Consider the following 68,060-nt stretch of genomic DNA (forward strand, 5'->3'; position numbering starts at 1 on the left):
GGAAGGCCAAAGCTAGACACAGGCGAGGGCCGTGAGACTCAGCCAGGCTGCTAGACAATGAACAAGCAGATTTTGAGCTGCTCTGCTGACCACATATGCACTGTCAGTTGTCAGTCAGAACCTGCTGGACCCTCAGAGCCTGTCCAGAACCAGGAAAGTCTAGAGGTCAGGCCCTGGGCCGCGCGCATGCGCTCTAGTACCATGCCTGTTTTAGACTATAAGCCATTAAAAAAAAATCAAGTTGGTTTTGTTTTGTTTTGTTTTGTTTTTAATGTAGCAAAGGCTTAACTGCTAAAAAGGGCTATTCGAATTTCCCTTTTTGTTTCTGAGACAGGGTCAGATTAGCTCAGATTAGCCTCAACCTTGGATCTTCTGCCTCAGCCTCCTTCGTGCTGGGATCACAGGCTTGTACATCTCATTATGTGCAAACCAGCCTGATGGGAAGTGGGTGGGATTACATTTCTTCAGGGAGGAAGAGTTGTGAGAATCGAATTCCTGCAGCAAGTCACAGTTATGACTGTAGAGTTCAGTAAGTAATGATACTTATTACCACTATCTTAATAATTATGCATAAATAGATAGAAACTGAGAGAGAGAGAGAGAGAGAGAGAGAGAGAGAGAGAGAGAGAGAGAGAGAGAGAGAGAGAGCAGTGTGGAGAGCAAGGGGGCTGGAGGGAGGTGTGGGAAGTGGGTGTGAGCACAACACACTAAGTACACGTATAAAATTTTCAAAGAGTAAAAAAGGCATACTCTGAAATTTGTAATTGTTGCAGCATTACTGTATGCTGAGAGCTCTAGGCTGAGGAGCTGACCCTCATATGTTTAATTAAAGATATGATATATTATATATAAAATTATTTTAATTTATTATATACACACATATGTATGTATATGTATATATATGTGTATATATATATATGTGTATACACACACACACACATATATATATATAATTATTTTAATTCATTTCCTGTCTAGGGATCTCTAACTTGAAACCACAAGGGAGTAGTCCTACAGGTTTTAACGAGAATGCCATTTGCAGTTGCAAAGGGATAGTGGCTGGTGACCCCTCAGTGTCAGGAAGACAATCTTAGTGGGGGCTTGTGATGGCCTCTGAGTGACTGCCAAGAGGGTTTGGGGGTGAGCTTTGCCTGAGGTTGGGTACCACGCAGATGTTGGGTAATGAAGTGGTACTTTAGCACTTTAGTACTGTAGTGGAGGCAGACAGGACAGGATTGAGACCACAGCTCTAACCACCTGGAACACTGGTCCCTCTTCTCTGACACAGTCTGGAGAAATCAAACCATTGCCCAGACATGGCCATGTTGGGCTTTGTAAGATAGTGGCAGAGAGGCCTTGTTTCTGTCCATCATCAGTTACAAGGCGTCTCTGCTGACGGTGTCTTGTTAAATCTTGATGTCCCACACAGGTCTGACCTGTCACTGTGAGCCTCATACTGTCCTGCGGGGACACCCAAGGCTGGCCGTCTCCTGCGTTCAGCTCCCAGAAGTCAGTCTGTTGGGCTCTTTCTCAGTTGACACTAGCAGCAGGTCAAGTGGCCCTTTTCCCCTTTGAAGAGTGGACAGGGGTGTGGCTGATCATGAGACCACAGAGAAAGTGTGAGAATCTGAAGAGGAGGACATTGAAATTGGAGCTTGGACTCCTGAGCCCAGGCCCTGAGCCACGAACAACAGGTACTTACTTACTCCTGACCAGCCTTGCATAAGCTTTGTGGTCTTTTATAGTCTGATGTTCAAGGTTACCCTATGTCACCTGCTCTACTGGTTTGAGCAGTCATAAGGCTTCAGTGGGGACAGGATAAGGTGGTAAAACACTGGAAGATTGTCAAAACACACACACACACACAGACACACACACACACACACACACAGATAGAATACTGCAGGCAGTATGCACATGTAGACATGTAGAAGTCACATTTCTGTGTTAGGTCATGTGATTAGGTTCTGCAGATGACGTTGTTTGTCTGGTTGTATGTCTGTGTACCACATGCACAGACACTTGAGATCAGATCAAGCAGAGGATGGTATGTGGTGGCTGCCTAGGCTGAGGCTGCTGTGTTAGAGCCCATGGGCTTTTCCTTACCACGGATCTCATCACTGGGACAAGATTCAGAGTACTGGCTTTTGTTCTCCGATGTGCCAGTATCATTTATTTATTTGGGCGGAAGCCAGTCTTTTTCTTAGAAGGACAGTGTATCCATGACATATCAGGGAGGGGCCAAGAAACTACAATGCCTATGTCATGGGGAAAGCCACATGCACTTTAACTGCCTCTGAATTCCTCTAAAAATCATTTTTCTTCCAGAATGGATTTCTTTTCCTTTTTAGTGTGTGTGAACATGTCCGTTCTTTTCTCACATGCCTGACTTCATGTAAAGACACACTTTAAGTGCAAGAACAAGCCGAACACACCTGAAGCTCTCATGAAGGTTGGGAAGCCAGTGTTCCCAGGACCATGGACGCTGAGCCACGCCTCCTCCAGTAAACATGCCACCTTCCTCTGTCTGTGTTTACTCCTACTTAATCACTATCTTCTGCTGCTTCTCAGAAGCTAATGTGCTGTCTGTATTCCAGTTCTGGTCACAACCCTTAGGCCCAGGGACATAGATGTAGGGGTGTTAGCTACTCTTTTACCTTTGTTTGCGACTTAATCTCAAACTGTGTTCCCTTGGAACACAGAGGTCATTTCCAAAACAGCAGGAAAAAGAGCAGGTTCCTGGATTGGCTTCTGTGTTTGAAGTGGGCCCAAGAGCCTTTGGGATCCATATCTGGGTTTCAGTAGTGACAATGAGCAAGAAGCAGAGGATGATGGGAAAGCACAGCAGTAACCTAGGTCACCCTCAGCACAGTGGTTGCCAATTGCACTGTTGCCTGTGGTCCTAACTCACTGTTCTCGCCATCCACTCTACTCCTAGAGTCTAGACACAATGGCTTCCAGACCCAGGGAAGTGACAGCTGTTGGCCACCCAGGAAGGGTCAGTGGCAGTCAGGAGACAGTCAGGTTCCACATTCCCACCCTCAGCTCCTCCTAGACCGGAGTCAACACCTGAGCTCCCTGCCAGGGCTGGGAACATAGTGCAGCAGCAGCAGACTTGTCTGGCGTGTGTCTGTGTGACCCGAAACCATGGCAGGACAGTCAGGAAGCCAGAAACCCCATCAAGAATGCTGGGCAGAGAACTTCATTTTCTTCTTCTTTTTTTAAAGATTTATTTATTTTATGTATATGAGTACACTGTTCTTATCTTCAGACATACCAGAGGAGGGCATCGGGTCCCACTACAGATGGTGATGAGCCACTATGTGGTTGCTGGGATTTGAACTCAGGACCTTTGGAAGAGCAGTCAGTGCTCTTAACCACTGAGCCATCTCTCCAGCCCCCCGAACTTCATTTTCTATGTGAGTTTCCAGTGCTGGTTGACCGTGCCCAGAAGATTCTGAGTGTTCAGTTGTTTTCCTTTGACCGGGTTACAGGGGAGTGAGATGGAGACAGGGCTCATTCTGGAGCAGGCTTTAACTATGTGATGTCACTTTCCCATGCCTCAGTTTCCCCACCTATGAAAGGGGTTATGGGAGATATCTGAAGGCAGGCTCCTGTGCAGTGGGCGTGGTATAGAAAGTAATACCATAGGTGTCATAGAGAATGAATCCACCCCAAGTACACGGGTCTGCCCCAGGCCTGATGACTTCCTCGTTCATGGGGATTTTACAGTCCCCACCTTCCTTCTGCAAGGGGACAAAGCTAGAGAATAGTCTATGTGTTTCTTGCACCAGTGCCGAATCCAGGGCCCTGAATTATTGCCATGAGGATACCTGGACTTTCACTCTGTGGTAGGAACTCTGGGTGGAGGCAGTTTCAGAAGTCTCAAATAACCATGGCTATCGGCTGATCATTAGAATTTCTTCTTATGTTTCACAGCCACTGAGGGCCTTAGCCAGGAGGAACACACTTTTGGGAGGGACAAGCAGTCCTGTCAGGAGCCCAAGGACTGAGGTTGGCTGGGTAGGATAGGGCTAGAGAGTAGGTAGGCTACATGCCCCATTCCCTTCCTGTCACCATAGTGTCAGTCCCCTGTCTAGGGAAGAGAGCTCTGGCTGGAGACAGTAGAGCTACCCACTAGGCATGGTTATTTTATTCCAGGTCCATTGAATCCACTGGATTCTGACTCCATTGGCTTAGCCTATATCCCAGTGTCTCTGGGACTTGGTTTCTACACGTGTAACACAGGCACCAGAGCCTGCTTGGAGCCAAAGGCTGTTACCCTACGTGTTTCCCTCTCCTTCCCTGAAGCCGAAGGCCAAGCCATGTGTTTACCTCCTCTCTCCAACCCCAGTTGATCCAGCAGTGGCATCTGGAGGACGTTCAGATGAAGGAAATGGGAGAATTCTCTTCTGTTTACAGGTAACAACTGAGATCTAGATGGTCAGACATTTTTCATACCTACAGTGAGTCAAGGGAGTGAAACAGCAGGAGCTGCTCACATGCATGTGTGCATGCGCATGTGTGCATGCATGTGCATGTGTGTGTATGCATGTGTGTGTACGTGAGCATGTGTGCACAAGCATGTTTTCTTCTGGTTAGCAGGCCACATTCTCCCTTCAGTTGCCCTCCAGCCTCCAGTCACACTGGCCTCCTTTGGTCACAGAACTTCACTAAGCTCATGCCAATGGCAGGGCCTTTGCTTTGTCTATTTTTCCTACAGCTCCTCATCTGCCTCAGTCCTCTGTGCATGCTTAGTCCTGGATGCTCAGACTGTCTCCTTAGGGGCTGCAGAGATGGCTCAGCAGGTAAGGACTGTGTTGCTCTTGCAGAGGACTAGTTCAGTTCCCAGAACCCACATGGTGACACACAACCATCTGTAACTCCAGCTTCCGGGATCTGATACTCTTTTCTGACCTTCTTGGGTGCTAGGAATGCACGTAGTTCTTATAAACACATCCAGGCAACACACACACACACACACACACACACACACACACACACTAATGTGGTTTGTTTATTTGTTTGTTTGATTTTGAGACAGGGTCTCACTCTGTGGTTCTCCCTTTCTAGACCAAGCTGACCTCGAACTCACAGAGCTCTGTTTGCCTTTGCCTCTTGAATACTGGGATGAAAGGCCTGAGCTACCAGTGTTCTCAGGTAGAATAAATAAATAAACAAAATTGTCTCCTTAGGGCTGGGGAGAGGCTCTGTTGGTAAAGTGCTTGATGCATAAGTGTAAGGACCTGTGTCATATCTCTAGCACCACACAAAAGGTGGGCATGGAGAGGCATGCCTGTCATCCCAGCAGTGGAGAGGCAGAGACAGGAAGAGGCTTGGTGTCCATTGGGCATTCAGTCTGGGAGCTCCAGGTTCAGTGAGAGACCCTGGCTCAAAACACAATGTGGAGAGCAACTGAGCAAGGCTCCTGATGTCCACCTCTTGTCTTCCTAGCACACACACATGAAAAGGAAAACACACACACACACACACACACACACACACAGCCCAGATCTCCTCCTTAGAGTCTCTCAGTTGTTTCCTCTGTAATTCTCTCCGGTCTGCCCTACAGATTGTCTGCATTTGTGGTATATTCTTTATTCACTTCATCCTGACTTTTAATTTACTCCTTGCTGTCTTCTAAGCCTGTTCAGTTCAGCGAGGCAGGCTGTAGACATCTGTGCATTCATTGCTCCATCCCCAACACTCAGCCAGGCCTGGTCCAGTTAGGTCTTCATTCATTCTAGCTGTACAAGTGTATGCACCCATACAGAATGAGCGAGCACAGATAAACCCAGCAGATCCACATCTCTGAAAAGCTGCTCTATTAAAGAGGCTACTGATGCAGTTGCCAAGGCAACAATCTGCTTTCCAAAGCATCTTTAAAAGAGAAAAGCAAAGGCTCACACAGACAGTGAAAAAGATAAACCAGAGAAGGAGCCATTCCTGAAGTCACTGAAGGACCTTGTGATGGGCAGCAAGGACAGCACTTTAGTATTATTTTATGGTAGGTGGACACGTCTCCAGAGAGCTGGAGAAAGGAGGAAGCTCTGTGTGCAGGAGTGAGTGGCTATGCACCTGGATAAAGCTTTCTCTTCCTTCATCACAGAAATGGTAGGATACTGAGTGGAGGCAAGAAAAGGTATCAAAGATTTGGGGTAGGAATTTCAGTTGCAAGCAGTCTTGATCCAGTTTGCAGGAGCTGCAGCCTCCAGGAGTTGCAGCCTGCTCCCCAAGCCATCCCTGTCTCTGCCAGGTTCCCCCCACAGCTGTGGTGAGCTGGCATTGCTGCCCTCAAGCTGTTGGACTTAGGTTAGCAGTGCTTCATGGGATACTGAGTCTCAGAACTAGGGCTCTGCAGAAAGATGCCTGGGACCGCTGGGCAAGACACCTCAGGTCCTTGATTATTTGAGGCAACCTGGGTCTCAACTGGCACCTGAGACAAAACTTGGGGGCGGGGGAGGGGGAACAGGAAGGCTGGGGCCAGGCAGTGGTGGGAAGACAGAGAAGGGGAAATTGAATTCCTTCTGCTTCCTGCTTCCAGCAAAGAAGATTTGGTTTGGTCCGAGTGGCCCTACCTTGGCTGGATATGATCATATAACTTGGCTTTGAACACTCAGAACCCAGGCTCATGCTGAACAGAGAGAATCATTCTTGGCTGGAACCTCTGGACCAAAGTGCAATTTTCTGGCTCAAGATGCTGAGCTGGGACACGAACTGAGGCTGCTGAAGCCATCGCATCAGAGACCCTGGCTGAGAATGTAGTCAACTAGGGATGTGACAAATTATGTGACATCACTTGAGCTCCTGGATCTAGCTGCACCTGAAACCAATCGTGTATGTGAGTGAACCTATCTTTAGGACACTGCTTCTGTGTCTGCTGAGGAGGAAGGAAGGTGAGAGGGGTAGTATGAATATTTAGGAGCAGGAGTCCAGGCTGATGGAGAGGCTGTGTCTTGGAGCCTACGGCTTCGCCTTGCTCTACCTCCCAGCAGTAGGCTAGAAACGTCACAACACAGATAAATGCTCTGGACACAAGAGCAGGATGCTCCCCTGCTTGCCTGGATTAGGAGGAGTAGCATACACTGGGGAAAGAGAGAGAGGGAGGGAGGGAGGGAGAATATGTGGTATGCATAAAGTGTGTGTGTGTGTGTGGTGTACATGTTTATGTGCATGTGGTATGTATATGTGTGTGTGGTATGTTATGTTGTGTGTACGTGCATGTGGTGTTTGTGTGTGTGTGGAGGGGTGGTGTGTGTGTGGGGTGCTTGTGTGTGTGTTATGTTGTGTGTGTATGTGCATGTGGTGTTTGTGTATGTGTGTGTATGTGTGATGTGTGTGTGTTTGTGTGTGTGTGTAAGCCAGAGGTCAACCTCAGATGCCATTCCTTAAGATCTATCATTTTTGTCTCTCACACAGATCTAAAGCTTTCCCATTAGACCAGACCAACTGACCAGTGAACCCCAGGGACCCACCTGTCTGCCTCCTCAGTGGTGGGATCACAGGGCATGTCACCTGTCTGCCTCCTCAGTGATGGGATCACAGGGGCATGTCACCTGTCTGCCTCCTCAGTGATGGCATCACAGGGGCATGTCACCTGTCTGCCTCCTCAGTGGTGGGATCACAGGGGCATGTCACCTGTCTGCCTCCTCAGTGGTGGGATCACAGGGCATGTCACCTGTCTGCCTCCTCAGTGGTGGGATCACAGGGCATGTCACCTGTCTACCTCCTCAGTGGTGGGATCTCAGGGCATGTCACCTGTCTGCCTCCTCAGTGATGGCATCACAGGGGCATGTCACCTGTCTGCCTCCTCAGTGGTGGGATCACAGGGGCATGTCTCCGTGCCCATCTTTTTATATGGGCTCTGGGATTAATCTCAGTTTCTCATGATGTGTCCACACGGGCACTTTACTGACTAGACTATCTCCTCAGCTCAGGAACTAACATTCATGGCCACCTGCTTTCTGCTAGGAGACCGGACATTGGTGCACGCGGCTTCATTACTCCATTGCCTAGCACAGCTGGAAGGGAGCATTACTGAGTCCATTTCTCAGGAAGTACAATAAAGTCCATAGGTAGCAGGGCAACTGGTCTAGGGTCTCAAGGCCAGTGTGACACCCCCCACCCCAATTCTGCCTGGTCTCATGTAGAAGGTACTAGATAAAGTTCTGCTGGGTGAATGTTGAATAAGGTGATTTGAGCTTTCTGTGTGCAGCATTCTGATTCTAAATCTTTGCCCCCGTAACAGTGTACCCTAGAGAGATTGGAGCCCATCTCTGTAGTCCTAGCTTGCCCAGGACAGCTGAGAAAGGTGCTTTCCGATGGGCTAGGTGTCATGGGATTGTAACAGTACTGTGAAGACTGTGGAAGGGGACACACTGATTCGACAGGCAAGAGTGGTTATGGCCCCTCCCTTCTGTTAAAGCTTCTTAGAGGTCATGGGTTCCTATGACTGACCGACCAGGCTAAGACTTTATTCACTTCCTTCAGGGACAGAGAGGTAGCACCATGTTGGAGGCAGGAAGGGGCTCCTGGGTTGTGTCAGGCCTGATAGTTGCATGGCTGAGCTGGAGTGGCTGAGTAACCCTGAGGGCAGCGACACAGGCAGAGGTCTGGCTTACCGTGGGCAGAAATATCTGTGGAGGAGAGCAACTGCTAGCACAGACAGGATCCCTGTTCTAGAATCGTCTTTAATGGCATGCCGCCTATTTTAATGCAAAGTTCCATCTAGTTGTGTTTTAGAGGCTGTCTGAGGCTGCCCTATGATACTTGTAGCCAGGAAAGGTGGGGTAGATAGAGCTGGAGGTGGGGCATGTCCTTAGGGCTCCTCCTCGTTCATGGTGGATGAGGACCTGCTTTTCCAAGGGAATCCATAGCCCCAAGATGGGACTAATAGGGCTCCATAAAAAATTCTCTCTCTCTCTCTCTCTCTCTCTCTCTCTCTCTCTCTCTCTCTCTCTCTCTCTGTGTGTGTGTGTGTGTGTGTTTTCCTGTGTTATATATGTACATATGTCATATATGTACAGAAGTCAACTCATCTTATTTTCCTCTCACCAGGTCAGTTAGGTTGACCAGCAAGCTCCAGAGAGTCCTTGGTCTCTGCCTCCCACTGCTGAGTCTAGATCCTCATGGCTACAGCCAGCTTTTCCAGGTGCTGGAGCTCTGGTCCTCATACTTGCAGGGCAAGAATTTTACCAATGGAGTCATCTCCCCAGTCCTTATTTTTCAGGAAATAAATTTGGGGAAATCTGCTTCCCTTAACTTCTTTATGAATGACCATAGACTCGGGAACACATGGCCGACCCTGACAAGTCCTGCAGTTAAGAAAGTCTATTCTCTTTATTTAACTTGCTGTTTCTCTCTCACTTCATCCAAAGCACTTTAGAGAGGAGCCTTAGGTATCACCTACGGAACACACTCTAGGGCACACTGGAGTGAAAGACTCCCTCTCATATTTCTAGAAGCCTCTGAGAGACCAGGTCTGGACGGTCAGCCACTGAAGCCCAGGAGCCCCGGGGAGTGGCTCGTACTCTGGGCTGAGCTTGGGTACGGTGCTCACCAGCCTTGGAAAGAAGGTCTGCGGACATCTCAACTAGAGAAACTTGGAATTAGAGAAAGGGGATAGACCCTCAGCCTCTCCTGGAGGAGGGCATCCCAGTCTGCAAGGTTTTCCCACCTGCTGCAACCCCACCCTCTGAGGTGTCAAGTTCAGTCTGCCTCAGATCATGGCAGGGGGTCCCTGGAGGCAGCAGGAGGGGGAGAACATGTGTCCCATGGAGGCAGGTGCCTCGAGCACCCAGCATTTCACACCAGAGGGGCACAGGTAGGCAGGTGACTCTTGTAATTCAGGGGCAAGGTATGCTGGCTCTGGTGTCCCAGAATGTCAAGATGTGCCCTGGGCACTGGCTTCTGGGCAGGGCCCAACGTGCACAGAGTCATCTGGGTTGAGAATCCTCCTACGGCATTAGTCTCTGTAGGGCTGTGTGTCAGGCACCCATTGGCCGGAGCATCATGCGTGTGCCATGCAGTGAGTAGCTGGGGCCTCGGAAGTAGTGCCAGCGGATGCCATTGATCTTGTGCAAATGCTGATGGACTGGATAGTAGATGCCATTGAGGTTGGAGAGGCCACAGGCGTCAAACCACCACCCTAGCGGAAGAGGGAGGACAGAGAGTTTGGAGGAGGTAAGATGTTCTGGCCTAGATTCAGGGAGGATAAGGCTGATAGACTGTCATTTTGGGATGCCAGTGTGCTGAAGGTGGTGGGCTGGGTATGGGCAGAGGTGAAGCCAGGGTTTTTGAGGGTAACAGAGGCTCAGGTCATAGCTCAGACCCATCTGTGACTTCCTGCTGTGTTTCTGACACCCCTATCATCCTCCTTTTTGCTTGATGACCTTCTACTATGCTGTCATACCCTCCTGTTCACTCTAGCAGTCTCTGTGTTTGTGGCTGTCCCTCTGCATGCCCTCTGTGTGAGACATGTGCCTCTCTGCTTCCCTGGGGCTCTGTCCAGTGTCCTCTGCACGCTTCCTGCCCATCGATTGGACTTTAGTTCTCTCCTTGCTGTCTGCTGTCACCTGTACCTCTTTGCCTCTGCCACCTTGGGATCCTGTTTCTGTGACTTGGGTCCATTCTATCCGTGCTGTTCCTGTTCCATCTCCAGCCTCTGGCCTTTTCCCTGCCAGGAGCACCTGCCTGACATAGAGGTGGGCAAAGGAGCTGCCACACTTTTGGTCTCTCCCATGATGTTTCTACCTGGCCTGGGGAGTAGGAAAATTCTCAGACAAGGGTGGGATTGATGGGCATCGTGCCTTCCCGGAGCTACCTTTGGCATCTTCCAGCTGGTCTTGAAGGAAATCTAGGGGTGTTTTAATCAGAAGCACAATCCCATGGGGACTCCAGTGACTAGGTAGAGTCTCACCAGTAACACCCACCTCCAGACATCATCTGGACTCACCCATCTCCTGATATTATTTAAGCACACCCACCTCCAGACATCATCCGGACTCACCCATCTCCTGATATTATTTAAGCACACCCACCTCCAGACATCATCTGGACACACCCACCTCCTGACATCATCTGGACACACCCACCTCCTGACATCATCTGGACACACCTACCTCCTGACATCATCTAAGCACACCCACCTCTAGACATCATCTGGACACACCCACCTTCTGACATCATCTAAGCACACCCATCTCCTGACATCATCTGGACACACCCACCACCAGGCATCATCCTGATACACTCACCTCCAGACAGCATCTGAGCACATTTGCACATGCAGTTATCATTGTCCATGTCTTTGGTGCTGAACTTGGTGCCCTGGGGAGCCAGGCTGTTCTTTCGCCCTGCTGAGCTGTTGCTCTCATTCACAGAGAGGCTGGAGGCAGTGGTGAGGTAGGATAAGAAAGGGGTACAGAGTCAGGCTGGAGCTCCCACTTTGCTCTGTTCTGGCAAAGTTTTCAACCTTTTGCATGAGAAAATGTACCCTGCTGTAACGCTGTCATTGTCCCTCATGGTGGCCCTCCTTACTCGCCACCCTGGCTCACAGCGCTCACTGGATACTGGGCCTTTTATACTGACTGGATTTGGGTCCTAGAGGGCCGTGAGTGGAACACAGGGTAAGGGCAGCAGGTAGAATCCTTTCAAGCATCTGCTCTGGGCCAGCCATTGTTAACAGAGTCTTGAGAAGGTTAGCTCATTTTAATTTAAACCTCATAATATCTTTTCCGATGCAAGGAAAGGGGGATGCCAAGAGCCAAAGGAACCTGCTCAGGTTCTCAGACTCGGTACCCATCAGTGCCAGAGTCCAGTCTGGAGTGGCTGGTGCAGGTAGGGTATGTGCCCTTTGCCTGCCAGCCTTACCACTTAACACAGCAGTTGCTTTATTACACACTTCTTCCATAAAAGTCTCCTAGCTCTGCCAGCCCTCACAGACCAACCTTCGGGGACTCCCCATTGAGGGGACAGAGGGTCTCTTTTTTTGCCAGGCTCTGTGTGAATATACCCAGGCCTCCAGGGTGATCATGACTGTGGAGTTGGGGTAGGGCTGAGCGCCTGGATCCAAACCCCAGCATGTCCAGTCTGTCACTGCCTGTCACTGGGAAGGCATCTCCACTCCACAGAGACTCATTTGCTTATTCGAATGGTGGCAAGAGACTTACTGTGACTTTGTTCACCGTGTGATTTAGTGACGTCAGCCAGTGACGTGTGCTGAGGGGTAGGGAGGTGAGGTTTGGTGAAAGCCCTGCACATTTAGGACAGGCGCAGGTTGGCCTGGCTGGAAAATGTAGGGAAAGCTTGCCGGAGCAACTGAGGCAGGAGCTTGCTTAGGTCACTAAGATGTTCTATGCTATATATACTAATATGTAATATATATTATACAGTATAAGCATATATGCAGTATATAGTATATATAGTATATTTTTATTATATAGAATACTCTATATAATATACACTATATATACTATATATACTTATGTATGTATTTATTTATATATGCTTCTATACTACTATAAGAGGTATATATATACTATATTTACCATATACTATATAGTACAACTATATATGGTATATACTATATAATTATGTATACTATATATAGTATATAAATACTATGTAAATATAGATTTATATATACTACTATATAGAGGGAAGCGGATGTTGGGGACAGACCCAAGGTCTCTATGAGGCTGGCTCGGTCAGTGCCTCTCACCCACAGGCTCTACCTGTCTGTGGTAAGGCAGGGTGTTCATGACCAGCCATGGAGGCCTAAGTGTGCCCTTCAGCATGCTCTCCTAGTCCTTCGGACCTGTGTCACGTACAGCTGTCACCAGCTAGGGGTTCCAGGGTTGGGATTCACAGGTTGCCTTATAGGCTCTGGCTTCTCTCTCTGGCCATCAAAGACTCAGTAATGTTTGTCTCTTCTCTGTGGATCAGAACAGGAGTGAGTGATTCTCTGGGGACCTCTAGCTCAGGGTCCAGGAATCCTTCCATTGATCTCATGTGCCTTAGGAAAACCAGAAACCTGAATCTCTTGTGAATCCCCAAGAGAGTATGAAGTGTCCTACCTGTGTTCAGATGGTCCCTGACATTGCATCTAAGAAACAAGAGCGCCTCCTGCCTGTCACTGCAGGTCCTTTCATCCCTGCCTCTGGGCTTCTCTGTATCTTTCCACTTAGCTTCTGATCTGGAGATAGGACCGGGACAAGCTACTCCTTAGCAGTTTCCAGGGCTTCCCGTGGTTTCCAGGACCCCCATCCCACCCAAGATAGTTCTCCAAGCCTTTCCCATATACATGGACACCGTATGGCCCCAGGAGCCCTAGGTTTGGGGAGTGTGTAATCCAGCTGAATGCCAACTCTCTGCCTTTTTATAATGTGTGTGTGTGTGTGTACCAGGGTACATATATTTTTGTGTGTATGTGGAGACCAGAGAACAATCTCTAGTGTCCTTGCTCAGGTATTTTTGCCCCCCGAGCTCCAGTGAGCCTCCTGTTTGTACTTCTCCAGCGTGGGGGATATAAGCACATGCCACCAAGCCAGACTTCAAAATTTTGGGTTCTGGGGATTAAACTTGGGTTCCGTTCCAATTGTCCAGGATCTCTAGACCCCCAAATATTGCCCCTGGAAGCTACTGCTGACACCCACGCCACTGTCACGATAGTATACAAGCAGCTTTGAGGACACGGCTTTAGACCCGAATCTTTCACTAGTGACCATAACATGCCTGGCACAGGGCAAGTTTCAGTGTCCCTTCCTTGAGTCTCTGAGCCAGTTAAGTGCATGCTGCGTTTTGAGGGTCAACAGAGCTGGGAGCAGGGAGCTCTCCACAGTTCAGAGCCAGAGCCAGAGGCCTACACTCAGTTCACATGCACGTGTATAGGGAGGGCTGAGAACTGATCGTAACTTTGTACGGTGAACACAATCCTTGTGGACACTGTTAGACAGATATCGGGGTGGTGTGGTTCTGCCTTTGAATCTAGTGTTTAAAGATCGCCAACATTTATCCAACACTCTATGCTAGGTGCCTTAGCATAGGTTATCTGATTATGATGCCAGACTCTGGCTCTCCCAGAGAAGGCCATTGCCACATGAGGCTCGTAGCAGTGATAGCAGCTGCGGCACTGTTTACCTTCCTGGCATCATGAGGATGCTTTGGATGGAATCCCACACTTCAGTCTGCACCCTCTGAACTGGATTGAGGGTGTGTTTGGGGCTCCCACTCAGCCTTGCACAGCTCAGCTCTAGGAATGCTCCCCACAGCTCTGCCTCTTGCACCTCAAGCATCAGGGTAGGTCTTACCAGGAAGGATGGCAGGCCTACTCTGCTGGAGGAAGCAGGAACATTTAATAAGAAAAGGGAGGCCTGGGGTAATGCCAGGGAAATCCATTAGACGTAAATTTATGAGGCAACAGACATTTCGAGGTTCCCTTAGAGGAAGTCAAGAGTCTCCTCAGCTTTCAGGAAGTTGTCTGCTGCAGAGGGGGGGGGGGGCAGATGCCAGGATGTCAGAAGGCCAGATGTCAGGGGAAATACTTTTAGCCCATGGGCGAGCTCATGAACTCATTCTGGCCTGGTTCAAAGCTAATTTGAAGATTAGTGAGTATCTCAAAAATGTGACATTGCAGAATGGAGATGCAGAGAAAACCAAGTTCAAGTCCAGGACCCATCTAACTTGTCACTTCAGACAAAGGACTCAGTGTCTCAGGTTCCTTATCACTAAAACATGTATAGTAATGTCTGTCTCACAAGATTAAGGAGAAGATTAGGCAATGTTCAGAGCACAGTAGGCACCCGAGAAATACTTGCTTCTTTTTCTAAACGCACACCATAAACCAGACAGAGGAAGGGGTAGAGATTCTTGATAACCATACACATCCTTATGCCCAGCACTGCTGAAGAGCACAGCGAAGGTCAACCTGATGAGCCCAAGTTTCATTCAGGGCTGCAAATAGCAGTGCCAAGAACCATTCTCTTTCCTTCCAGTGTGAGGACTTTTGCATCTCACCACAGGGCATTGGGACAGACCGAGAAGTCAACTGCCCCTCCTGCCGTCCATAAATGGGGCAGCTAACCTTGGACAATCCCTTCTTGCTCTAGGCATGGTGGCGTCAGTGACAGTTTTTCCACCCCACCCAGTGTCCAAGATGTGCTGAGTGCTAAGTGGCCACCTCCAGATCCCGTGACGTGCACCCAAATGGGGGCCAGATGGTGGAAGTAGGAGACGCCCAGGGAATGACCCTTGGTGCAGACTCTGCAGCCACTTGCCTTGGGACCCCACACCACCCACAAGCCTGGGCACCAAGCCCACCTGTACCGCTGCCTCTCGCTGCCCAGCTGGAAGTTTTCATAGTGGATGGAGGTCTGCTGGCCTTCCCAGTCGTGAAGCTCCACACGTAGCAAGTAGGCTGTTCTGCTGGTGAGGCGGTGTACAGCCTCATTGCCCAGCCAGTGTTCCCTAGCCACATTACCAAAACCCTGTTGGAGAGGAGAGGAAAGGGTGGCTGTGTGCCCAAGAGGGAGGTGGTGTCTGTGGCTGAGGAGCTGGGCCAGCCAAGGTTCCATGGCCACTTAGCCAAGGTCAATGCTAATGAGCAAGTTTATAAGAACAGTGTGCAGAAGCCTGGGACAGGAGCTCCCCTCTAGAGAACAAAGAAAAGGTGTTTATAAATTTTAAGCCCACTAAAAATGACTAAAATTACATTCCTCTAAAGTCAGAAACACTCGAAACTCATTTGTGGTGATGGAAATTGGAACAACCGGGGAACGGCTCCATGGGGAAGAGCAATAGTGGTGTGTGGATGTGGGCGGGGTGGAATCCCCACACACATGTATGAAGCAGAGAGGACACTCACTGGGGCTTGCTTGCCACCAGCCTGGCTCGACTCAAGGGAGTAAGGCAGAGAAGGGCAGAGCAAGACACAATACCCTCCCCTGGCCTCCTAGCATGAATGCAAGTGTAAAGACATGTGCATACACTGCACCAGTGAACTCACACTCACAGATAATAAAATAAAAAGACACAGGGAGATGGGGCACAGGGGGACCGCCCAGGTTCCGGGAAGCTGGGTATTGCGCTGTGAATGGCAGGCACATGGATGAAGCCTGTGGGGAGATTCATGGAGCCCTTCGCTTTATTGTGTGCTCAGCTCCAGCAGGAAGGAAACAGCTGAGCCAGCTGCCAGGTAGGAGTGGCAGAGAACAGTTTCCCAGAGGTGGGATGGAGGCCAAACAGTTCCCGCAATAGAGAAATGTAAGGCTCCCAGTCCTCAGAGTGTCTTTGTAACCCAAGCTCCAGGGTGGCAAGAAACCAATGCCCTTTGGTAGAGAGCAATCTCTCAGGACCAAGGACAGGGGCACACGGTGTCAACTTGCTCTGCAGGCTGCTTAATGCCAACCGCTGTAAGTCCTTATCTAGAGGACAGCTGATGGGCGCTGACTGTTTGATTCCTTGGGAATCTTTTTCTATTTCTTCTTTTATAAACTTCAAGGGCTTTTAGTCAGCTTGCAAAAATTCTTACGTTCAGAATTTAACCAAAAACATAAAATTGGGCACTCCTTGGCATCAGTGCTCTTTGGAGGAGACCCATTTTCAAGAATCTGTCTTAAACTGGGTGTGGTGGCATGACCCTATAATCTCAGCGTTGTGAAGGTGGAGGCAGGAGGATCAGAAGTTGAAGGTCATTTTTCTGCTACAAGAAGAGTTTGAGGTCAACTTGTAATACATGAAATCCAAAAGATGAGGCAGAGGCAGGGAATTTTCTTGCAGATATGTCTCAGATGTATAGAAAGATGAGGAAATTTTAAGAGCCTGGTGGCTCATGCCTTTAATCCCAGCACTCGGGAGGCAGAGGAAGGTGGATCTTTGTGAGTTCTAAGCCAGCCTTGTCTACACAGAACAGCTAGTGCTGTGTAGACTGACCCTGTCACAAACAAACAAACAAACAGTACCAAAAACAATGAAGAAATTCATTCAAACCAGATAGTCAGGGATTTTTGTGTTTCATTCTTCGAATTGTGTGTGTGTGTGTGTGTGTGTGTGTGTAAGTGTCTGAATGTGTGTGTGTGGGGTACCCCAGAGGTCAATGCCAGGTGTCACTACTCAATTGTGGCATTTTTGATTTTGAGATAAGATCTCTCACTGGCCTGGATCTTGGGATTCACCTAGGCTGGTTAGTCTTTGAGCCCCAGGGATCTGTGTCTGTCTGTCTGTCTTTGACTCCTCAGATCTGAAACCACAGACACATGACACCCTTCTCAGCCTTCTGTGGGTTCCAGGATCAAACTTGGGGTCTCTGGTTCTCAGAGCAGCATTTTGTCTACTGAGATACCAACCCAGTTCCTCCTTTGGATAAAAATTTCAATATGCATGTGTTAATTTTTCAAATATTAAAACAGATATTGAATTTCATTCTTAGAACATATGTGAAGAATGCCAAAAGGAGGCTCAATTTGAGACCAGGTCTGGAAAAGTAAGCCAGCCTGGGTAGTTGGCTTCAGGTGAGCCAGAGCTTTCCAGTCTCCCCCACAGCCCCAGCCTGCACGGGCTCTGGACAGAACTTTACCTCTTTGTATTCCTCCCAGGTCCTCTGGAAATTCAGGCTTCCATCCTCCCGGCGCTGGATGAGGGTCCAGCCTCCTCCCTCAGTCTCCATGTCACAGAACACCTAAGGGGAGGTGGAACAGCTCAGCCAGAAGCTCATGGAGAGGCCACAGGTCAAGTCTCAGGCAGCCGAAATGTAACTTGGCTGAACCCTGCTCTCCTCTCACCACCCGAAGGTGAACCTGAAGTCAAGGGCATCAGGAAGTCCAGATGCAGACTCCCCGCCCACTGTCATCTTTCAAGGAGACCCATGACTAATGCCCTCTCAGAGCATTATTTGCTGAGTGGGGATGTTTCTACTGCTAACTCTACACCCTAGTTCTCTGCCAACCAGCATTATTGTGAGAATTTCAGAATAGAGGCTGACTCATGCAAGGTCTTCTATTTGTTATTATTGCAGGGGTGCAGCCAGGGTCAAAGTTCACATTAGACACCTGACAGAAGCAACTTAAGGGAGGGAGGACTTATTCTGTTTAATGGCGTAAGAGTATTTTTCAGGGCATAGTTGCTTGGCACTCTGTACTGGGACAAAACATTATGGTGGTGTGTGCATGTACGTGTGTAGGAGTGTATATGTATGTATGTGATGTGCATGTGTGAGTGTGTGTGATATGTGAGTATATATGTGAATGTGTGTGTATATGTGTGTATGTATGTGATGTGTGAGTATATGTGTGAATGTGTGTGTGATGTGTGTGTATTTATGTGTGTGAGTGTATATTTATGTATGTGATGTGTGCAATGTATATGTGTGTGAATGTGTATATATATGTGTGTGTGTATATTGTGTGTATGTGTGTGTGTGAATGTGTATATATATGTGTGTGAATGTGTGTGTATATGTGTGTGTGTGTGTGTGTATTGTGTATGAGTATATGAATGTGTGCTCTCATTCTGTCTGGCCTGCCTCAAACCTCGTTCCTGAAACTCACACTTCCTCTGACCCCCAACTGCCGGGGACAGTAGCACCCCATCAGCCCATCACCAGCTTCACAGACCCCACTCCTGCTGCTCCTAGACTGTGTGTGAATGAAATAACCTGCTTGGGCAAAGACAAATAGGTGTTCCCCGGGCCCATCACTTACATGAGTGGCTGCCATCTTTATCAACATAGAACACTTTCCTTCTGCCTAGAAGCTTGGTTCTGGGGAAGAGGGTGCCCATGGGTAGACTGCTGGTTTTGTGAACTTATGCCTTACTCCTTCCTTAGAAACCTAACCTGCCTGGTGAGAGTTTCCAGAAACAGGGTTCCCTCTTTCTCTGTGCTATCTGATGGGATAAGGCCTAGTGTTGATCGGGCAGGGTGGGAGGGTCTGTCAGGAGGCCCCCAGTTCAGCAATATTACAAAAACTCTAACCTTAAGAGGCTTTGTCATGTTGGCCTCATGGATGGTGTAGACACCACTGGTGTTGGCTCCAGAGTGTTTGATCTCTGCACAGTCCTGGAACAGCGGCTTAGGTGTCTTTAAGGAAACTGTAACAGGACAGAGCAAACGTCAGCAGGGAGGCCAGGCAGGTGTGGCAGTGCGCGTCTGTAACTCCAGCTCTCTGGTAGCAGAGGTAGGAAGGTCTTGAATTAAAATAAAGGAAAATGGAAAGAGACAAGGGGAGAAGAGAGGGAGAGACTGAGAGAGGGAGAGACTGAGAGAGGGAGAGACTGAGAGAGGGAGAAACTGAGAGAGGCAGAGGAGAAATAACCTGCAGGAAGTGATCAGGCAGCGAGAGGAGACCAGGCCGTACACGTTCTGCCTGAGGTAGCCCAGAGAAAGGAAGATGAAGGCTTTTCCCAGGAGGGGTTGGTGAGCTGAGAACATCCAGGTGAGGGGGAAGTGTGCCTAGAGGAAGCAGCCTGTTATCCACATCCCTGGGTAGGGGACGAGTGAAGGGAGAGACTAGTGTCTACTGTCACCTGATCCTGAAGTAAGGGAAGGGCTCACTGCACAGACAGAGAGGGGAAAGAAAGGACAAAGAGAAGCCGGGGCTTCTGCAGGGTTAGCAGCATCAGACACCATGGGAGGAACTTGACTGCAGGGCTTTGCCACAGTGCTTTGCTTGCAGGGACTGGGCTGGAGCAGAAGACGCCTGCCGGGAGTCATCAAGGAGAGGCTAAGGCTAGCAGGTGGCCTTCCTGGAGGTGGCGAACCAGTTTTGCATGGTCTGTGGTGGGTAAGCTCCATGGCAAGGTTTCAAAGAGACGTCTCAGGATTGCTTCTTGTAGCTGATATGCCTTTCCTGTCATTATTAAATTAATATAAACAATCTCTGGGCATTAGCCCACCCTACTGATTAGATTTCCTGCAGATCAACATAAAGATGAACTTCCATGAATTAATGCTGTTTAAGTGACTTAGTGATGCTATAGAATTCCTAATTGATTCAAATAATTTTCGAAAGAAGGTTTTTGGAGATGGTTTTAGTTGCTTGGCTAGAAAGGGGTAATAAAATTAGAGCTAAGAGTAGAATTGCCCCCTCATAGAGTAAGCAAAGACTGTGTGATAAGAAATACAATGAGCCTTCATAATCACACTTTAAAAAAAAAAGAAGAAATAGGCTTGGGACAAGTTTGTGTTCAAGAAAAAACATTTCATTTAAGTCTAAGGATAAAGCCACAGGTGTGCATAATAAAGCAAGGCCATGTAAAAACTCTTGCTTTGAACTTGTAATAAGCTTATTGCATGAAACACTGCTTTGAATTTAATATCAACATCTTCCTTTAACTCCCATTTTATGTAATGTTTTATCTCTGAGGTAATTTTCTAAAGAACTTTTTGTCTATGAATGTATAAAAAGACCAGCAAAAACAAATAAAATTGTTGGTTGGATGGTTTGGCTGGGGGTGGGGGGGGGTCTCTGTCCCATCCATCTATCCATCCGTATGTCCATCCATCCGACCATACATCCAAATGTATATGTCTGTACGTATATGTGTGGGTATGTGTGTATGTATGTAAACATGCATGAATACTTGTGGAGTATGTGAGACAGGTAGCTGGGCCCAACAAGAATGTAAGTGTGTTAGTGTGTAAACAAGAATACGAATGAAAATGTAAATGTATGTACGAGTGTATGTGTCTTTGCACATCTGCCTGTACAAAGCATCTTGGTTATTTTCTTTCCCATCCTCTCTGGCTCACAGAGTTAACCATCCTAGCTGGAGAGGCTTCTGGCTGTCAGGACAGAGAAAGAGGTGACAGCCATCAGTTTGTATTAATTTCCCACTGCTAGGCAACAGGTGTTAGTCACCCAAGCCAGTGGTTTTTAACATAGAATAAGCAATACATTTTTTAGGAATTATTGGCAAACATTCAGTATAGAGAGCTAGAAGGCCAGAGGCCGTCAGTCTTTAAAGCCACCTCTACATCCGATGCTATGTCCTGCTTCAAACCATCCAGGCCAGGCTGGTTCCCGGCAGATGTTAAAGTAGGCTCCAGTGCATGGAGAAGGCAGGTGATACCTGTCTTCCATGGAGACACTTTCATGTCTCAGGGCATAACCTGAAGCACAGGCTGAGGACTGACCTCCCCTTCCCGGCGTGCCTTTCAAAGGGGACCTGGGCTTTCTTGTGGCCCTCTGAGAAACTGGATCTCCTGCAGCCCCAGTTAGAGAACCCCTCATCCTGTCCTCCTGGAAGTTGACCACTGGCCTTCAAGGGCCCATGTACATTCCCCAAGCAATGTGTTCTTGAGACCAGGAGACTTAATTTAATGACTGGAATCATCCATGACTCCAATATATACAGGAAGTTAAAAATCCTCTCTCTGGCTCACTTAGTAGGCTTGGGATTAGATTTTGCTAGGACCCAATCTCTCTGAGAGGCAGGTACCTAAAGATGGAGCAAAAATTGTGAAGGGATGGTATTAATACAACAAACAAACAACCCAGCAGGATGCTACTGGGGGTGTGACTTCCTGTTTGAGCCTTATACCTGGATGGTGGCTCCCAGATCTTGGCATTGGAAGACATGTTTGAAGGAGATTACTCCATACCACAAATGAAGTGTCTAGAATGTTTCCTGGCCATAGGGAAGGGGAGGCCAGCAAATGCAAGCAACATATGGCTTGGAGGTAAAGCAGAGACAGGCTACACTGTACTTAGTGAATCAGGGAGAGCTGGGAGCTGGCCTGGTTTTCTAGCTACTCTCTCTGAGGCTCTGTCTACAGCCCATTTCCTCAGTGAAAAATAACAGAAATAACAGTCCAGTAAAAGTGCTTTCACCTGAGACTGTTGTGTTGCAAGGTTTCCTAGGAGCCAGGTTCTGCTGGGAGCATCTTGGGGTCAGGAAATGAAAGATTCAGGGGACAGCTTAAAAATAAAGCAGGGGCAATATGGCAGTGGGGTGTTTTGGTGGAATGTGTGTCCTGGATCCTCATCTTTCCAGTTTGGTACAACCTCCCACTGGACTTAGGGAACAGTCATTCAACCTCAGTGGGAGGAGAAAGAACTATGGACCCGCAAGTAAAGGCTCCAGCCCAGGTCCTGTCCTTGTCAGTGAGAACCCCACATATGTGGGACTCACTCAGATGGTCCCACTGCCAGGGCTGTGCACAAGCCCGTAATGGCTTCTAGTCACTGCATATCCTGCCGTTTAGAAAGCATCTACCTCCTCCACTCATGGCTTTCCTAGCCTGCTGGACTTAGGGTGAACTCAGGGTGGGATCCTTGGCCCCAATTCCCACCAGCCTGGAGCTCCTTTACCTGCTTGAAGCTTACAGAAGGCCCAGCCTCCCCCAAGGTGGTTATTCTACAGCAGGAGCCCCTTCGGCTTCTCACTCACCCCTTACTAGTCTGTGCTTTCTAAAAGAAGTCCCACCCTGTCTGGCCTCTCTTGTGCCCCCTGCTGGCCTTAGGCTGAAGTACCCTCTTGGTGGCTCAGCCCCTTCGCATTCTGAGACAGAAATCTAAGTAAATGTACCTGGCAGACAGTGGGCCCTTTCCTTCTCCTTCCCACTGAGGCCAGGCAAACAGTAAGGAATTTTACAGGAGATTAGCCATGACAGCTGTGTGATTCTGAGTCCCTGCCACCCAAGCCCCTGCCTGGCACACGGTTGGTGCTCAGTAAACGGTGGTTAAGTGGCTGCAGATAGAACCAGGCATGGCAAGAGGCCGCGGAGCAAGCTAGGAGTGGTTCTTCTTTCTGTGGTTGGCTGAGGATGTCACATTTCTTCCCACTTCCATGTGGTTTTTTTAAAGCCTTGGAACAGCAGCACCAAAGGGAGAGAAGTCTTGGCATTTGTTTCTAGCGCTTCCATTCTTTGGGGAAACCGAGGAATCGGTGTAGCAAGCTAAGCTGAATAACTGGGTATGGTGGCACATGCCTTTAATCTGAGCACTTGGGAGACAAAGGCCAGTCTGTGATACATAACAAATTCCAAGTTAGTACAATATGGTAAGACCTGTTTTTTTATTTTATTTTATTTTATTAAAAAAAAAAAAAAAAAAAAAAGAGCTGGGACACAGACTTATTAGTGTAAGCTGTGGTTACCTGTGTTGTTAACATTTCCATTCAACAGATGGAAAAACTGAGGCCAGAAGTGGAACAGAGGCATAGGTAAGATCGCCCAGGAGACAAGGGCAGAGTCTGAGTTGGACACTCTCAGGGGCTACTGTGGTCAGTGTGATAACTGTTCATCAATTTTCTCTTTTGCAAATAGGAGGAGAGACCTATGCTCTCCCACAATGGGTCCCTGCCCTCAGTGGCTCAGGAGGCTACTCTGCGAGGAGGAAGGGTCTCCCTTCTGTCTTTGGCTCTCCACCCAGCCCATGCTCACCTGGGTGCTGGTCCTGAGCTACAATCCGCACTAGGTGCTGTACTAACTCCATCAGCTGCTGCTGCTGCTGTTGCAGGGAGCTGGAATTGCTGCTGAGGGCTTGCAGACTGTGCTTCAGGTTAGCCAGGGCCCCAGTCTGATGGCCCAGGAGGCTCTGCAGTTGTTCCCTCTTGTCTTGGAGGCTGTTAAGCTGGGCCTGATGCTGTGTTTCCAATGCCTGCAGCCTGTTCTCCAGGGCCCTGCCAGGTGGGACACAGGGGTGAGCCTAAGGTCTTCACTCCAAGCATTCACCCCCCACCCCAAGCTTTGGTGGGGCTGGACACACTGTGCAGAGGCTCAGAGTCACACAGTCTGGTAGTTTGTGTCCACTATAACTCAGATCAAGGAAGAGAGAGAGAGGGAGAGGGAGAGTCACATGAAAAGGAGTGAGCAGAGGAATGAGGTCAGGATGGAAGGACCCAGCAGCAAGCTAGGAGCCATAATCACAAGCCCAGAAAGGATGTGTTTTGACCTTGTGGAGATAGTCTCTACAAATTGTGGGCATGGATTCTGCTTGTATGTGAGAAGTGAGAGGCATTATAGCTGCCCAACAGCCAGGACTGCTAGGTTTGTTCTGTTGTGGTGTTCTTGGGATTGAGCTATAGCCATGGGAGGAAGGAGGAGAAGGTACTGGCAGAGAGTTAGGAAGGGGGGCAGGTACCAGCCTGCCAGAGCCTCTGGTGGGATCTCAAGTATGGGAGACAAAAGAAGAGAGGAGGAAGAAGGAAGGAATACATGGCAGTATGGGGGTGCAGCAGTATGGGGGTACTGGGGACAGACAGGGTGTGGAAAGACTATGAGCCTCAAGGGTAAGAGGAAGGAAGGAGAACCCTGTGATGGGCTTTTATAGAAACAGTGGCAGAGAATGGCATCATCTGGCATCAGTGGGAGGAGAGGCCTTTGGTCCAGTGAAGGAGCGTTTTCCCAGAGTAGGGGAATGCCAAGGCAGTGAGGTGGGAGTGGGTGGTTGGGAGAGGGAGCACCTTCATGGAGGCAATGGGAGGGGGAGGAGGTGGGAGTGGGGGGGGAGGGGATAACATTTGAAATGTAAATACAGAGAATATCAAATAAAAATGATAAAAAACGAAATAGAAAAGGTACAGAGGACAGGCTTGCACTTGCTGTGTTGTTGTTGTTGTTTTTTTTTTTTTTTTTTTTTTTTTAATTTGCTTGCAGTACTAGGGGTGAAACCCAGGCAAGTGTTCTGAGTTCCTTTAAACCACACAGTTCTATTGGAGCAACCAGCACGGGGCACATCTGGCATGAAGAGCCAGAAGTGTTTAAGAAAAGCTTTCTACTTGGCCCCTCCTCTTGAGGCATTTCCTCTTGTCTGTGGGGGATGGAATGTGGAAGCGTTGGTAGACGAGTGAAAAGCCAGAAATGACCTTAATGACCTTAATGTCCATTGACCAGGGCCTGAGAAATAGGCACTGAGGAACTCTGGGAAGTCAGAGAAAGGACCAATGTGATCATGTGATCCCTCAACAGCTGAACTGAGCTGTGGACCTTGGGTGTCGGATTTCCTTCCCTCATTTCTACCCCAGGGCTGTTTGTTTGTTTTTTCCTTTTGGTCTGTGTGTAAGTCCAGGTGTCCCTGTGTACGCTAGGAACCGCTTTCTCCGGACAGGGCCACTTCGGGCTTGTGCATGCACAGTCACAGAGCCCAGTTAAAGCGCACAGGGTGGCTTGTGGGGTATGAAAAGTGCATCTCAATAAAACAGTGGAAATTGAAAGCAGAAAGAGAGAGATGGATGTGGTGGGACAAACTTATCATCCCAGTGCCAGAGGCTGAGGCAGGAGGATAGAAAGTTTGAAGTCAGCTGGGCTACATAGAAGGAACCTGTCTCAAGAGAAACAGAACAGACAAAATGACCAAAAAAAAAAAAAAAAAAAAAAAAAAAAGCCAACAACAAAAAAATTCCAGACAAGGGGGATGGGTGGTGTTTCTACATGTGTGTGCACGAATACATGCATGTGTGTGTGTGTGAGCATGTGTACTGGTGTTCATATGTATACATGTGTGTGTGCATATGTAATTGTGTGTGAGTGTGTATGTGTGTGTTCATGTGCATGCATGCACCACATGCCAGCAGTACAAAAAGAAGAAAGACAGGAAGGAAAGACTCAAAGAAAAATGCATAGCCTCTGATACCAAACGCTGTAGGCAGGCCTGGTGCTATGAGCTCCCCCCAGCCATGGCCCCAGTCCTGGCTCCGTCCTAAGGAGCTCCTTCGTCCCAGTACAAACCCAGGCCCCAGTGCTATGTGACACTGTCCAGGCCCAGCCTCTCAGCCCAGCTCTAGTCCTGTCCCAGCTCACCTGTTGCGGCCCTGCAGCCGCTGGAGCTCGCGACTCTGCATCAGCATCTGCCTCTCCAGTTTGTTGGTGGACAGTGAGCTCGCCAGCATTTGGGTCTTCATGTGTGATGTCTGGTTTAGGACCTGTCCCAGTAAGCAGGAGGATTGTGGGGATGCGTGCTATGTAGTTCCAAGGGCCTGCCACTCTTGAAGCTTGCCAATCCATTGCCATGGTCTGAAGCTATTAGTTTCCATGGCTACTAACTTACTACCATTCATAGGCCCTACCTGGTTTCTAATTGGTCCTTCCTCATTACTGTATTTGCATATCAGTGCTAATCTCCTGGCTGTTGGGGTTCCAGAGGTACAACCTTGACCCCACACAGAGTCCATTGGTCCTATCTTCCAAATGACCCCTAATTACTCCCTTCCCTTCAAGGCCATATGGAATCTTGGCCTCTCCAAGCCTAGCTTCAGTTGCCAACTTGACAGTCCGGAGTTACTGGAGGGAGTCCCAGTTAGGTGTCTGTTTCTATAAGACTGGCCAGTGGGTGAATCAATGGGACATTTTCTTGATTGTTACTGACATGGGAGGGCTTAGCCCACTGCGAGTGATGCTTCTCCTGGGCTACTGGTCGTGAGTTGCATAAGAAAACAAACTGAGCAAGCCACGGAGAGCGAGCCAGTGTGCAGCATCCCTCTGTGGCTCCCGACTCTGTTCTTGCTTGAGTTCCTGCCTTGACTTCCTTCCATGGTGGACCGTTACCTGGGCATATAAGTTAAATAAACCCCTGCCTCCCTAGATTTCTTTTAAAGTCATAGCGTTTATCACAGTAACAGAAAAGCCATGTAGCTTCACTGTTGACTGTCGCCCAGTGTACTGCGCCGGCCTCACAGGGCTCCCTGTTCCTGCCTTATGCACTTCAACCCTTTCCTGCGGCAGCAGTCTGAGGTGGCCTTTCATGCTGTGGCCCCTTTACTCCCCCTTGGCTCAAAATCTGTCTGTGAAAAGCTGATCCTGACTAGGCCCATGACTCAGTTTTTCTCTACTACCTCCCTGCCCTATCCCTCGGGACACTGGCCCTCCATGTTCCTGGAGCAGCAAGCAGGCTCAATCCCACCCACTCACTGGAGCTCCACCCACTGGAGCTCCACCCACTGGAGCTCCACCCACTGGAGCTCCACCTACTGGAGCTCCACCCACTGGAGCTCCACCCACTGGAGCTCTTATGTATGCTGTTCTCCCTGTCTGGGATGCTCTTCCTAGCAACTTGGCTTATATCCTAGCAACACTGTATCCCAGTGTCCTTCTGACCTTGCTGTCTGGACTCATCGCTTCCCATTCCACCCCTGGGCCCAGCAGCATACCCTTCTTTTTCTCTCTGTGTGCCAGTTCCCTGGCAGGGTCACTGAGTAACATACAAGGGCTGTGTATCCCGCTTGCTTTATTGTTGAGTTCCATGGCAATAGGATGCCTTGATTGATTTGCTTTCTGCGTTAAACTGGAACCAGTGTCTGGCACACAGGAGGGGTTGCTCCTTCTTTGTTCCCTGCTCCCTCTCACCCTCTTGGCTGCCCTGCTTGGCCTGCTGAGGTCACAAATTCTCTTTATCATCTAGTTCTCCCTGTGCACTTTAATTCCTGGGGCAGGGACTTTATCAGTGTTGCCTTTGCCCAGTGCCCAGCACAGTCTTGGCACCACTGTAGAGGGAGATGACTGGTTATGTGAACACATCATTAGGAAGAGGAGGCCAAGGGCCTTCAGGCCCTGACCTCACCAGGACAGTGACAGAAAAAGCCAGGAAGCCTGCAGGATCATCCTGGCCTTCCGGTGGCTCTTCCGTTACCTGTGCCTCCATAGCAGTCAGCTTGTGGCTCTGAGCCATGGTCTGGTTCATGAGGTTGGCGCCCAGTGCCAGCATGGTGGTAGTCTGGTTCTGGATTGTGTGCTGTTGGGCCTGTGCCAGGTCTGATCTCAAGTTCATCTGGATGGACTGCTCCAGCTGCAGGGAGACAGAGAACTGTGGTGAAATGGCAGGGGCTGGGGAAGCCTCCTGTGATTCCTTCCCATGAAGCTCCACGGCAGAATACAGATCAGCAGCTACACGTGGATACCGAGCTGAGAATGTACAGCTCCCCTCTCCCAGGTTTCCCTCACTGCCTCTCTCTTTATTCTTGTTCCAAACAGTCTGCCCCCCACTGGTAGCCAGAGGATCCCACTGAAACTAGGTAAGTCCTCCGTTGCTCTGTGTTAACCCTGGGCTCCCATCTCACAAGGAAAGCTGAAAATGTTGACTTGTAGATCCCTCTATAGCTATCCCACCCCTCCCTTCATCCTTCCCTTCATTTGTCATTCTATTGCAGAGGTCACACCCCCACACTTCCCTCCTATACAAGCACACCCCCATCTTAGGACCTTTGACCATGCTGTACCCCTGTACTCTCTCCAGAACCCTTTCCCCACTCACATCACTCCCTCATGTAGGTTCATTGGTGTTACACATTTACCATTCCCTAGGTTTGAGCCAAGCATCTCTTTTTATCTCTCTTACTCTCCAGAACGTCAATAACAATCTTGCTCAATACTTCATTGCTACATTGAGGACAGTGTCAGGTACCCCAATCCCTAGGGGGGAGCCAGCCTGTGGTGAGGTTGGGAGTGGGCTCATATCTTTTCCTTGCACAGGCTTCCATGTCCATCTGCCAAGCTGAACTTTCTCTTAGCCCTGCTGTCTGCCAAACAGGGCTGAGCTCACAGCATCCAAGTGCCCGGACCCCACGAGCTGGCTTCCTTTCTTTGGCAGGACTATATTCTTCCTGAGAGTCTATGGTGCTCGTCTCCTTGGAAGCCAAGAGCAAGTTGGAGAGGTGGACAGTGAGTTCTCGGCTGCTCCTTTGCTGCTTTTGGCTGCACACACTGCTTGGATCCCCTCCACTGTCTCTCAGGCCAGAACTCAGGCTTCCATAAGGTTCGCTGGAGACACTCAAAGGGGTCCTTGGAAGGTCAAGGCTCTCGGGAGGGGTGCATGATGGGAGTTCATGCTCCCTCAGGCAGATTCTTCCTTCGTGTTTCCTCCCTCTGTCTACCCATCTTTTCCTGCTTTGAGCGCTTTGGATGGTGTGTGCTCCATTGCCAAGTCCTAGTGGTGCATACATAGGAAGAGTGATGGAATTGTGTAGAGGGCACATGGATTAGCCTCAGTTGGGAGCTGGTTAGAAAATGTGGCTTTCCAGAGCTGGCCCAATACTACCGAATGTGGAACCAGGGAAGAGGCAGCTGTGTGTTCTTTAATAAACCTCCAGCTAAAACCAGCTGAGACCTCAAAGTGGAGTACGCAGGGAGATGGGTGGATCAGTGTTGAGCTTCTCCAGGCCTCTGCCCTGTACCTTCCTTCTTCCTCTGTGCTCACAAATACACCTAGAAACTAGGACCCGGGCTGGAGAAATGGCTCATGGTTAAGAGCACTGGCTGCTCTTCCAGAGGTCCCAAGTTCAATTACCAGCAACTACATGGTGGCTCACAACCATCTGTATTAGGATCTGATGCCCTCTTCTGGTGTGTCTGAAGACAGCTACAGTGTACTCATACACATAAAATTAAAATAAGTAAATAAATAAATCTTAAAAAGAAAAAAAAGCCCTAGGACTCCATCCCTGAAACTGCCTCCCAATTTTTCTATTCCCAGAGTGTTAGTCCTCACCTTCTATCTTGTTGCAGACTGGGTCTATGATTCCTCCTACTGACTAACTGGCTCAGAGCTTCTGGAGAATTCTCTTCTCTCTCCCCCATCCTACAGAAATGCTGGGATTATGAACATGTACCACCCACATCTTGCTTTCTATGGGTTCCGGGGATCCAAACTCAGGTCCTCATGCTTGTGTGGCCGGTGCTCTACCCACAGGGTGGTCACTTTGTTATGATCTCCTTGCCCTTCTAGTTCATATGGACCTGTCACCAGCACAGCTGCTGGGCATACACCCAAACGTGCTCTTCCTACAACCTGGGCACCACCAAATCCTCCCTCTCATGGTCCAGCCTTGGACTCTGGCGTTTTGCTCCTTCTTTCCCTCGGTCAGGGGTCCTCAACAAGGGACCAGAAGGTCTGTGAAGAGACCCCTTGAGTGAGTGCAAGATGACATTGAACGTGGACTTGTGACTACAATTTGGTATTTCCACTTTAGTTCAGGCCATAAAGAAGCAGAGGTGGCCCAGCAGGCCTTGTGACTCCATGGCAAAGAGAAATTCTTAAGACTTAGCATCCTTAGCATGCTGTCTACAGAACCTTTTGTTTCGTTTTTCTTACTCACTGTGACTATGGAATTATGGGAGTTATCAACCCACCACTGGATGAGGCAACAGTTTTACCATCAGTTTGGTCTTTAGTATTTGGATTATGACAACAGTATTATTAGATATTGTTCTAGGGGCCTTGACTTCAGTTTTCCTTGTGTGTGTGTTTGTGAGGCCTTTTGAGACAGGGTTTATTAAGTAGCTCAGTGTTTAGGAAAATGGCCTTAAACTCATAACAACCCTCCTGCTTTAGCCTCCTGAGTGTTAGGGTCACAGGCCAGTGTCACCATACTTTGTTGATTTTTTAAAAATTCTTCTTTCTTTTTTAGCTTTATTTGTATTTATTTATGTATATAAGTGTTCTATCTGCATGTACACCTGCATGCCAGAAGGAGGCATCAGATCCCATTACAGATGGTTGTGAGCTACCATGTGGTTGCTGGGAATTGAACTCAGGACCTCTGGAAGAGCAGCCAGTGTTAACTGTTGAGCCATCTCTCCACCTCCCCATACCTAGTTGATTTTATGACTTTCTCTGGGGCCAGATACTGAAGGGCCCAGTGCTCCAAACACCCTAGGATGCTGCCTGTGTGCTTTGGCTACTCTGGGGACCTCCAGAGCTCATGAATCACCAATTCCTTTGAGAAATTCTTCCTGGATACGCCTCCATATCTGCATAGGTTTCAAACAGGCACCTCTAAAATCCAATATGGGGAAATACACCTACAATTCCAGCACTTGGAGGTAGACAAGAAGATGAGTAATGTAAGGGTATTCTCAGCTACTTAGCGAATTCAAGGCCAGCCTGGGCTACATGAGACCCTATCTCAGAACAATCAAACAACCAGACTCTCTGACTCTACTTCCCTCCATGTTCCTGCCCTCATTTTGCTCTTCTCAGTGAATGGCCCCACCCCTCCCTGAAATCCCAACCAGACCTTAATCTTAACTCTGCTCACCAGACATATTCTGCTATTAAATCTATTTCTTGAGACCCCAGCAAGAGCTTCTGGTCTGTTTACCTCTTTCATCAGCTCCCCAGGGATGCTACCAAGTAGCTGTCAGGGTTCAACAATGGCTAGGCTATACCAGACACTGCTGGGTCTACATTTAGATTCTTCTCAGCAGGAACCTTCTGGAACATGGATTAGATGTAGACTCCAGGGCCTCAAGTTTCTTCCTAGCAGCAAATTCGTTCCTGAGTGGAGAACTTTCTAGACACCTCTCCACACCTCTCCTACCCAGGGCAGGTTCCAAGTTATAATTCACATCTAGGAAACCCAATGTTCCACTGGGCCTCCTTCATATAGAAGTCAGGGTGACTTAGGGCCCTCTTGAGTGATTAGGGTTCCCTTAAAGCAGACTCTCTTCTCTCCCCTAGTGGGCCTGTGGCTGTAAGTAAATGGGTGGGACATAGACCATCCACAGCTGGATTCTATTACTGGATCTGCTAGCCCACCCACTGGCCTGGGCCCTCAGCAGATAATCCCAGCCATATGGCTTGGTTCAGCCAGGCTGGGTTTCTGGATACCAATACCAGGCTAGGCAGGCGCCTGGGGATGGCCCCAGGCGGAGGCACCAGCCAATGGCTATGGAAAGGAATCCAATCCACTTGAGAAACTGACACAGGCAGGTCTGCTGTTAATTGGGCATCAGACTGTCAATGCCTTTTCTAGCACCTTGGAGCAGCACAGTCCCATAATATGAGCCAGTGGCTTGCATATCCACCCCCAGCCTGTACTTCACCTTGGCCCTGGGCTAGAAGTCAAACTCTGCTGCATTTCAGCATGTGCTCTGGAGGGGTTCTGCAGGCCCCTGGGCCTCATTTTACAAATATGTTTTATGGGGACAGTAAGCACGGCTTTGTTGGGAAGAAGGCATGAAGAGGGGAGAGCAAAGGAAGTCTCTCACCAGGCAGAGACTAAGGATGAAAGGAAAGACCCTCTATGCAGACCTAGGTGGGTGTGTGGCTTCGGTGGCTAAGCAGTCCAGGCGAGCCTGTTTTGTTCTTGTGTTATCTATATAAATGGATCTTAATTGGAAAATAGCTGAGTAGCTGAACTCCAGTCGCCCTGTGGACTCCAGTCACAGCGACAGGTTTCCAAAGTGAAAATCACAGACTCAGTGTCTGCAGATGTGGGATTCTACTAAGGGGACCTTTTAGTAAGTTATAATCTGCCTTCATCAGGCCTTGGATGGGAGGGCGTGACTTCAAAGGGGCATAGGAATGCTTAGGGATGCTGGCATTACCTTATATATCATAAAATGGCAGCACATGGATTTTCCTATATGTGAATTATGTCTCAATAAGAAGAAACCTGCTAACACAAAGTTCTAGAAAATGTCCCAGATATATAATTAGAACTGTTTTCTTACACTGAAGTGGGACCTTGGGTTTCTGGCACGTGCCCACTCAGGCACACTTGCTTTGTGCTGGCTCCATCCTTGGGATGGGGAGTCAGGGATGAGCAGAGCTGACAAGTCTTCTGATTCCAGACAAACCAGGCAGGAAGAACACTTGGGGCAAGCTGAGAGGGAGGGATTTCAGGCTGAGGGAAAGCAAGAACAAAGGCCCCCAGGGAGATGGGAGTGTGCATAGGATTTGAAGACAAAGGCTTGCAAACAAAGCTATGCTCCTTGTGTCTTTGAGGGGGGCTGGGGGGAGCACAAAGCTCAGGATTCAGATAAGCAACTGTTTACTGTTAGTGCTGTTGGGTCACTGGTAGCCACCCTCTCAGCCTCTACCCCCAGGGCTGCTGAGAACACAGTGGAGAGCCGTGTGGTTATGTAACCAGTGAGTAAGAAACCCCAGGACGTGTATGTATGGCAATGCTGGGTTACAGCTTGGCCGAGCCACATCACCGCTGCGTTACAGAGACGTTCCAGAGTCGTGAGGGAACACAGCCACAATCAAAGTGCAAACTCACTCCTGTCATGGCAGGGATGCACTCCTGTTATGGCATGGTCCTACCCTTGTGGAAAGATGCTGGCGATGTGCTCTCTGTGTGCACGGATAGAGGACAAGGATGGCAAGCTGTTAGACATAATGACCGGCATCGGGGAGGAATGACGATGGGGAGAGGACATCTCCTGTTGATAGTGTACGTCTCAGAGAAGTTTGGATTAAAATTTACAGTGAGAGGTCTGAAAGCTGGCGCAGCAGGTAAAGCCTGAAGACCTAAAGTCTAATCCCAGGAACTTACTCCTGCACACTAACCTCTGATCTCAGTGTGTGTGTGTGTGTGTGTGTGTGTGTGTGTGTTTCAATTTCAATGTACATGTCTGTAATTTTAACTAACACACACACACACACACATACACACACACACACACACACACACACACACACACACACACACATTCAAGTCTCACTGTAGCCCAGGCTGGTCTTGGACGCTCATCTTCTCCTGTCTCTATCTCCCAGTTAGGCTACAATTTTAACTTTTTTTTGAAGGCAGGGAACCAAGAAGAATGGTGTGAACAGCAAGTTCTCCATTCCTGCCCAGCTGCAATTTCCCCAGCTGTGGCCACTGGGAGAGAGGCCCTGGTGACATTCCTCACAGCCTAGCCAGTTGAGATCCCCTGCTAGGAGCTCACTCAGCACTGCCTTCCCAAGGGGAATAGCTGAGTTACAGAAACGCTGTACCAGGCCACACTTCTGAAAGGTCCTCTGGACTAAAGCCACTGGGTGGCACTGAGCAAAAGGAACACTTCATTCAAACTTGAAGCTCTGCCCCGCCTCTCGTCAGAGCCAACAGTTCCAGCACACTGAACACTGACTGTGAGGACTGCCAACATACAGACAGGATTCTTCTGATATCAAGATGTTTTCAAATAAGAAGTCAAAATAACGATGAGTCATGCTTGAGGTCTACACACACATAGTCTTTCTCTTTTCCTTACTGCAAACCTGCAATTTGTTAGGAATCTCTCAAGAAATGCCATTTACAAAGGAATGTCTTACTCCCTTGTCGACCCTGTGACCCATGTCTTTATCTTTTGAGATTCTTTCCCATCCAAGGCACCCCTTGGGCTACCCTGAAATTCTACTTACTTAAAAAGAAGGAAAAGAAAACAATTTATTAGTGACTTTTTGAGGCCCTAGAGCCATCAAAATTGAAAATGTGCTTTCTGCTGAGACACTTCAGTGAGACCTTGAGGATCCACAGTTGAGTGCCTTCTCCTTCCCCACAGGATTTCTTTCTACTAACTCTATGCTCAATATCACTTTTAAAAGGAAGATCCAGTTCTGCTTCAAACTGGCTCATCCTGAGTTCTTCTCATCAGTGAAGTCCAGAATCTGTGCAGAACTTGGCCTCTGGCCTTGCTTGTACCCTACCTGTTCTGCGCCTCAACTCCATAATCTAGAAAGAGGTGTTTTCTAGCACTCACCGTCTTCCCCACTAGCTCCAGTGTAAGGCTCTTCTCTAATCTGGTCTCCAGCAACAAGAGGGAAGGATGACTCTCCTACTTGGCAATTGAGTAAACTGAGGATGGGAGAGGCCACACATTGTCTGAAGCTGGTAAATGAGGCTGTGAATCAGAGGACAAGAACTCTTTCTTCAGGCCTGGGCTGAGCCATTAGTAGCCAAGGCAGACTCTGAAGAAGGCATTCTGGAGTTGAGAGTGGGGTCAGGTTCAGGATCATGGAAGAGGGTGATGTGACTGAATGAGGTAGAGGCTGTACAGCTCACAGGCAGGGTGCTGGTATTTCCTGCTTGGAGGACGCTGGAAGAGAAGACATCCCAGAACAAGGTTCGGAATAGCTTTTTGTGCTGGGAGGGGCAGAGGCAGGAGTGTGATGGCCTCTCTCTCTGTTTTTTTCATATACTTGAACCATTTCAGCAAACATTTAAAGTGCCCAAAGGAAACCAAAGAAACCAAGCTGGTACTGATGGAGAGAACCAGGAGGCTTTATGTATCTGATATCAAGCTAAGCATACTGACGAAAAAGCTGGCAAGGAACAGACTATGCCAGGCCAATGGATGCTGCTGGCCCCTCTCTCCTGTCCTCTCCATTGGAGATAGAATCATCCCTCTGTAGAGCTTCCTGAGGATGGTGCCCACAGCTGCTCAGAAGTAATCTCTCTTCCTTTACCCTTGCACCGTGGTCCTATTATATGCTATAGACCAGTGGAGGCTGGGCTAGGGTCAGGAGTAGGGGTCCACAAGGCTCTGATGGTCTAACTTCCTCAGGGAGGTGGCTGCAATGTTAACTTCTAGAGATCTGAGGTATCTCTATCCTGAGACCCCACCAGACATTTGCAGGTTTCACTTTACCTTGTCTTTACTTGAAGGAATGATTTTAATTCCCACTTTTCACATGAGGAAACTGAGGCTTGGGGATTAAAAAACAGACAAAGAAACAGGCAAATAAGCAGGTTCTTGTGCGAGTGGAGAGATAGGAGCTGACCCGTGTGACTCCAACATTGATTCCCTGTCTTCTCCAGGCTCCTCAGTGATATTTCCTGGGAGATATGCCCTCCCTATACATGGATCAATCTTTGTGCATTCTCTCCAGTGATAGAAAACTGAGGCCCAGAGAGACCAAGTGATCACAAAAACAGAGATGACAAGGATTCATTATCTGCCTCTGTAGCCTGGCTACGGTTGGGGTGTCTCAGTTGGTACCCCCATGTAGTAGTTCTGCACTCCTTGGCTTTTAAGCCTCCACAACTCTGAGAAATTGGCCTTGATGCTTAAAGTATGGCCCTCATTTGACCTTACACTCCCTGGCCATGTAATCTTGGACGGGTCACCCCATCTTCTCACGCCTCAGTCTCCTCATCGTCTAAACTTACAGTGATAATTAAATGCTAAAATCAACACAAAGTACAGAGCACAATCTGTGTGCCCAGTAAATGCCAACAAATGCCAACCATAATTCTGGTTACGCCGGGAGCATGTCAAGACGTTCTCCTCACCACAGCTGCATGTGCCTCAGGCACTGGGTGGTCCTTAAGGCCAACACAGATAATCCAGGGCCACTCTGAAGATGAAGTCTGAATGTGGCTGAAGTTGAAGCAATCAAATGTTACAGAGGAAGTACAGCTCATAGACATGTCTGGGGCGTGTATTTCCTGCTCTGAGGGAGACAAAGAAGTTGCACATCCTAGCCTGAGCACTCTGGGCACTGGAGAAGAGAGCTAGACACACATGGCCCTGGCCCGCAGACTGACTGGCCAATCAACATAAACAAATAAACCTGTCCCTCTAGGGCAAGACAACCCTAGGTCTTAGGCAGCCACTGCTGCTGCTGCTGCCTCCAGCTGACCATCAGCCAATTGCTCATCCCTAGGCCAGGACTTCTGGAACAGCAGTTTTTAAGCCCTTCTTGGAAATATCATCTCATTCCTCTGAGAAGCAGAGGCCACTTGCTCCACCCCATTCCCCCCCCCCCCCCCCGACTGCCCAGAAAGCCAGTGGAGAGGTTAGGAAATCAACTCCCAGCTATTCCATTCGGCAACCGAGATTTATTTCTTGTGGCAACTGAGATTTATTTCTTGTTTGCATAACCGTAGGCTGAAAATGCCAAGAATTTACAGGCAGCCTGGGGAGGCCAGGTCTGCTGAGAGTCCCCAGCAGCCTGGAAGGATCTTGGGGGGGGCAGGACCCCCCACTAGGCTCCTGCTGAATGCCTTCCTAACCTTTGGCCTGCAGGCCAGCACACTGGGCTGAGGGGCCTAGCTGTTTTGTTTGCTGCCAGGGGCCTGCACATTAGTGGAGGCTGACTCCTTCCCAGGGTGGCTGTGGACAGGAGGGCAGAGGGACCCCAGCTTAGCAGCCTCGCTGAGGGTATGAACCAGTCTTGGGGTCCTGGATCCAAGGTCTCCAGATTGGAAGCCTAGGGAGGTAGAGGCAGGAGAGTTGGCTTAAGGATTTTGGGGGGAAGCACCTGAAGGAGACAAGTCAGAGAAGAGGAGAGAAAGGCACAAGGAGACAGACAGATGACAGACAGACAGACAGAAGACAGAGGCGCGCACACACACACACACACACACACACAGAGACAGAGACAGACAGAGAGACAAATAGAAACAAAGAGAAAAAGACAGATACAAAGAGAAAGACAAAGACAGACATAGACAGAAACATAAAGAAAGCTGTAAAAAAAAAAACCAGGGAGACAGAGACAAAGTATGGGGACAGTGAGCAGGCCTTGGAACCATAACGCTGTCCTTACAGAGAACAGGTAAGTAAGCACAGGACCTCAGTTTGATGGGCGGTGTCTACTCCCCCCACCCCTGGCTCTAAGTCTTAGGAAGATACGCTGTTCTCAGGTAGTGGACACAGGCTAGGGTCCAGCACTAAGGGGTAGACTAGGGTTTCTCATTCATAGACAGAGAGCTGTGGGGACGGGGAGAAGTCAGTGATGGCACTTTATGGCTGAGAGGCATTGCCGCTAATGAGTAACTGGCAGCCCCAGTAATGAGGGAAGTCTATGGAGTAGCTGCAGGGGCAGGCATTCACCTGCCAGGCCAAGGTTCTGGGTAGCTGGCTACCTTTGTAGTTCTGTGTGTCCCAAGTAAGGTTCCCAGTCACCGTGGGAGGTCTCCCTGGCACCCAGGAAAAATCCTGTACCATAGAAAGTGTTGGACCAAGTGACTTTCTGTCTCAAAGATCATCAAGTCAAATTCTGTTGTTGACTCAATTGCTTCCCAAACATGAGGACTGGGCCATTCAAGGGATACGACGGTGGGACTTTGGGTGGGAAACTAGGAGAAAGTAAAGGCAGTGTCCAGAGGAGAGATGACAAGCCCTGGGCCAGTGAGCACAGAGCAGCCCACAACTGGTCCAGGTGGGGCTATGAGAGGTGGACTGGGTGCTGGAAGAGCGCTTCTGGGAAAACCCAAGAATGTGTTGCTGACTGCCAGCATTGTCTTGAGGTCTAGGAAGATGAGCTGAGTTGTGGTCATGGGATTTGGGACCTGGGAGGTGATCTGAGGAGAAAGAGGATGCAGATTATGGGCTACAGACACTCCCATCTTCCAGGGCATAGGGATGCCTGGGGCTGGCTAGATGCTGAGGAGATGAGCAACCGAGAGAGGAAAGAAGGGGGGGGAGTGAGGAGGCTGAGGACCCCATTCCATCTGAGCCTGAGCAAGATCTGGGCACAGGGAGGCATAGGACAGTCCCCACACCTACTGTTTGTTAGGACACATCTGGCAAGAGATGAGTGGAGAGAAGGGGAGGTTAGAGAGGATATCTTGACTCAGATATCTCATAGAACTTGGACCAGCTGCCCACAGAACCGGACTTCAGGCAGCCTAGAGTCTGCAAGGAAAGCTAGGGACATGAACACGGAATGGGATGAGCTGGAAGACCTGGGGCAGGGGGCAAGAAGCAGCAGCTGGGATGCAGCAGGGACAGCAGGCTTATGCGTGGTGGGAGTGGGGGTATGAAAGCATGTGGGGACAGGGCTTCAGTACATGGAGGACAGCCTACTCACTACAGGGAGATCACCCAGGGGCGTATGTTATATTAGTGTGGGTTCATGTGTGTCAATGATGAATGTGTGTGCTCTATGGGAGAGCAAGCCTTTCCTATCAACCGAGTGTGTAATTTAAGAAGTTCAGGGTCTGGTGAGGTGGCTCAGCTGGTAAAGGTTCTTGTAGACAAGGCTGATGAGCTGAGTTCGAACTCTGGGACCCAAATGGCAGAGGGAGAGAAGTGATTCCCATGAGCTGTCCTTTGACCTCTACACATGTGGATGTGAACATACATGTGCACACAGATAAATAAGTTAATAAATGTAATAATAATTTAAAAAATCCCAGCAGTTTAGAAACCACAAGGGTCACAATGGCATTTTGGATGGCCGTTATCCTACCTGGTTTATTATCTGTCAGGCATATCTGCTGTCTACCTGGTTTTAAGCCTTCATGGATTGGTTCTGTCCTCTCCCCATATGGCTGTAGGTCTCCTCTTTTCTTGGGTGGCTCTTACTCAGGGACTCTGGCTGCCCACACCCTGGTCCCACAGGACAGGATGCTGCCCACACACTCATAGCCCAGCCAGCCCCCTTCAGTTCTGCGGCCAGTGCTTACTTAGCAGAATGAACAAAATGACCAGAGACCCTTCACCTGTCCTGGCACTGGGCCCACACTCCAGTGACGTACCTCAGTTCCTGGCTCTTGGCCATTTGGCTTCCAGTTTCTCAGTGATTCACCAGAAGAAAGCAGAATCACACACCCATCCTGTAGGCCTTCAGACCCTTAGCACAGAGCTTGCAGAGTCTATGGAAACCACACATTCTACCTCATAATATCGCAAACCAAATCCACTGGTCTCAGCTTGTTCACAAGGCAGTGGTAGCCAAGTCACTTAGAAGCCAAAGTCCCAAGGGCCTTTGCGGTTCGTCCATCTGCCCAGAAATGCCCATGTCCCTTCTTACGCCCAGTCTATGTGCTCTTTCTTATGCCCTCACCGCTGCTAGGATGCCCTCTAGGTACCCATTGCTCTCTTCACTTCCTCAGAGATGCTCCAAGCATCTGACCTGGGTAAGCCATCCTGTCTCCACCTCCGTGTGTGCCACTGCCCCACAGAGCAAACAACTTTTTCAATCCCTTTCCCCAGCTCATTAGATAGGAATGTATCGTTCTGTTCTTGTAGGGATACCCAGGCAGTTAGAATGGCCCTGACTCATGGTCGGAACTCGGCAAATTCTTCTTAGATGAGTGAATGGACGTGTGAAGAAGCCTGGCTGAATGGCGCTCAGCCTTACACATGAGGCCTCCTCACAGCCATCCTCATCCAGGCTCCTCTCTGGACCCCACACCCCAGAGGCTCTATACCACATAGAACCTGAGCCCCTCTGTTTGGGCTGATTTCTACCTGATGATAGGGCAGTCCCCTGACCACCCTCTGGCCCTTCACACAACCCCAGCTGTACCTTCAGCAGCCACTGAGTGTTATTCTCTAGTATCTTCTCCAGCTGGTTCACACGCTGGGCGCGCTGGGCCCGCTGGGCTCGCCCGTCTGTTAGGTGGAGCCGTAAGGCAGGCAAGTCCCTCTGGAGGCTATTGGAGGCCCCCAGTGCCTCAGGTGCCACCGGTGCCAGCTGGCAGATATCAGGCTCTGGCAGCACAAAGGTGTAGCTGCACTGGCCGTGCTGGACCCGGTGAATCTGGCGGCGCCCACTGGCTTCTGGCCCTCTGTGCTGGGCTGCGGCCATGGTGGCCAGCAGGACGAGGCCATCTAGGAGCATAGCTGGCTGGCGGAGCATCCGAGACCAAGTGGTGATGAGGTGGTCTTGTCAGAGGTACCAGGGCAGGTAAGTGCCCACAGCCAGCCCAGATGTGCTGTGCAGCTGGGCCTGTGAAGACAGACCTGCTGCAGAGTCCCACTGTGTAAGTCCTGAGGGCCAGTTCCTCTGGGCTATTTATACTCAGGGCAGCCACAGCTGCTGGCTTTCCCTCTGAGGCCTCGCCTCCTGCTCCCACCCCCTAGGCACCTCTGTCCTCTCTCTGTCCCTTCCTGCCTCTTCCTTCTGCTTCTAAGGCTTGGACTGTGCGGTGGGGCCTGTCCTCCCTGGCCGGCTCAAGGCCGCCCATGCACTCGAACACGCACATGCTGCACCACAGCTAATTCAAGGCTCCCTCCCAAGCGGGAAGCATCTGAGTCTTTTCCTCCCCTCTCTTCAGCTTTCTCCTTTCTCCACCCTTGCCCCTGTCCCCCAAAGCCTGGTTCTCAAGTTTCAGCTCCTCCACCTTCCCCCTCTGATTCCAAGTTAGGCTTGGAACACAAGCAGTGACCCCCAGAGCAGCCTGGGGGGAGGGAGCGAGGCGAGGCTGGAGAAACAGCCTGGAGACAGAAAGCTTTCCAAGGCTGGAGTAGAGTCCCGTGGTGCCCAGCACAATTGGCTCCTGGCTTCCCTTCTCCCTCGGGGCCTGGGGTGGGGGCATTCTGCCCTGTGGTGGTTCTGGCTTCATGGTGGCGCCAGGAATCAGAAGTCTCCTAGGTAGGTTGTCCCAGGACTTCCTGTTCTGGGTGGTAAGTCTTGGGCCGGGGAGTATCCTGGCTAGTACCCCTAGAATCAGATGTGGCTGGCCCTAAATCTTACACTCCTGCTGCAAAACAGAGCAAGACTCAGCTCTTGTTTGAGGAATGTGTGGAAGTCCTGGCTCAGGGACTTGAGGAATGTTCAGTTTACTGTTCAAAGCCCAGCTGTGCCACTTACCAGCTGTGTGACTTTCACCAAGTCCGCTAACCTCTGTGCTTTAGCTTCTTGAGCAAGGAAGATACCAGTACCCACTTCATCAAACATGCCGGTAACTGAGTCAGGTCCTGTTGTGCAGGGTGTGCTGGGGAGACATCTTTGGTGGCGTCACCTTTGCTTCTGTCTCTTCCTCCTACAGATACAGCATTGGAAGCCCAAAAATGCAGGGATTTGTTTTTGGGGCCGTGGTTATGGGAGGTCGGGAGCAGGGAACTGGTAGTTGCTTCTAGTGGGGTGCCTTTGAGTCTGTGCCTCAGGGTGCAGCAGCCCAGCTTGTGGTGTGGTTCCTCTCTTTTGTTTTTTGAACTCCTAATAAATGGATGTATGGATGAATGGATGAATGGATGAATGAATGAATGAATGAATGAATGAGCAAGAATTCATTGGGACCTGAGCCCTGGACCAGGTAGGAGCCTGGCAGGAGGCTCTGGTAGGAAAACTCAGCAGGCCAGCTCTGCCGCGGTTGCCCTGATCACAGATGAGACCAGGGAAGCAGCAGCACATGAATTCAGAGCAGGAGCGCAGCTCCGTGTGTGCCATGTGCGTGACACATAGGAGTGGAGACTAAAGGGCCGCCATCATCATGGTTGTTGGCTGACATGCTTCGAGGTCTGCAGGATTCCCCTCCATCTTACTACAGGGAAAACCAAACCTGGCCCAGAGCAGCTGAGTTATTTGCTAAAAGACTCAGTCTGAAAGGCTGGATGGGACTGAGGATGGAGAGAACAGAAGACTCAGTGGCCATTCCCCAGCCTAATTCCTGCCAGTGCCCTCTGCTTCTTATCCCTGGCAGTGAGCAAGACCCTCATCCCTCTCAGATCCTGTCTGCAGCTGATCCAGAAAGAGTCCTCACAGCCCCTGTGGGGTGGCCTCCAGATGACAGCCGAAAGCCTCTGCCTACCAGACCCTTCTGCACAGGAGACACCTTTGATGATGGAGGGAACAAATGAATGAGTGAATGAATGAAACATGGCTTTGCTCCCTGCACAAATAGTCGTGCGGCTGTGTGAACAGATCTCAGCACAGAGAGGACACGGCCATACTTTAAGGAAGAGCATCAGCAAGACCAATAGAAGAGCTGGATCTCCAGTAGACATGTTGGGAAGGCTATTCATCCAACACACTGCCTTCAGCACTGCCCTCCTCCCAGGGCCTTTGCACATGTGCATGTGCCCCATTCTCTGTCCAGAACACTGTTGCTTACCTGCTTTCAGCACCCACAGGTCACCCCAGTGCATGGTGGCTTTGGGCACAGTGGTCAGCTACCATCTCAGGTCAGGAGTGTGAGAGTTCCTTGCAGCTGTCTGTAACCAAGATGGTTGGTCTGGCTTTTTTTGGGGGGGAGGGGCAGGGTTTCTTTCTCCTCTATCAGCAGCTGACCTTCCTTTGATCTCTTCAGAGATGTCACCAGCATAGTGGCTTCAGGTTTTTCGTGAGGGCACTGAAGGAAACAGAGGAGCACAGCTCTTGAGAGATAGAGGAAGGCCAAATTATCTGTCGTTTGAGCCCACTGACCTGTCCAGCCTGTAATTCTGGCTTCTTGCCTCTGTGGCCATGGTCAAATTACATCATCTTACTGACTATTTCTGTCCAATGGGCTAATAACCACCATTGCCTGATAATGCTTAAAGTTAGAAAAGGAATCCCTATAGTCAATACATAGTATGTGCTAAATAAAGACCCTGAGGTTATTGGCCTTTAGGGTTCATTAGTTGGCACCTAATTAAGACTGTATCATATGTGAAGGCCTTTAGGGTGTGCGGCTGGAGCAGGGAAGGAGCTCATGAATAGGATTCATAGCCATGGAAAAGAGGCCCAGAAGAGCGTGGTAAGGCTGGGATTTAGTCCTTGAGGGGGGTCCTGAGGAGAGAGGTGATTTTGAATGACATCTGGGATCACTGAAGTGCAGAACATTGTTACCGGATGCCTTTCATGCTAGCCCCTCTCTTTGTGCTTTCTGAACTGAAAGTCAATGATTTCTGCTACTTCTCATCCTGTGTGGACCAGAACATCCTGCTGTCACCGTAATGAGGACTGCCCATCACTTTCTGGGAAGCTGTGTTTGTCTGCTTCCAAAGTGTGTTCTCTTACACACACACACACACACACACACACATACCAGCCCAATCCCTGTACTGTAAGCCTCTGGTGACTCACAGACCCCTGTGGGGTGTGTGTGCTATCTGGCTGGGTCCTCTGTGTGTGCTCTGCCATTTGAGCTTCAAGGCTGACATCATTACAGAAAGCTGAATGTGAAAGTCACTCCCTGGGCATCCTCCTTTCCATCCTCCTTACCTTGTCCATCCTTCTGCCTTTAATAACTGCTCTGATGCCCAGAGCACAGGATCCTCATCAAAGTTTCCCCCTGACTCATAAGGGCTTCACTTAGATGCAGGCTCAGCACCCCCTGGCTGTGGCCATTTTTTCTGTCTTAGCCCCTGGTGTCAGTCCAAGGGTCTGGTTCATAGAAACACAAGAAAGAGTTTATTGAGTGAATAATTTCCCACCACTGGGCAGGAGCTGGCTCAGTAACACCCCAAAGCAGACACTTGGATGTCATCTTCCTCCTTCAGGGCACGGGTTTCAGGGAGTCCAATCTGAGCCATTATAAGTGTCTTGCCTCCAAGTACAGAAACCTGACCAACACCTAGGTGTATTTTGACTTTACCAGCATAGGGGCAGAGTGTGGAGAACATGTTTCCTCTGTTTAACATGTTGACATTTGCTCAAATAGTTTGTCAAAAATTGCACTACAGCTGAGATGTTAATTTCTAGTTTCAGTCATGCTAGATCTAGGTGTTTAGAAGGCAGTAGAGATTTGTTTTTTCTTGTCCAGGGTGATTTTCTTCTGTTGGCTTCACCCTCTGACAATGTCCGCCATGACCGCTACCGTCTTCTATCAATTCAGCAGCCCTCAGAGGTGAGCTTCTTTCTTGATGGCTTTGGGAACATCCCAGCTCAGGGTACAGAGCTGTTCCTGACCAGTCACTGTAGCTGAATGGGTTGGCCACACTGCCCTGCAAGCTACAGCTTGGAGCAGTGGAGCAGGTCCCAGTCTCTTGAGACCTCGGTAGTCTTTTCAGAAACCCAAGGGGGCACAAAGTCATTGTCAACCTGCCCACCTCCGCCTCAACTCCACCATCCAAGTGAGCCACTGGGCTTCTTCAGGGAGCCTGTGGGGCCCTGGGCCTTGCATTTATCTCACAGAGAACTGGCATCTAGTGTAGGAGAAGGAGGCCATCATCCAAAGCCAAACACAGGACCTGGTGGTCCCAAACGTCTGGTCATTCTGCTCTCAGGAATTTAGCTCAGTTATGAAATGAGCCATATCTGGTGAGCCACTTGTTGATTTGGTCTCATTAAGTGTCTGGAGCAAAAAGAAGACAAATGTCACCAATCTAGAGCCCCACTGATAGTCACTACCCAGTGCCCTTTATCTTCCAGTGACTTCCCCCAAATTCTTGCTTTTCATCATCCGGGTAGTGAGTGAGGGATGCCACTGGCCTGGCTTCACAGTGCTCACTTCCCACAGCGCTGATAGGCATAGTAAGGTCCTGACAGGAAGCTCTGGGGATGCTGACAGCCCTGCAGGATGGTTTGTTAGTGTCCTCAGGAAGCCAGGGACCGGGTTTCATGCACCAGGCACTATGGTACCTTCAATAATCTTTCACCAAGGCAACGAACAATATGTCACATGTTTCTTACCTCCAGTAACAATCACTCAAACACAAACCCAGAGATGCAGAACACACTACACTGTACTGCACCTGGGTTCTTGAGTGGCCTGTGATATCCGTGGTAGCCCTTTGGTTTCCAAGACATATAATCCTAGGGAGGTTGGGACGCAAAGCGTTCAAGTTCTTCAAGCCTAAGTCTTCAGCATGGTAGCCAAGGTCAAGCAGAAGAGACCCAATTCTTAGCGGCGAACAGGATAGAAGGCACCTCACCATCTCTGGCTGGTATGCTGGCCATCACAGAGTGGGGTGAGGCGGTGCCACTTAAATGCTATCGTCTGAGAACTCCAGGTGGCTTATTGTCACTGTGTTGTTGTCAGAAGGAGCCAGCCTCTCTTTGCACCCAATGACACTGAAGGTGCAATAGAAGGTCGAATTCTTTCCACATGTGATGCTAGAGAAAATGGCCCAGAAACTGCATCGGCTCTGCCCTAAGTCACCCAGGGTGCCAGCAGCAGCCCAAGCAGACTAGCCTCAGACACAGCTGCTTCTATGGAAGATCCTCTCGGCCTCTCTCCCTCCTGGGCATTACCTTTGTCCCACCAAGCCTGAGGTCCCGAGGACCACAGCAGAAGATGTGTATCCTTTCAGCCCTGGGTAGCCTGGGCCATTGCCATTCTTGTTCTTCCTCAGGCCAGGAGCTCAGCCCCAGCCTGCCTCTGGCTCCCCTCCAGGAGGAGAGGACAAGGCCTGCCAGGCTGGGGTGGCAGTGGGGGTACAGATCTATTTTGGAACCTGGGACCCTGCAGAGGCCTGGAGGAGCCTGTGACCCAGAGAACCAACAGCCCCTTCTGGATTTTGTTTATTTTCATTTAACAAGCACAGCATGTCCCTCGTGAGAAGAGCTCCCCAGCTGGGGCAGAGCCCACAGTCAGCTTCATGGACATCCCTTTCAGTCATTTCTACATGCACATAGGTTTTTAGTAATATTTTCCTAACCGCCCCTCCCCCCCACACATACAGGGCTAGTCTGCAAACGATTTTTAAGTTTTATTTTACTTATTTTAGATTTAACTTTCGGGAAAACATTGTGACAAACCACCCTGTAGTGCGCACACACACCTCACTTAGATCAAGGGTTGGTTTATTTATCTTCAACTTCAGAAAGACTGAAACAGTCCGGGCAAAGCAGGTATGTGTGTAGCTGCTTCACAGGGCTCCTTGGTCCCTGTGGATGCATACAGTTGATACAGACACTTTTGTGTTTTCTGAAGGCAGACTGTCAGTCTTCTGTGGGATGCGCTTTTCTGCCCATCGCTTCCAGCCCACTGTTTCCAGGTTTGTCTAGATTGCATATCCTGGCTTGGCCCCAGGCCGAGGCTCATTTTCTCTCCTGCGGGGAGGTGCTGCACCCATCCTGTAATTATATCCCATGTTCCTTCGGCCTCAGAGATGGAACTTTTACTTTTCCCAGTGAATTTGTGTATCTCCACCGCCCCCGCTCCAAGAGCCTTTTGGCCCAGAGCAAGGGTTCCTGTGTCTAAGGGACCAAGCAAAGGGCATCCCTGCTGGGATGTGGCTGTCTGCACAGACTACTTCCCACCAGCCTGGGTCATCATGCCACCTGCCATTGAAATTGTCCAGTTTTGTCTTTGTGACAATGTGCTGGTTGGGAAAGGACCTGGGCACTTTTCTCGCCCGTTCTTCCTACTTCACGGCACGCAAAGAGCTACATTGCTCAGCACAGCCTCCTATAATTGTGTTTAGTGGTGGCCTTGGCCTCCAGACCTCCTGTGGGAATGTTCGAAGCGCTGCCTGATGTTGGACAGAGGGTTATTTCTGTGGTAGACCTCCCCACAAGTCCAGAAGCACATTCCTCTCACATTCCCCCATGCCCTCAGCTCATCCGATAAAGAGGTAGGCTCTCTTCCCCAATCCTTGAGAATGTCTGTGGCCCTCTGACTTACTTTGGCCAGGGGGACACTTTCAAAAGGAGGCATGCAGAGGCTTGGCTTGGCTGTGTGCCCTGTGGTTTGCCTTTTTCCTTCCTGGGAACCCTGTGTCCACCTTGGAAGTGATGCTGTGTTAGTCTGCTAGAGGACGAGACATAGGGCCAAGTAAGTCTTCTAGTCACCCTATCTCAGTCTGACAGACTCAGTCACCTAAACAATGGAGCCCAAGTGACTCATAGAGGGGGACACTTCAAGATACCCACGGTGGGGGTTTGTGAGGAAGCAGGAGCCAAGGTGGTTCTGGCCAGCCAGCCTACAGGCTGTGAGTCTCAGTCTCTGTAACTTGGTGAACAAAAGTATGTCCCCAGCTGTGGCTGAGATGGAATGAGTAGTCCATGTGGAGGTGACACAGGGAGGACTTGATCTCCACAGTTCCTGTCACTGTCACGTCTCAGACACGACAGGTGACCTTTCTAACTTCCTAGCATTCTTCTTGATTGTTCTATTCTGAACTTGCTGGTCTGACTATGTATTCTGGAAGGTGCAGCTGTGTAACCCTGAGGGTGAGGATCTTCCTCAGGCTGCACAGCCCTTGCTCTGACTACAGGACAACTTTCTGACCCATCACCTGGTATCTTTTGACAGGCAGGGTTCTCTGTGAAGATGCCACTAAAGGCAGAGCAATGGGGCTACAAGAGATAGTCAACCAGGACCATGGCTGCCACCAGGGGCATGAAAGAGCCAGGAATAGATGAGTACAGCACCAGAGGGAGACCAGAAACACAACAATGACAGTCTTCTGGCACAAAGCTCTGGGGGAGGACACTTGTGTCATTTTAAACATTGGCTTTGTGACACTTCAGGTAGCCTGGGAAAGGAACATACCCAAATCCATTGACTAATATGGCCACCCATGGCCTCCTTTTGGGGTCATCACAGGTGGAGTCTGTGAGGTTTTCTGGGCACTTGGCACATGCTCAGTATGTCACGGCCATTTGCTCCTGTTTGTTTGGTTTGTGGATTGTGCAACCACGCCATGCCCAGCCTTTTACCCAGGCAATGCCCCTCTGCACAGACTACTGGGCTGGCACCGAGAGACACTGTGTGGTGGATGGCCAGCTGTCCTCTGAACTGGAAGGGCTTTCCCCTTGCTTGTGGGGATTGGCTGCTATCTGCTGGAAGCCTCCCCCTCCCCCAAGAGGGACAGGAAACTAACAAATTCAGGGGCTTCAATAGCCCAGAGCAAGGCTCAAAGTGGATCAAAGGGTTAAAACCTCATTGGTTAACCCCAGCACTCGGAGGAGAGGCCAAAGGATGTCTGTGAATACGAGGCCAGTATGATTTACCTAGTAAGTCCCAGGACAGCCAGGGCCGCATAGAGAGACTGACTTAAACAAGCCACCAACTGAGCAGCAAAATCAAATCCCACATCACAGTTTGAATATGTCCAGTGCCCCTCCCACAGGTTCATGCTTTGAACCCAGCTGCTGCCACTAAGTTGGCTGTGGAGCTTTTAGGAGATATTATGGCCTGGCTGGCAGAGTCCTAAGGGTTGGGCTTTGATAGGAAGGTGTCTTTCTGTCAGGTGCGGTCTCAGACACAAAAGTCATGTCAGAGGACATGTGATTGAAGGTGAGAGACTCACAAGTCCACTTTACCACAGTCACTTATTTTTTAAAATTTATTTTTCAAAATTTATTTATTTATTATTTTCTTTGATATCACGCCCCAACTACAGTTTCCCATCCCTCCTCTCCTTCCTTCTCCCCCTTGTTTCCCCTCGGAAAAGAGCAGGCCTCCCATGACATCAAGAAAACACGGAATAAGTTACCATAAGACCCATACCCTCATATGAAGGTTGGAGGAGGCAGCCCAGTTGGAGGTAAAGGGTCAGAGACAGCCACACCTACTCCCCCGATTCCAGTTGTCTCTCCTAGAGCTCTCATTCCATCCTCCCTCCTGTTCCCATCACCACTCACCTCCAGTCCACCCACAAAATCTATTCCATCTGTCTGCCCTGAACCCTCCTCACTTAGCTTCTCTGGGTCTATGGATTGTAGCATAATTTTCCTTTACTTTAAAGCTAATATCCACTTAGTGGAAATCCATGAGTACACACCATGTTTGCCTTTCTGGGTCTAGGTTAACTCACTCAGGATGATTTTTTTTCTACTCCCACCCATTTGCCTGCAAATTTCACAATGCCATGGTTTTTAACAGCCAAGTAACACTCCAGTGTGTAAATGAACCACATTTTTCCTTGTCCATTCTTCAGTTGAGGGACATCTAGGTTGTTTTCAGTTTCTGGCTATTATGAATAAAGCTGCAATAAATAGAGCTGGGCAGGTGTCCTTGTGGTAGGACAGAGCATTTTTTGGGAATATGCCCAGGAGGGGTATTGAGATAGATAGATTCCCAATTTTTTGAGAAATCACCATATTGATTTCCAAAATGGCTGTGCAGGTTTGTACTCCCACGGCAACAGAGGCTGCTCCTCTTGCTCCACATCTTTGCCAGAATGAACTGTCACTTGTGTTTTTGATCTTAGCCACTGTGACATGGAATCTCAGAGTCCTTTTGATTTGCATTTTTTAAAGATTTATTTATTTCTTATGTATATGAGTATTCAGTAGCTGTCTTCAGACACACCAGAAGAGGGCATCGGATCTCATTACAGATGACTGAGAGCCACCGTGTGGTTGCTGGGAAATTGAACTCAGGACCTGTGAAAGAGTAGCCAGTGCTCTTAACTGCTGAGCCATCTCCTGAGCCCGATTTGCATTTTCTTGATGGCTAACGATGTTGAACATTTTTTAAGTGTTTCTTGGCTTTTGAGATTCCTCCATTGAGAATTTTCTCTGTTTAGATCTGTATCCTATTTTTAAATTGAATTATTTGGTTTGTTGATGTCTAGTTTCTTGAGTTTTGTATATACTTTGGAAATTAGTCCTCCATAGATGTGGGGTCTGTGGAGATCTTTTTCCATTCTGTAGGCTGCTTGAACCCTCCCCGCTTACTTAGCTTCTCTGAGTTGCACTATTGATGGTGTCCTTTGCCTTACACAAGCATTTCTGTATCATGAGGTCTTGTTTATTAATTTTCAATTTCTGTGCCTGCGCTACCGTTCCGCTGCTGCATACAATAAACACACCTCAACATCACTTTACTTTTTAAAATTTATTAGTGTAAAGTAATGAAAAGGAAAAGTGCAGGCTGAGAGAAAATATTTGCGAAACATTTATCTGATGGAAAGAGTTACAGACACATGAGGATGGGACCAAATCCAATAACAGAACAGCCATTAAAAGAGGAGGCGACAATCTCACTGCAACTCGATATGCCACAGCTGGTTGATATTTATCAAGGCTTTTATAAAGAGAAATCGAGGCGGAGCAGCTGGGGATGGAGAGGGAAGGGGGAAGGGAGGGGAAGGGAAGGAAGAGGGAAGGGGAAGGGAAGGGAGAGGAGAGGGGAAGAGGAAGGGAGGGGAAGGAGAGGAAGAGGGAAGGGGAAGGGGAGGAAGAGGGGAAGGGGAGGAGGAAGGGAGGGGAAAGGGGAGGGGAGAGGAAGGAAGAGGGGAAGGGGAGGAAAAGGAAAAGGGGAGGGGAAGGGGAGGAGGAGGGGAGGGGAAAGGGGAAGGGAGGGGAAGGAAGAGGGGAGAGGAAGGGGAGGAGGAGGGGAGGGAGCAGGGAGAAACTGGGAGGAGAGGAGGGAGGAGAAATTGGTCAGGATGTAAAATAAATAAAACGAAGGGGGAAAACCCCTGAATTTGAGACAAACAAAGGGGGAAAAATGGAGACAAGGAAGTTTTGAACTATGGAGCCCTTTCCTCCCCAGCTCTGTCCTAGGCTCTGACTGGCCCAGCGAGGGCTTTGGTCTTAGGCCCCTGAAAGCCCAACAGTGAGTCATGCTTCCAGGCCCTGGAGCCTTCTGCCCCTGCCTACAGGACTGTGGTGTGTGCTTTGCCCTCACAGGCTCTCCACAGCCCATTTTCTCTCCCATGCTCTCTGAGGCAGTACAGCAATGCCAAGGGGCTGAGATGCACTGACATTTTCCAGCTCCAGGCCCTCAGATGGCATCCTGGGTGTTGGCACCTGAGGCTGGCGTCTACCATTCTTCCATAGTCAGTGACAGACACTGTCAACAGTGGTGACAGGGGGAGATTGAAAGGTTAGGAAAGCAGGTCCTTAGCTGATTGGGTCTGGTGTCCATGAGCCTCAGTTTCCTTACCAGTGAAATGGGCCTAGGTCTGTACTCACTAACCTTATATCATTTCAGGTGGGTGTTATTAGATCAGTGTTCAGCACCATCAGTGCTTGGGGCAAGGGCTGGCCAGATTCCCACTATGGGCACTACTGTCTTTTCCTTTGGCCACTAGAACTTTACCAAGGACATCCCGCAGGCTAGGAACTCTGTGACTGAGGACAGTGCAAGGCACTTAAGCTGGGTAAGCGTAGGGGTGGCCTGAGGGAGCCACACCGAGCCTGAGGGGCAGCACCCACTCAGTCCACAGTGCTACCTCAACGGTCTCCACTGCAGACTAAGTCTCACTGTGGTCAGATCAGTCTGCACTACCTCACCTCTGCACACTATGCCGACAGCAGCTTCAGTCTCTGGTTTCACACATTCTGGGTGCATCCCTGTCTCCCAGATGAGTGAAACCAGGAGTCCCCCCACCTCCTGCACTAGACACAACCTGCTACAGAGTGTGGCTGGCCCCACAACCCACAGGCAAATGCAACAATCTGGGCAGAGCAGGGGCTCTGGGAAGGCAGATTCAAGCCACAGCAGCCTAGAATTCAGACAGACAGATGCTTACGCAAAGCTCATCTCTGTGGCGTCAGTGGCTTCCTGAAACCCAACAGAAGACAATGTCTGGTGGACTCCTGGGCTGCTCCACCTGCCCGTTTTTTCTCTTTTCTCCATTTTCTAGCATAGGCTTCTGCAGACACTTACTCCCTCACCCGCCACCTCCCTCTCAGATTGCTGACACCATTTACTATGTCTATTACCATCCCTGGGTTTCTCCTGTCCCTCTATGCAGGCTCTTATGTGCTTTCTGAGAGGTCTTCCTGGGTGCTTGAAGACCTACATCCTGGAATGGGATTGGCTAACCCAGAGCTGTTCCTTGGCTAACCACCCCTCCTCCAGGGGGGCTGTGCAGTCAAATGTCCTCTTTCCTGTCATCCTGTAGGACAAGATCAGCTTGAGAGGTGTGGGTGGACATTGGCTGCAGGGGAGACGTCTGGTGCTCAGAACCCAGGGGCAGATGTGTTTGGAGATACGCCTCCCTATTTCAGCTTGCTTCGAATGTCCAGGATTGCACACCATCCTGCGGCTTTGACAGAAAGCAGGGCCGGTGGCAGCACTCAGAGAGGGGGTGACACATAATAAACAAACAAAACCAAACCATGCTGGACCGACCCTAAGGCCACACTGTCACCTAAGAGAAAACTAAACTAATCTTTTCAGTATCACACAGGATTCCTCTTGGGGACAACAGAAAGCATTCTAAGGGATTTGCCTCTCGCCTCAAATCCCCTGAGACCCCTAGGAAGACATTGGTTGGCACCAACAGCTGCTCTTTCTCATGCTGACTCCCTGGGCTATTCAATTGAGTCCTTCTGGGGTTTGGATGAGGCTCAGTTGGTACATTGCAGAACCTCTTTCAGGTACATAGCAAGTTCAAGGCTAACCTCATGTAAGACTCTGCCTCAAACAAAACAAAACCACAAAGAAAAGTTTTCCTTTTCTCCCTGGGACAGACTCCTGTTGTACAATGGATCATGTGACCAGCATGTGCAAGTACACCTGACTCCTTGGGTGGCCACGCTTGCTGAGGAGATGAGTGTGTGGACAGTTCCCAGCATAAAATCAGGGCAGGTCTTCCCACAGAGGGGAGATGTGGGGGCCACGCTTTGTCCTGGGTCAGAGGGGTAGTTTGTGGCATGTTCCTGGTCTTCCAGTTCCTGGAACATAGCGGTTCTCTGGCTTATGGTCTTCTGGGCTTTTCATTTGGGTAGGATCAGCTTGGGAATCAGATGACAGGATGCACTGATGCCCTTCTGGCTTCCATTCCTTGCTTGGTCATGGGGTCATACTTTCCCCCCCAGCTCTTAGGGTACTGCAGGCTGAGGACGGCTCCTCTCTGCACGTCCTCTCTCCTCATCCTCTTCCCTACACTCCTCACTGCTTTAACTCCTTTCCTATGGAATTCTTGGGCCAAATAGGTCTGAGTTCAAACCTTCCTTTATCCCCATCACATGGAGGTGGACTGTCTTTGTGTTACAGACCTGTTTACACTTGGGACAGGGTGTGGGGGCAGGCAGAAACAGCAGAAACAGCAAGCCTTGGAGTCCCTGGGGCAGCTGCACCTTCCGTACGTACTCTCTGACCTCTATTCAGCAATCCTGCTGTTCTAGGACCGGGGCTGGAAATATCTAAAGAAAGCAACAGCCCCATCTAGGTCTCCCAGGGATCTCTCTTGATGAAGAGGGGTCTCTGACTGGGCTCCTGTTCTCAGACCCCCTCCCTGTGCTGGTTCATTTTATGTCACCTTGACACAAGCTAGAATCATCTGAGAGGAGAGAACCTCAATTGAGAAAATGCCTCCGTAAGATTGGACAGAAGGCAAGCGTGTAAGGCATTTTCTTATTTAGTGATTAATAGAGAAAGGCACAGCCATTGTGGGTGGTGCCATCCCTGGGCTGCTGGTTCTGGGTTCTATAAGAAAGCAGACTGAGCAAGGCACGTGGAACAAGCCAGTAAGTAACATCCCTCCATGGCCTCTGTGTCAGCTCCTGCCTCCAGGTTCCTGCTGTGTTTGAGTTCCTGCCCTGACTCCCTTCAGTGATGGACTACGATATGAAAGTTTAAGCCAAATAAACCCAAGTAAACAATTTCTTCCCAACCTGCTTTTGGTCATGGTGTTTTATCACGGCAACAGAAACTGTAGCAAAGACACTTCTCTTTGGAGGTGCCAGAGTTTGGGGGTTGGGCTCGGGCCTGTGAGGCCCTCAAAGGTCTGCAGATCAGTGGCAGCCCATCTCAGAGCCTCCTCACTGGCATCAGGGGGCAGCCGAGCTAGAGAGGTGCCTGAGAGAATCCTGGTGACCACTCTGTGAAGCCCAGCCCAGACTGCCAGACGGCGCCCGAGCAGGCAGAGAGTCTGGCAACGGGCCAGAACACTAACCGTAACAAGGGTAGTAATCACAAAGCCACTGCAGTATCCAAGGGCATTGAGGGGCCAGGGCTGGCAAGCTGAGGACATCCAATCCTGGCTGAGGCAGAAGGAAGGAAGACTGTGCTGAGGTCAGCCAGCTTCACAGAGGAAAACACAGACCTTGGGTGGGCAGAACCTTCCCTGAGCTTCCTCCTAGTGCGCGCTCCCCAGGTCAGGTCTTCAGAATGATCTATGGCCTAACACCCGTCATCTTTACAGCCAAGCTCACAACTTGGGCCTCCTGAGGGACATGGCTAATCAGGGGAAAGCCAGACAGAACACACAGTTGAGAAAATGAACCCGAGGAGTTTGGTGGGGGAAGGGTGCCATGAAGACCCTAAGACACAAGATAAGGAGGGTTTGGGGACCTCCACATTGGGGACTGCTTTTGGTCCTGGAGCTTAGACATTGTGGTAGAGAAAACGTCTGAAGACATGGTGAGGGGGTTGCTCTGGGCAGAGGGAAAAGCCTGTGGAAAAGTCTGAGGTCGGACAGGTTGCCATCATGAAGTGGAAAGAAGGACAATCCGATCAAGTGGAGAAGGCAGGACCGTGATGACAAGGTCAGCTCAGGTGAGCAGGAATTGAAGGCATCACCTAAAGACCAGCTGCAGGGGGTGTAGGAGAGAGGGGCCCAGAGATGAGGGTGTTCAGAGACTCAGGCTCGAACCCAGTCTCACCTTCCCAAAGAGCCTGGTGTGAAAGGGGGCAGTTTGAGAGTCCTGCCCTTGGTTCGCCGTGTGACCTGGCTCTGCCCTGTGCTTTTCTGGGCCTGCCTCTTCTCTGTTCAGGAGGGGACTAGTCTGGAGCCACACTTGGAAGCCGTCTGTCTCTAAACATGTCTTTAGCTGCGGTCTCATCTGTGGAATGAGAATAGCCAAGTCCCAAGGTCACCATGAGATAGTTCATCCATCACCGAGGGAAATTCCTATTCTTTGCTTCTCTATGGCTGGTGCTAGGGCTGTCCTAAGGATACTTATGCAGACCCTGAGTCCCTTCTGACTTCAAAGAGGGTGGATGGCTCAGTAGTCAGTGTGTGGGAGGGTGGCTATAGACACTATAGCTAGGCTGGGGGTGGGGGTGAGAACAGATCATTTCCTCAGGACCGAGTCCTCCTATATGTTCCTAAGTTCTACCTGGGCCTTGCCCTTCCTCTCCTCTTTAGCAGGGCGGCTCTTTGTCTTCACATTCTTGAAGGCTGGCCTGCCCTGCTGCGGAACATTGTCCTGCCTGTGGGCTCTGTGGCCCAGCGTCATTAAAATGCAATTAAAATTCAGAAGGCGCCTCTGTCCAGAGCTCTGGGCTTGGTCCTAATCACTCCCAGGCACCCTGGCTAAGTAGCCACCGGCTGCTGGCTGCCCCCATCCTCCACTGGAAGGGACGAGTGGAGACCTGGAGCCAGGCTTCAGGCCCTTGGCCTGTGAGTGGAGGGCAGTTGGTCATGGCTCACGGGCAGAGCTAAGCAGAGGCTAGGAGCACAGGCTGTGGTGGCAGCCGGCACGCGTGGCTTTGTAAGTGTTCTAGGATCAGGCTCTCCATCTGGAAAACGGGATGGTAAACTCTCTTGCGAGAATTGTTCTGGCCCACAATTAGTATCAATACGCCCGCTGGAAGGCTCCTCCCTCCAACCTCCCTTCCTTTATTCCTTGCTTCCTCTCTTCCTGCTGCTGGACACTTGTAGTTCTGGGGAAGGGGCTCCAGACAAACTTAGAACTCTGCTCATGTATCTACTTCTGACCCATTTCCTTCCCATTCCCAGGATGCTCAGGGCACACACTGGGCAGCAGCTATACTCCCAAACAGTTATAAGGGCTCAAAACACCCTCATCAAACTTGAACTGTACTCCTATTATGTGCTTAACGCAGCTCTTAAAAAAATCCGATATGCTATTCCGGATTCATCAGGGAAAGGTCTGGAAGGTATAAGGTGGTGAGTTAAACCTCTTTCCACACATGCATCCTCTCCTGGCCCCACTTCCTGCTCCTTCCCAGCTCTTTACGCAGACAGTTCCCCAGGATTCATACTGCACAAGATGCCAGCAGCTTCCTTTGTCCCTGGAACAATGGGCTCCGCACAGAGCTTGTCAGCACAGGGCCTGTGCGTCAGACTTTTTCATCACTATGCCGTTTTCTGCACTGTGGCTGGACCACACGGCTGCTGTTGCTGGGCAGCCGAGCTGGGGCTAGTGTCCTGCTACTAGCAGGGCTGTGGGGAAGTCCTTGTTGGTGCCACTGTGTCCACACAAGCCTGCTTCTCAAAGGGAGCATCCTAGACTGGAGCACTGCATTCTTTAATGCTGGACTCAGCCACATTCCACTTTACTAGCAGGCTAGTCTAGACTGTGTCCTAGTGTGGAGTTTCCAATGCCTTCTCCTTCCCCCTGCTTTTTTGAGTTGCTTTTCCCACTGCTGTGATCAGACACAAGAATAGAGGCAGCTTATAGGAGAAAGCGTATATTTGGGCAGTTCAAAGTTACAGTCCATGAATGAATGCAAAGGCACCCATGACTGCAGGAGCAAGAGGTGGTGTTGTCACCGAAGGCAGGGAGCAGAGTCAGATGACTGCTGCGTGTATGGAAATATGTATGGGCATGTGTGAACAATTGTTTGTGCTGGTGTGCATGGACATGTGTGTGTGCTGGAGAGAGAGAGAGAGAGAGAGAGAGAGAGAGAGAGAGAGAGAGAGAGAGTCGAGACCAGAGGTTAGGGTCAGTTGTTTTCTTCAGTCTCTTTCCACCTTGAGATTGGCTCTTTCACTGAACCTGCAGCTTCAGCTGGACTGGGTTATAGGTGTGGACTGCCCTATTCTGCCGAGCTTTCCCCCATTTTAAAACATAGGTTCAGGGGGATCTGAACTCAGGTGTTCACACCTGTTCTCACCCTCCTCTCCCCAGGAGACTGTGCTGCCTATATTCAGCGAGTCTTCTCTTCTTAGCTGATCCTCCTCGGAGACCTGTCTTCTAGGTGATCCCCAAACATAAGGCTGACAATAAAATCAAGCCGGCCCACTGGCCTCCTCCAACCTCCAGGCCTTTTACCTGGTCCATTTCCAATGGCTAGAGATGGCGATACCCCTGTGTCCTGGGCAACCAGTACTGGTAGAAACAAGTACTCACCGCCATCTTAGGGGATGCGGCCACAAATGCCGAGAGGACCTGGGCCCACAGGTGCACAGGACGTGCAGCAGGGCTGTGATGTGGGGTTTCTGGAACCAGGCACCCACCTTCACATCCAGCTCTGCCATCTGCAGGCTGTGTGACTCTGGGCAAGTTATTTAATGTCTCTGAGCCTTGGTGGGGTCATGAGAAGTGCTAAGCTAGTAGGGTGCCTGTTTCAGATGGCTGCTATGCGAGGTAAGTGACTCAGCAGACAATGCCTGCATCCTCACTGGATGCTTCAGTTTCTGCTACAGTCACCTGCCCTGTGGTACAGAGATGAGGAGGTGTGTGTGTGTGTGTGTGTGTGTGCGTGTGTGTGCATGCTCTCGCACATGCACGCATTAGGGTGAGGCTGGCCTGGCTCATGAAATCCCTGCAGAAAGGGAATCAGGGGATCTGTGAGGTGTAGGACTGCAGCCACTACGCCTGCTGCCAACCCTCACCTCCACCCAACCTTATGGGTCTTAGGGAGCCCGCTCCGTCCCTGTGGGGAGGGCGGCTGGGTCTGGCGGGTATGCAAGGTTTCCAGTGCTGGGGCCCAGCCCACAGTTCAGGCTTGATGAGGAGCAGATGTGTGTGTACCCAGGTCTGATTGCCCTCCTTCTACCCTTCTCCCTCCCTCCTCCTGCCCTCCTCCCCCTTCCTCCACCACCCTCTTCCACTGTCCTCCTTGCTGCTCAGGGCACTGATAGCTTCCAGATGGGCTGGCCTCTGCGCTAGCCCTAAAGCAACTTTGTCAGGGTCTCCTCAGGGGCAGGATAAACTGAAGGCCTCTTGCTGGCTCTTGGTCTCAGTGGCTACCTGACACAGCACCTTGGTTCTGCCCCAGTGGCCACTTCATCAAGCTAATCTGCCGGTGGGTGTGTCTTAGGAAGCAGGAGGGAATGGCCTTCCACAGCAACCATCTTTAGGGAAAGCAGCTTCTATTTTCTGTTTGTTTTCGGAGGATGTACTCCCCAAGGATAGTATCAAATGCCAGTGTTACAAAGGGACACTTGTTCCTGACTCTAGCCCCCAAAGATGTCTCGGCTCCCTGAGGCCACACTGTGGTCAGTTCCCTGTAAAGCTTTCTAGGTGTGTTTTATCCACATTTAAGGAAAGGCACAGATGGTGAGCTTTCATCCAGTTCACAAGGCCTGTGCTGTCTTTTGCTGTGCCCTTACATCCCACTAGGACAACTTTCTGATGCCCAATGAAAATGGTTTCAAAACACAGAGTTCAGCATGGCACTGATTAACCAGAGTGGATTCCATCCAGCCCCTGCAGATGGACCTGACTGTCACAGCACTGGCAAGCCAGCATGCCCCTGCCCCGGCAGTCTGCAGCCTAGGGCACAGGTGGCTTCTGGTGTTTCCTCTTTCAGTCAAAGTTGCAATAAATATCATCTTGTACATTTGTGGGAGGGTGGACAATACTCTCCCTCCCTCCTCCCTCTCTCTTCCTTCTTCCCCTGCCTCTTTCTTTTTGAGACTTAGATTAAAATACCCTTGGACTCCCAATCATCCTACCGCAGCCTCCAGAGTGTTAGGATCAGAAGCATGTGCCACTAAACATGGCAGGGTAATAATTTTCTTTCTTCTTCTCCTCCTCTTTCATTCCTTCCTCCCTTCCTCCCTTTCTTTCTTTTGTTCGTTCTTTCTTCCTTCCTTCCCCTCTCTCTTCTTCCCTCCTTCTCTCTCTTTCTCCCTCCCTCTCTCCCTCCCTCTCTTCTTCCTCCCTCCCTCTCTCCCTCCTTCCCTCCCTCCCTTGATGCGCACGCTGCACCATGTGTGTAGCCCAGCCTTGGGTTTCGGTCATCATCTTCCATCTCTTTTTTAAAAAGGGTCTCTTGTTGCTACTGTGCAGCCCAGCCTTTGAGCTTTTTGGCATCCCCACCTCTGCCTCCCATCTTGGCATAAGAGAAATAGGATTATGGACATGCTATGGACATGTGTCTGCATGGATTCTGGGGATCCAAACTTTATCTTCTCTTTATCAGCTGAACAACCTACCAGCACCCATGGAGGATAATTTTTCTAGGAGTAAAGTTGCATTTTATATTCATATTAAAACAGGAAAGAACCTGAGAGATGGCTCAGCAAGCCAAGACACTGGCTGTCAACCAATCCCGAGCACTTGAGTTCAGTCCCTGCAACTCACACAGAAGGAGAAAGCTGACTCCCATGAGTTGTTCTCTGACATCCACACGCATTCATGCCAATGGAAACACACAGACACATACACACAAACACACAAACACACACGCATAGACACATACACACAAACACAAACACACACAAACACAAAACATATACACAAACACATATACACACAAACACACACACACATACACACACAAACACACACACAAGCACACACACAAAACACACACACACAAGCACACACACAAAAACACACACTTATGGTTGTGCACATTCATGTGCACACACACTAATAAAAAATTTAAAAAATCAGAAATTAAGAAAAAGGAAAGTAAGAAAGGAAGGCAAACATACCATCACCTTATCTTACACAAAGGAATACCACCTTGAAGAGAGCCAAGATCTAAATGGAAAACCTAAAGCTACACAATTTCTAGACATAAAACAAGAGAAAACTCACTGTGACTCTTGATCAAGCCAATTATTAGACAAGACACAAAAACTGGAAACTTTTCACTTAAGATATAAAAGTTTGGAATCTTTCCTGGTGGCTTAGCCTTCAGGAAGTGGAGGCAGGAGGATTAGGAGTTCAAGGTCATCCTTTGCTGTATAGGAACTTAAAGGCCAGCCAGGGAAACATAGGACCCCATGTCAAACAAACAACTCCAAACAAAGACACACCAAAGTTTCCAACAACAACAAAATATAAAAGTTCTGTTCTAATGGCACTGTTGAGAACATGGAAAGATAAACCAGAGATTAGAATAGGCAGGCAAAGCCGGCATCGGTAAAAGCTTTGCATCTGGAAGATACCTATTATCTATCTGTCCATTTATCTGTCTTCATTTCTATACTTGATCTCTGTCTATGCAGAGAAAGGAGAGAAAGCCTTCACAGTGCAGTAAGAAGAAAACAATCCAATAAAACGACAAAATATTTTTAAAATGCTATATTCATTCTTTATTTTAGTTATGTATGTATGTATGTATGTATTTCCTGTATGTTGATGCACCATGAGCCTGACTAATGCCTGTGGAGGTCAGCAAAGGGTGTGAGAATACCCTGGAACTAGAGCTACCACCATGTGGGTGCTGGGAGCTGAACCTAGTTCTCTGCAAGAGCAGTGCATGCTCTTAACCAGAGAGCCATCTCTCTAGCCTCAAGAGACTGTATTCATAGCATTTTCATCATTGTGAGGATACACCTGAGAACAGGACTTAAGGAAGGCTTCTTCTTCTTCTTCTTCTTCTTCTTCTTCTTTTTTTTTTTTTTTGGCTCGTGACTTCAGAGGCTTCATGGTTGCTCAGCTCCACGTGTGTGTTGGGGGATACTCACTTCATGGTGTCTGGGAGGCAGAGAGAGGGGATAGGATACAGAAGTGGAGGGAAGAAGGAGGAGAGAAGGGAGGTCTCAAGAACATGCCCCAGTGACCTTAGTTAGTCCAGATGGGCCTCACTTCCTAGCATTTTCAGATCTTTCCCGAATAGCGTCAGGAACTGACCACCCCTTTCTCACCTCTTATTTTAAACCATTGCATCATGCTCCAAGCCCTCAAAGTCTCATAATGTGAAATGCATTTGGTTCATCTGGGAAGTCTTCACAGCTGCTTTGGATAGCTGTCATGCTGTTCAAAAGTGTAAGTTCAGAGTCTCTTCTGGGACTGTAGGCAAACGCTTGTAAAATCAAAAAATAAGGGTCACAAACCACACAAAAGCAGGGACTAAGCCCTCCCATACCAAACTCGAGGCATTAGGAGAAAACAAGAATGGGGTGGGGAGCAAGATGGGCAGCCTGCAGGGGAAACAGGAAGCCTGTAGCATCATGTTTCATCAGGGATGTGAGTTCCAAAGGACTTGGGCAGACCTGCCCTGTGGCCTTGCACACCCCAGTCCACATAGCTTCTATCTTGGGCTGGTACACAATGCCCACCTTTTGCTCAGCAGATTTCTCATAGTCTTGGCATCTTCAACATCCTATAGTCTTCGTGAAAGCTTAGGCTTCAGCCTCATGGGTTTATACGTCAGTCTTTCAGGGGCCACCAGTAGGAACTCTGACCATGGCACATTATCACCTGATTCCCCAAGGCCTTCCATTTGAATCTGGTGGAAGCTATGACCCCGTAACTTCAGCTTTTCATACCCTTCTTAAATGAGTATCACTTGATCAACACCAGGGCCTGCCACCAGTGTGACCTTGGACCACTGGCCTCCAAGTGCTTGGGCAGCTGAGCACAGTCAAGCTTGGAGAAACACCTTCCCCTTGGTAGTCCTGTGTGAGCAGGTGTCCTCCAGGTGCTCTTCCAGCAAGGGAGTGTCTTTCAGGTGATTTTATTCTTTCCTGTTCTTAAAAAAAATCTTATTTTGTGTGTAGGAATGTTTTGCCTGCACATATATCTGTGCACCATGTGGGTACTGTCTTAGTCAGGGTTTCTATTCTTGCACAAACATCATGACCAAGAAGCAAGTTGGGGAGGAAAGGGTTTATTCAGCTTACACTTCCACATTGCTGTTCATCACCAAAGGAAGTCAGGACTGGAACTCAAGCAGATCAGGAAGCAGGAGCTGATGCAGAGGCCATGGAGGGATGTTTCTTACTGGTTTGCTCAGCTTGCTTTCTTATAGAACCCAGGTCTACCAGCCCAGGGATGGCACCACACACAATGGGCTGGGTCCTTCCCCTATTGATCACTAGTATTTTCATGTTGACTGTGATATACTACTACTACTACTATTAAAAGCTAGCATACAAAGGAAGAGGTTTAAATCAGGCATGGTGGCAAACACCGTTAATCCCAGCACTGGGGAGGTCGAGGCAGGCAATGTATGAGAGTTTCAGGTAGCTGGGGCTACGTAGACTCTGACTGAGCAAAACAAAACCTATAACAACAAAAACAATGGTTCTTCTGTGATATTTGCAAATGCACCCACCATTACACCTTGTGCCCGATTGTCCCCACCTTCTTCCCCACCACGCTGGTCTCCTCTCTTGTGTCACATCTTTTCCATTTGCCCCTCCTCTCTTTGGACTTCTACCCTCTCGTAGCTTCATTTCCACTTTCATGTCCTACATTCATGGGTGTGTGTGCCTGCATTTAACTGGATTCCGAATGTGAGAGAAAAAGATGGTATTTATCTGTGTTGGTCAGTTTTGTAAACTTGCCACAAACTAGAATCACCTGGGAAGAGAAACCTCAGTTGAGGAATTGTTACCACCAGGTTAGCCTGTGGGCATGATCTCGATCCATGATTGATGTGGGAGGGCCAAGCCCACTGTGGGAGGTGCCATCCCCTAGGCAGGTGGGCCTGGGGTGTATTTAAAAATATATATCTGAGCAAACCAGGGGAAGGAAGCCAGGAAGCAGTGTTCCTTGTGGTCTCTGTCTCAGTTCCTGCTTCCAGGTTACTGCGTGAGTTCCTGTCTTTATTTTCCTAAACGGTGGACTGTGATATGGGGTGCTGGTGGAGAAAAGGATGACTGTGAACAGGCCTCTCTAGAGCACCCCCTCCCCTGTCCAGCTCAGCCCCAAGGTTTCCTTTCCCAGCTTCCCAGACACTGCTGCCCCCTGGTGACTTAGTCAGGCATAGAGCAATGCAAGGGTAGAAGCAGGGAGCTGTGGGAGTCATTGGAGGACAGAATGGTGAAGCAGGTAAGGCTCTTTAAGGAGGAGTGTCTGTGCTGAAGACACATGGTTTCACTCAGGGTTTGGTGAGAGAACGGAAGGATGGATGAAGTGATTACATATGAAGCTACCCATCTTGAGGCACACCACTGTATGCCTGGAGTTCACACCCATCCCACGAAGGCCACTAGGATAACATGCTTGCTCAGGGTCAAGCAGCCAGCCAGGCACATTGCTGGAGACATGCCCTGTGACTTGCTGATATACTCTGTGGCTCCACCATGGAGGACAGAGGAATCCAGGGTATGGAGGCACAGTCCTGCAGTCTGAACATCTGGACCCTGTCTTAGCAGCACCACACCCAGATCCTGCTCAGAGCTGGAGGAGGTGAACACGGCTTGTGTGGACAAGAGCAGGCTTGCTGGGAAGCAGCAGATGGTGCAGCTTTCTAGGGTGGACCCCGAGTCTTTAATAGGCAGCTGGGGCTGTACCCTGGGAGCGGGTGTCCCCCCCCTAAATTCTAAATATCATCTGAAAGATGTCTCCTTTTGGAATTTATGCCAAAGCCTTTGGAGTTCTTTTAAGGGCATCTTAAGAGCTGTTTTCACAATATTTTCTTGACCCAATGGTCAAATGGCTTAAACTCAAAAGGCACAAATGTGAAAATGCAGGCCCCTTTTGGCCTCCTTCCAGTTCCAGCCTTTGCCCCGCTCCCTAGAGCCACCAGGGCACTAGATCTAATGTGTTCTCACACACAGGTTTGGCGCACACCCATCCTGCACACAAGGGGCTCTCTTTCCTCTTTTCAGGTGTCTCACCCTGCGCGCTGACGTGCCTGCTTTTTCTCTCAGCAGCACATCTCTGGGCTGTGTTATCAACCACAGGTTTATCATGATGTCACCATGCCACGTGGTGTCCACATTTTACACGGCCCTCCTTTACTTCTGGACATTTATGGTTTTCTTGTGTGTGAAAACGTATGGGAGCTACAGGGAGCAGCCGTGGATCCAGGAACCCTTGAAGTTTTACTTATGGGACAGTCTAAGTGAAAGGGAACCAAAGAAGGCCGGGGGCCATTGCCTGAGGGCATGTGTGCAGTCATTTTGATGGACACTGTCAGATGCCACAGCAGAGCTGAGTCTCACTTCTCTGAGGAAGGCATGGAGACCTGCCCAGTCACCATTCTTGCTATGTGAAAATGCTATCTGTGCAGGAAGGGCCATGGGATGCCCCATGAGGTGCCAGGCTGGGCTGGTCCTGCTCAGTAAATAATGTGGTTGTGGAGAGGGTTTTATTTTTTAATGTTCTGTAACTTATTTTTTCAAGTCTTGGATACCCTGTTTGTGAGAAAAATAATAAAAGAGCTCACTAAAGAGTGCTCAGGGGAGGGTGAATTTTGAGTTCCATGTTAAATGGCTGCCCTAGCTTCTGGCTCCAACATGATGTTCAGAAAATATTTGTTGAATCAATAGAGACTGGAATGAGCAGACCCATCACAGGCACGCAGGTCTCTAAACCCTTTCTTGCATATGACCTTGTTGAAACCTCACACTGACACCATGAAAACTACTCCTATTTCCCTTCAGAGAGGAGGAGACTGAGGGCCAGAAGTACAGGTGAGTCTGTGGTCCATGGCTGGGCAGGGTGCAGATGTCCAGTGTGGTCTTGTTTTGGTCTCACACGTCTCATGTCTGCCCTAGGAAACAGATGTGAAGCTTGATCCAGTGCAGCCGCATACTCATGTGAAACAACTCTTCCTCCACCACAGGAGAGGAAACATGGCTCCCGTGTGAGGTGTCATGATCTGGATTCACGACCTGTTCTACTCTCCTATGCTGTGTGAATCAGGCTCATCCTTCAGGAATGAAACAACTGCCAGGAAGGGCCATGGTCCCGCTCAGCGTATGATGTGGCTGTGGTAGAGTTGTTTATTGTTGCTGCTTTACTGTCCCAACTCTACCGCTTACTTTCTAAGCCTTGGGTTTTCTGCTTGTCATGCTCTTGTTGAACCACCACACCATGGATTCTGAGGGTCAGGAGCCCAGGCCAGGCAGGAGGGCAGCCTTCGCTGCAAGATTCCAAGCTGGGGGCTGGAGGAGCTGCTGCCCAACTGGCTTTTCCCACTGCAGGACAGGACATGTGTGTTTCACATCAAGGAGGAAGACGGGTGGAAACCCAGGGCTGTGGGGTGGGCTGAGTGATGGAGACCAGGACAGGAACGGCAGCCTCGGGATTGAGCCTGTTGTCCAAGACCTAGCAGTGTCCGAGGCTCCAAGTTGGGATGGGTACTGATCTTTGGGCCCCTTGTATGAACAGTGACCCCACACATCCCCCTTCATGCCTTCTGCTCTTGGTTAACTCTCGGAGCCTGAAGACCTTTCTGACCAATGGGCTACGGACAGATGTTTTGACCTTCCTCTCAGAATGTCTGTCAGGAGGAAAGGGTCCGGGTATTTATCACCGGTATTCTGCAGTATGAGGTACGTAGTGGGCATCTTACACATTTTTTACTGAGTGGATGGGGGCTGATGGATCTGGAGGAGTTTGTTTCTTTTATAAGGTAGCTGACAGGGATGTGTGTACATGCAGGTGGTAAAGGTTGTAAAGATTTATGTTACGGGGGTCAGGGAAATGTGACTTATGGTCTCTGTTGAAGGGATGGATTCAACAGACTGAAGCAATGCTGTAAGACTCTTAACACCTCTAAAATACACCAGGTACATGGGACAGCATCTCCACCATCACTATCGTTTTTATTGTTAGAATGTACATTTCCAGGTCAGAAGGGTCCCACAGGATGAAGGAATTTGTCTTAAAACTAGCTGGGGTGCTCACTGTTGCCTGGGGCTATATCTGCGGGCCATTCACAGCTCTCCTGGAAAGTTAGACTCTGTCTTTTGAGTCAGGTTGGAATGGCTTGGGACCTGGGTCTGGAGTCTAGACACTGTGTGCTGCAGTGAAGGTCATTCCACTGAAGTCACTGTTCAGTTGAGAGTGAGGCGGCCTCTGCCTATCACCCACACCCCCAAATAAGCAATATGTCCCCAAATTTAAGAGAGTGGGCAATGACCAGAATGGCAGTTGCTGATTGAGTGACTCCCTCTAGTGGCTGTCTATGGGAACATCAGGCAGCCCATGGTGAAGGTTAGGGTGGAGATGGAGGGGTGGATCAGAAGACCTGGTACAGCCTTGCAGGAACGGAGTAGGAGGGGCAAAGTGTCACTGTCACTAGAACATTACTGAGGGGCCAAACAACCCCTCTGGCCTTTCCATGACTCCAGCCAGCAGTAGAACATCTCTGAACGTTCCCAGCACTGCCTGGTGAGGCACCTGATGGTATGGAACTTCTCTTACCAGGAAGGTGGGGGTATGTACCGCGAAGGCATACCCGAAGCCTTAGGTTACAGTGGGGGCTCGGGAAGAATTTTTTAAACTTAAAATTATTTAAAAATTATTGAAAAAAAACCCCTGGAGCCCTTGGTTAGGAACAGAGTATCAGGTCCCCCACCTCACAAGGCTAGATAACTATTGGCCGAAGACCTTCCACTCTTGTCTCATAGCAACTATGACATCAGAGCTTCCAGGATCATAGTGTTAGAATCTTAGCAGGAAACTCCAGACAGAACATTCATGTGTCTCTCCCATCTCCCCAGACTCAGACCTTTGAGCTCTGTGGTCTGAGCTCAGGCTGTGGCTCTTAATCCTGGAACCCTAGGTGCCCCTCCCCCAACTTATCCTAAAACAAGCTCTTCTATCTCATTCCTTTCTCAGCTTGTTAATAATGTATGTCTGGGTGGGGCCCTGAAATGTGAAGTTGTGAAGCTCCCTCAAAGCCCAGCATGTGCAGAACCTTCCAGATGCAGGCACTAGAGCCAGACCAACCTTGTCTCTTCTTCATTTATCACAAGAAGTTAACAGCAGTCCAGAACAGGCATATGGCTTGGTGCAGACTCCCAGCTAACTGCTCACAGACTGGGATTACATCAGGTCACCAGAAGCCCAGGTTATCCCATTGGTCAGGGAGGCTATTCTTCCAAAAGGCCACGTAGATCACAAATTGGGGCCTGGGCTATATCTAATGCAGGAGTCTGAGAGTTTCTGGGTTTTGCATCAGGCTGAAGCTCAAGGAAGTTTTCTCTCTCTCTGTGTATGTGTGTGTGCACATGCATGTGTATGTATCATGGACAAGTATATAGAGGGTAGAGGATAACTCAGAGGTTGCTCAGTGCTGGCCAACAGTTTTGAAACAAGGCTCTTTACTGGCCTAGATCTTGCCTCTTGGGGCACGCTGACGCTCTTGGCCCAGGCACCTGTGTGTCTCTCTGTCTCTCCAGTGCTGTGACACAGAGCATGCTGCTACCCTTGGCTTTGTCGTGTGGGTGCTGGGGGTCAAACTCAGGTCCACTTTAATGACGGAGCCCCTGGAAGCCTCCTTCTTGGGAGGAATTGGCAGCACTCCAGCAGGAACCTCATCTGTCCTCAGACCCCATGAACCTTGGTCACTTTCAGCCAGAACACTCTGGTGACACCTGCCCCCAGAAGTTTAGAGTCACCACTGTGAACCTGTGGGCCTTGTGGTTCCTAACACTATCCAATGCCCAAGAAGTCCTCACAAGTTTCTTTCTTTTTATCTTTCTTTTAAAAAGTAGCTGGGAGTCTCGAAACAAAAAGAAAGCATTTCAGAGGTATGAACTTCTGCAGAGATGCTGGGCCCCTGGCCCAGCAAGCAGGGCATCCAGATGTCCTCAGTGGGGCACCAGGGAGGAGCACAGCTACAGGGTTAGCAGTGGTGTTGGGGATCTCCAGATGCCAAGTGTAGGGTGACTGTGAAGGTCACTGTCTGAGAGTGACATTACATCACGTACCACATTCTTCCCCAGCTTATTTGGGTCCTAATGCCCAGACTCCTCCCAGCAACAATGGCAGCTCCTAGGCTGACCACAGGGGTGAGGACAGACTTGCCATTTGGTTTGTTTTATCTAAAGGCTCCTCCCAGTAATCTTTCTGCCTGGAGTTGGGGGTATCACAGTGAAAGAAAACACTCAGGGTATCCACTTGGAAGGTGGGTAAGTG

At 49.6% G+C, this 68,060-nt stretch overlaps 1 protein-coding gene across 1 annotated transcript; it reads right to left on the bottom strand.

The window, feature by feature from the left end:
* Positions 1–9,986: 9,986 nt before the first annotated feature.
* ANGPT4 (angiopoietin 4) lies at positions 9,987–40,229 on the bottom strand (the record flags this gene model as incomplete). Its single annotated transcript, XM_080925389.1, has 9 exons — positions 9,987–10,147; positions 11,256–11,386; positions 15,319–15,485; positions 17,573–17,674; positions 18,968–19,083; positions 23,378–23,616; positions 25,736–25,857; positions 27,561–27,716; positions 39,897–40,229. 9 exons carry the CDS (start codon positions 40,227–40,229, stop codon positions 9,987–9,989), a joined length of 1,527 nt encoding a protein of 508 aa, XP_080781515.1.
* Between the last annotated feature and the right edge of the window lie 27,831 nt (positions 40,230–68,060).

The sequence above is a fragment of the Micromys minutus genome (genome assembly GCF_963924665.1).
Source record: "Micromys minutus genome assembly, chromosome: 11".
Lineage (NCBI taxonomy): Eukaryota > Metazoa > Chordata > Mammalia > Rodentia > Muridae > Micromys > Micromys minutus.